The sequence below is a fragment of the Pseudophryne corroboree genome, chromosome 4 (assembly GCF_028390025.1).
Source record: "Pseudophryne corroboree isolate aPseCor3 chromosome 4, aPseCor3.hap2, whole genome shotgun sequence".
NCBI lineage: Eukaryota > Metazoa > Chordata > Amphibia > Anura > Myobatrachidae > Pseudophryne > Pseudophryne corroboree.
The window spans coordinates 844529085-844601173 of NC_086447.1; the positions used below are offsets into that span (position 1 = coordinate 844529085).

Consider the following 72089-nt stretch of genomic DNA (forward strand, 5'->3'; position numbering starts at 1 on the left):
CGCTCCCATTTTGCAAGCAAAATTAAACAGGCCCACAGGGGATTGAGCCTGCATGAAAGTAAGCTTGCCCGCAGCAAGCACATATCCACTGGGAGCCTACAGATGCCGGCGACCGAATCAATCTGAAGTCCGAGATAAACTACGGATGCAGAGGGCCACTAAAACCGCTCAGGCGCCACCTGAATCCCGAAGTGTGCAAAGAGGGCGAGTGCCCTCCGCAACAAGCTAGCGCAGAGATCTGAGTCCTGTGGCCTGATCAAAAGGAAATCATTCAAGCCGTGCGAAATTCGCCGATCGCCCGTCGCATGCTCCAGGCACCAATGGAGAAAAGAACTGAGTCCCTCGAAGTATGCGCAAGAGAGAGAACAACCCATAGGGAGGCACCGATCTATGTTGTAATAGCCATCGGCCAATATAAAAAACCCATAAACCGAAAGGCCGAAGGGTGCAGAGGGAGAAGACGAAATGCTGAGTGAATGCCCAAGTTACACATCACGGCCCCCGTTCCAAAGGACCTAATGGCGGCTATGGCCACAACAAAGGACAGGTAAATGACTCTACACTGACAATTGGGGATAGCATAAAGTACGGAGGAGCCTAAAGCCGCCCGCGGTCTTCTTGGGCACTATCCCGACGGGGGACAAGACCAAAACCGGTAAGGGGGGGAGGGGTTCCGAAAAGGGGGGGGGGGGCTGTACTCCAGCCCAACGAAACCTCAGCCCGAACATTCTGCCGAAGCACGACCAGAAACTCCAGAGCCAAACGCAGGTTCGTACCAGCCCCGGGACCCACTAGCCCAAATATCGACAAGGAGATGCCGAACGCGAAACCCGAGAGCGAAAAATTGGGCGTCCACCCGCCGCGGGTACCCTTGCAGCCAGGGCATGAGCGCCGGTAATCTAATTGGGGTGGGGGCCAAAGACAGCGCCAGGGGCCACGGGAACCCAACTGTGCGAGCCGGAATTACCCCGTGTCCCAGGACTGGTGCAGTCCTAGATCCCATGGGCTCCGCCACATCCGGTGCAGAAGCGACGAAAACGGAACCTACCACCCAACTAAACATTGGGCATTATGGAAAGCGAAGCATGTACCATGCCATGTACGGGATGGACCCGCTCGAAAAGCAGCAGAACGAGCCAGGCCGCTTTGGCCACCGTCTCGCCGTACTACCCTCTTCGGTGTCCACGGAGGCCTTCGGCAGCTCCGAGCACAATTCGACATCCATTATACCAAAAATTGAGATCTCCCGGCCGAGCAGAGTGCGCCGGAAGACAATAATAGTAACGTCGCCCAGCAGACCCTTTATACTCCTGGTACGGCAAGTGTATAAGGAATTGATAGAGCACTAGATTTGTGTGCTCGTCCGGGAGCGTCTCTAAATAACACGCCGCGTAGATCAACATGCACCTATCCAATTAGGGTAGGATCGCAAAGCGGCTTCGCTGCCCTGTCCATGTTTACGGAGCCGAAAGCAAAGCTTAACGATCAACACTAGTGAGGGAGAAGATATTGACGTATTGGCCCTTACGGATCCAGTCCCGGATCCGGGGCATCAGACCACGTTGCACCGCCGTGTCCAACTCGAACGACACTTGCGAGGCGGAAGAGGTTGAATACCGGCGCTCGCGCCGTTTAACCCTGTGCAAACCGCCGTAGGAGGACACCCCCTCCGAGAACGTTGAGCCAAGGGATGAGTCTGTGGCCCGACGCCTACGCCTGTCTACTGCGCTTGCTGGAAACCCTACGCGTACGTCTACCCTCGCTAGAGGACGGGACTGAGTACTAGATCCCAACGTTACGGGGGGTAACCGTACTACCCCGGGACAAGTCAGGGTCCGAAGAAAACTCACCTGCACGAGAAGCAACTCCGTCCGTCCAAGCACCCTTCGAATGACTCGCTGAGGCACCGGCCGACTCTATTCCAGTCCCGACATCCACGGCTGGGGAGACAAAAGAGACATAGTTCCCGTGGACCCAACCGGTCCCAAGGCCGCCGCGATAAGAGCTGGCGCAGGCCGGCCGTTCTGCCAGAGGACAGGAGCGGTGTAAGGGTCTGCGCGAAGCTATCAGCCAAAGAAGCGGTGTCTGACCCCTGTCCCCCGTGTACGGAGGATGACAAGGGGGGGGGGGCACCGCCGACATGACTGTGGCACGAATGGCGCACAATACGGTGGCGTCAACCACAGGAGCAGGCGCCGTAGATCTAAGCTCAGACACGGAACGCAAGTCCCGCGCCCCCACGGGAGGTTCGGAAACCACCCCTAGGGAGTAAGGGCCCGGAAGAGCCCTCACTGTCGGTAGAACGGCACATCTGTCCTGCAGCGATAGACCCTGGCTGAACCGCCTGCGCTGCGCCTCCTCCTATCCTGAGCATCAGGATAAGAAAAACGGAGTGTTGTAACCGCTAGATGGGGGCAGCGCAATGTCTGACTGAGGGCTGACCGCAGCCGTGTCGGAAGTAGGAATGTGGACACGGGGAGGGCCAGATCGCTCGCCACCCGCATGCGCATGCCACCCATCATGGGGTGAGTGACCGACCCCAGCCTATGACCGGCAGGGGCTGCGCGGCCCCGTCTGGCGGCAGAAGGAACCGGCACGCGAGCCAACCCGGAAGGGGCCAGCGCCACAGGGCCAATCTCGGCCGGAGAGGCCAGGCGGCCTGTCCCTCCGCGGGCGGACGCGTAAAGACTCCAACTGACGGGCCCCGCCAGGCACAATGGTGGCAACAGGACATCCGCGGACGCAGAGCGGGAACGCCGCCCCGCTGTGGGAGGGCGCCACCCGGCCCTGAGAGCACCAGCGAGAGCAAGCCTCACATGGGGCCCTCCTGGTGACCGCAGGAAATGCCGGCACTCGCGCACCGTCGGACCCCCCGGGTCCGCCAGCCACACGACCCCCCCACTGGAGCGCGTCACCCGGGGTCAAATTACAAAACGTGGGCGCGCCCCGGCTGGCCCCGAAACAGCCATTTATCCATATATATATTTATTCATTATTATTTTATTTGTTTCACACTGTTGGTCCACGCTACAGCCTGCCCACCACACAGGGACCAGGCAGAACATAACTATGGGGGCGGCGGGTGAGAGCCGCCGAGCAGCAGGGCGGGAGCTGGACGAGTCCCCCGTCCAGCAGCTGCAGCAGGTCTACCCCGGGCCGGCCGGACCTCAGTGGAGTCCATGAGCCGGGCGGGGAGGCCCGTGCTGCGCCCAGCTCAGACTGAGGCTGCAATAACCGAAAAGGGGGGCCTAATACACAAAAATACAGCTAGAGGGACAGAACAGAGAAAGGGAGCAGGGATAGGAGACAGCAGAGGCAACCACAAGGAAGAATAGGGAAAGAACAAGAGAGTGGGGAAAATAAGAGAGAAAAGAGGTAGGAAATGAAAAGAAGAATTGAAAATGAACTGATAAGATTACTTCAGCAGTACTTGCAGTTCCACGGAAAAACAGGAAAAGAGGCAGGCTGTCCTAGGTCTGAAGACTATATATATGTCAGACCAGCCCCTATACAGAATCCAGCCAATCACAATCCAGGCAGTTTCCCTTACGTTCCTCCCTCAAAAAACTGTAACCCCTTCCTTGCCAGAGTGATGCATTAAGAGGCGTGCCGCATTCCCAGCCGGTGAGTTTATGCTGTCTCGGCCACATTCATGACCTACGCAGTCTTGAAAACTGGGTATTAACAGACACTCATAGAGATAGGAAGTTCTGAACAGGCCTTGTCAACTTGTGGCTCTCCAGCTGCTGAGAAACTATAAGTTATAGCATGCAGGGCCGAAACTAGGATTTTTGTCACCTGGGGCAAAGTAGTCATCGGTGTCTCTGCAGCTGCCTGTGCCGTCTCCCTAGTGTAACTACATGAGTCTGTGTCCCCCTCACTTCCCATATCATTGCAGAAGCCTGTGTCCCTCCCTCTATGGCCCTCATTCCGAGTTGATCGCTCGCTAGCTGCTTTTAGCAGTAGTGCACACGCTAAGCCACCACCTTCTGGGAGTGTATCTTATCTTAGCAGATGTGTGAACGAAAGATTAGCAGAACTGCACAGGAAAAATTTCATGCCGTTTCTGAGTAGCTCCAGACTTACTCCTATCTTGCGATGACTGCAGTCTGTTTAGTTCCTTGTTGACGTCACAAACACGCCCTGCGTTCGGCCAGCCACTCCCCCGTTTCTCCAGCCACTCCTGCGTTTTTACCTGGCATGCCTGCGTTTTTTTAGCACACTCCCTGAAAACGCAGCATTGCCGCCCAGAAATGCCCACTTCCTGTCAATCACACTACGATCACTCGAGCGTTGAAAAAACGTCGCTCGAGCTTGTGTAAATCTCCTAAGTTTTGTGTTAAATTACTTAGCGCATGCGCGCTGCGTACCATGCGCATGCGCATTTTCCACCTAATCGCTGCGTTGCTAAAAACGGCATCGAGCGAACAATGCGGAATGACCACAAAAGTCAAGACAGAAGTGGACAGGGAATTGAAGGTAATGGAACAGGAGGGAGTGGGATGGGTCAGGAGGCTTTGGTTGAAATGACCCAGCAGATGCCGGGTCCATTTAATATTTAGATCATAAGAATTTATACAGAATAGTGATGAACGGGTTAGAACCCCCCCGAACTTCACCCATTTTACACGGTTCCAAGGCAGACTCGAATCTTCCTGCCTTGCTCGGTTAACCTGAGCGAGCCCGAACGTCATCATCCCGCTGTCGGATTCTCGCGAGATTCGTATTCTATATAAGGAGCTGCGCGTCGCCGCCATTTTCACTCGTGCATTGGAGATGATAGGGAGAGGACGTGTGCAGCGTTCTCTCAGTTGTGTATAGTGTGCTGCAAATATCTGTGCTCAGTGTGCTGCAAATATCTGTGCTCAGTGTGCTTGCAAATATCTGTGCTCAGTGTGCTGAAAATATCTACATTCTCTGCCTGAAAAACGTTCCATATCTGTGTTGCATTGTAGTATATAGTAGGAGGACAGTGCAGAAATTTGCTGACCAGTGACCACCAGTATTATATCAGTACGCTACATTAGTCCACTGCTCTACCTACCTCTGTGTCGTCAAGTATACTATCCATCCATACCTGTGGTGCATTTAAGTTTTGTGCAGTATATATAGTAGGAGGACAGTGCATAATTTTGCTGACCACCAGTATATAATATATAGCAGTACGGTAGAGTAGTCCACTGCTCTACCTACCTCTGTGTCGTCAAGTATACTATCCATCCATACCTGTGGTGCATTTAAGTTTTGCGCAGTATATATAGTAGGAGGACAGTGCATAATTTTGCTGACCACCAGTATATAATATATAGCAGTACGGTAGAGTAGTCCACTGCTCTACCTACCTCTGTGTCGTCAAGTATACTATCCATCCATACCTGTGGTGCATTTAAGTTTTGCGCAGTATATATAGTAGGAGGACAGTGCATAATTTTGCTGACCACTAGTATATAATATATAGCAATACGGTACAGTAGGCCACTGCTCTACCTACCTCTGTGTCGTCAAGTATACTATCCATCCATACCTGTGGTGCATTTTAGTTGTTGTGCGCAGTATATATAGTAGGAGGACAGTGCAGAATTTTGCTGACCACCAGTATAAAATATATAGCAGTACGGTACAGTAGTCCACAGCTCTACCTACCTCTGTGTCGTCAAGTATACTGTCCATCCATACCTGTGGTGCATTTAAGTTTTGCGCAGTATATATAGTAGGAGGACAGTGCATAATTTTGCTGACCACCAGTATATAATATATAGCAGTACGGTACAGTAGTCCACTGCTCTACCTACCTCTGTGTCGTCAAGTATACTATCCATCCATACCTGTGGTGCATTTTAGTTGTTGTGCGCAGTATATATAGTAGGAGGACAGTGCATAATTTGCTGATCACCAGTATATAATATATAGCAGTACGGTACAGTAGGCCACTGCTCTACCTACCTCTGTGTCGTCAAGTATACTATCCATCCATACCTGTGGTGCATTTTAGTTGTTGTGCGCAGTAGTAGGAGGACAGTGCATAATTTTGCTGATCACCAGTATATAATATATAGCAGTACGGTACAGTAGGCCATTGCTATATTACTGGCATATAATTCCACACATTAAAAAATGGAGAACAAAAATGTGGAGGGTAAAATAGGGAAAGATCAAGATCCACTTCCACCTCGTGCTGAAGCTGCTGCCACTAGTCATGGCCGAGACGATGAAATGCCATCAACGTCATCTGCAAAGGCCGATGCCCAATGTCATAGTAGAGAGCATGTAAAATCCAAAAAACAAAAGTTCAGTAAAATGACCCAAAAATCAAAATTAAAAGCGTCTGAGGAGAAGCGTAAACTTGCCACTATGCCATTTACGAGGATTAAGGAACGGCTAAGACCCTGGCCTATGTTCATGGCTAGTGGTTCAGATTCACATGAGGATGGAAGCACTCATCCTCTCGCTAGAAAAATGAAAAGACTTAAGCTGGCAAAAGCACAGCAAAGAACTGTGCGTTTTTCTAAATCACAAATCCCCAAGGAGAGTCCAATTGTGTCGGTCGCGATGCCTGACCTTCCCAACACTGGACGGGAAGAGGTGGCGCCTTCCACCATTTGCACGCCCCCTGCAAGTGCTGGAAGGAGCACCCGCAGTCCAGTTCCTGATAGCCAAATTGAAGAAGTCACTGTTGAAGTACACCAGGATGAGGATATGGGTGTTGCTGGCGCTGAGGAGGAAATTGACAAGGAGGATTCTGATGGTGAGGTGGTTTGTTTAAGTCAGGCACCCGGGGAGACACCTGTTGTCCGTGGGACGAATATGGCCATTGACATGCCTGGTCAAATTACAAAAAAACAACACCTCTTCGGTGTGGAATTATTTCAACAGAAATGCGGACAACTGGTGTCAAGCTGTGTGTTGCCTTTGTCAAGCTGTAATAAGTAGGGGTAAGGACATTAACCACCTAGGAACATCCTCCCTTATACGTCACCTGGAGCTCATTCATCAGAAGTCATTGACAAGTTCAAAAACTTTGGGTGACAGCGGAAGCAGTCCACTGCCAACTAAATCCCTTCCTCTTGTAACCAAGCTCCTGCAAACCACACCACCAACTCCCTCAGTGTCAATTTCCTCCTAAGACAGGAAAGCCAATAGTCCTGCAGGCCATGTCACTGGCAAGTCTGACGAGTCCTCTCCTGCCTGGGATTCCTCCGATGCATCCTTGAGTGTAACGCCTACTGCTGCTGGCACTGCTATTGTTGCTGCTGGGAGTCGATCGTCATCCCAGAGGGGAAGTCGGAAGACCACTTGTACTACTTCCAGTAAGCAATTGACTGTCCAACAGTCCTTTGCGAGGAAGGTGAAATATCACAGCAGTCATCCTGCTGCAAAGCGGATAACTCAGGCCTTGGCAGCCTGGGTGGTGTTAAACGTGTTTCCGGTATCCACCGTTAATTCACAGGAAACTAGAGAATTGCTTGAGGTACTGTGTCCCCGGTACCAAATACCATCTAGGTTCCATTTCTCTAGGCAGGCGATACGGAGAATGTACACAGACCTCAGAAAAAGAGTCACCAGTGTCCTAAAAAATGCAGTTGTACCCAATGTCCACTTAACCACGGACATGTGGACAAGTGGAGCAGGGCAGACTAAGGACTATATGACTGTGACAGCCCACTGGGTAGATGTATTGCCTCCCGCAGCAAGAACAGCAGCGGTGGCACCAGTAGCAGCATCTCGCAAACGCCAACTCGTTCCTAGACAGGCTACGCTTTGTATCACCGCTTTCCATAAGAGGCACACAGCTGACAACCTCTTACGGAAACTGAGGAACATCATCGCAGAATGGCTTACCCCAATTGGACTCTCCTGGGGATTTGTGACATCGGACAACGCCACCAATATTGTGCGTGCATTACATGTGGGCAAATTCCAGCACGTCTCATGTTTTGCACATACATTGAATTTGGTGGTGCAGAATTATTTAAAAAACGACAGGCGCATGCAAGAGATGCTGTCGGTGGCCCGAAGAATTGCGAGCCACTTTCGGCATTCAGCCACTGCGTGCCGAAGACTGGAGCACCAGCAAACACTCCTGAACCTGCCCCACCATCATCTGAAGCAAGAGGTGGTAACGAAGTGGAATTAAACCCTCTATATGCTTCAGAGGATGGAGGAGCAGCAAAAGGCCATTCAAGCCTATACAGCTACCTACGATATAGGCAAAGGAGGGGCAATGCACCTGACTCAAGCGCAGTGGAGAATTATTTCAAGGTTCTGCAACCCTTTGAACTTGCCACACGTGAAGTCGGTTCAGACACTGCCAGCCTGAGTCAGGTCATTCCCCTCATCAGGCTTTTGCAGAAGAAGCTGGAGAGATTGAAGGAGGAGCTAAAACAGAGCGATTGCGCTAGGCATGTGGGACTTGTGGATGGAGCCCTTAATTCGCTTAACCAGGATTCACGGGTGGACAATCTGTTCAAATCAGAGCACTACATTTTGGCCACCGTGCTCGATCCTAGATTAAAAACCTACGTTGGATCTCTCTTTCCAGCAGACACAAGTCTGCAGAGGTTCAAAGACCTGCTGGTGAGAAAATTGTCAAGTCAAGCGGAACATGATCCGTCAGCAGCTCCTCCTTCACATTCTTCCGCAACTGGGGCTGCGAGGAAAAGGCTGAGAATTCCGAGCCCACCCGCTGGCGGTGATGCAGGGCAGTCTGGAGCGAATGCTGACATCTGGTCCGGACTGAAGGACCTGCCAACGATTACTGACATGTCGTCTACTGTCACTGCATATGATTCTGTCACCATTGAAAGAATGGTGGAGGATTATATGAGTGACCGCATCCAAGTAGGCACGTCAGACAGTCCGAACGTATACTGGCAGGAAAAAGAGGCAATTTGGAGGCCCTTGCACAAACTGGCTTTATTTTACCTAAGTTGCCCCCCCTCCAGTGTGTACTCCGAAAGAGTGTTTAGTGCAGCCGCTCACCTTGTCAGCAATCGGCGTACGAGGTTACTTCCAGAAAATGTGGAGAAGATGATGTTCATCAAAATGAATTATAATCAATTCCTCCGTGGAGACATTCACCAGCAGCAATTGCCTCCAGAAAGTACACAGGGACCTGAGATGGTGGATGTCCTGTTTATACAACATAAGGGTGGGTGGGAGGGCCCAAGGACAATTCCATCTTGCCCCTCTTTTTTTCTTTAATTTATCTTTGCATCATGTGCTGTTTGGGGACTATTTTTTGAAGTGCCATCCTGTCTGACACTGCAGTGCCACTCCTAGATGGGCCAGGTGTTTGTGTCGGCCACTTGTGTCGTTTAGCTTAGTCACACAGCGACCTTGGTGCGCCTCTTTTTTTCTTTGCATCATGTGCTGTTTGGGGACTATTTTTTAAATCTGCCATCCTGTCTGACACTGCAGTTCCACTCCTAGATGGGCCAGGTGTTTGTGTCGGCCACTTGGGTCGCTTAGCTTAGTCACACAGCGACCTTGGTGCACCTCTTTTTTTCTTTGCATCATGTGCTGTTTGGGGACTATTTTTTGAAGTGCCATCTTGTCTAACACTGCAGTGCCACTCCTAGATGGGCCAGGTGTTTGTGTCGGCCACTTGTGTCGCTTAGCTTAGCCATCCAGCGACCTCGGTGCAAATTTTAGGACTAAATATAATATTGTGAGGTGTGAGGTGTTCAGAATAGACTAGAAATTAGTGGAAATTATGGTTATTGAGGTTAATAATACTATGGGATCAAAATGACCCCCAAATTGTATGATTTAAGCTGTTTTTGAGGGTTTTTTGTAAAAAAACACACGAATCCAAAACACACCCGAATCCGACAAAAAAATTTCAGGGAGGTTTTGCCAAAACGCGTCTGAATCCAAAACACGGCAGCGGAACCGAATCCAAAACCAAAACACAAAACCCGAAAAATGTCCGGTGCACATTACAGAAGAACACTAATCTCCTGGGAACAAGGAGTTGCCTCCGTTTTGTAGGAGTGCCGAGGTCATGGTCTGCTGACGTAGATTTCCTGGCCTCTTGGATCAGGGATGTGCCGTCAGGGGAGGCAGGGGAGGCAGTGCCTCCCCTGCCATTAGTGATTCCATTAATGATTAAAATAATATAAAGAGGATACTTATGACACATTCTGTGTGATAAGTATCTGCTTCATATTATTTAAAGCAACTTGGCTTTTAAATTGACTTTGGGAGGCACCGATAGTGGTGCCTCCAGCAGTCAATGGGACAGCGGACAAAGCGGGGGGCGGGGCCATGCTGCGGGCTGTAGAAGCTCGTTGGAAATCAATGAAGAAGCGGCACCATTAGAAGTGCCACTGTGACACAGGGGCGTGCTTTCACCCATGAAAGCACGCCCCTGTCAGTGAGGAGGGATGTGATTGGCAAGCGGCTCCGTCACTGGAGCCGCTGTCAATTATCACTGGGTGGTTGCGGGGTGGGCATATACGGAGGCAGTGCGGGCAATAGTGGCGGTCAGGTCCGGATTGGCGAGTGCCCCTACAGGGGACCAGTGTATGGGTCCGCCTGTCATATGTGCACCGCCCCCCCATCCGCATCACCTCTGTGAACTGTTTACTTAACTGAGTGCGCTGCGCTGTGGACATCGGCAGCTGTCGCTCAGCACATCAGCCGCCGCCCCCCCTCCACACCCCCGGCTGCGACCACCAGCCACCAACCCCCCGTCCGTCCGTGCGGCCGCGACCACCCACCCCCTTTTAACCCGCTCCCACGGCACTCTGCGCTGGTCATGTCGGCGCAGTAGAAGGCTGGCTCACTAGCCTTGGCCTCCCTGCACCGCATATGTAGTGTGATGTCAGGACTTGTGACATCACTGGAGCACCACCCCGGCACCCATGCGCGCCTGGAATGACAGTGTCAGCACCTGAGGTGAGGACTCTGAGGAGAGTCCGGCTGGCTGCTGATCCACTGCTGGTATTATGATTTAGGCACTGACTCCAACACATGGCTATTGACACATGGATAGATATATATATATATATATATATATATATATATATATGTACTAGCTCACAGCCGCCCACCGATCACCACCGCCAGCCACCCACCACCGCCTGCCACCCACCGCTCACCCCCGCCAGTCACCCACCACTCACCGCCGCCACCTGCAACAAATGGCGGTCACCGTCAGCGGGACCTCACCACCGCTGCCCATGGGTGCCTCCGCCGACCACAGTCAGGTAATGTTCCCCTGCTGTCACCCACTCTCCCTGTCATTACTGTCTCTGTCCCTACTGTCACTCTCTCTCTCCGTGCTGTCACTCTCGTAACTCTCTCCCTGCTGTCACTCTCATCACTTTCTCCCTGCTGTCACTCTCGTCACTCTCCCTGCTGTCACTCTCGTCACTCTCTCTCCCTGTCATTACTCTCTCTCTCTCTCTCTCTCTCTCCCTGCTGTCACTCTCGTAACTCTCTCCCTGCTGTCACTCTCGTCACTCTCTCCCTGCTGTCACTCTCGTCACTCTCCCTGCTGTCACTCTCGTCACTCTCTCTCCCTGTCGTTACTCTCTCTCTCTCTCTCCCTGCTGTCACTGTCGTTACTGTCGTCACTCTCTCTCCCTGTCGTCACTCTGGCTGTCCCTGCTGTCACATTTTCAGCTCATTCAGTGTGCTACAAGGTGAATTTCGTCTCATTCAGTGTGCTATAATGTGAATTTTGGCTCATTCAGTGTGCTACAATGTGAATTTCGGCTCATTCAGTGTGCTACAATGTGAATTTCGGCTCATTCAGTGTGCTACAATGTGACTGTCGGCTCATTCTGTGTGCTTCAATGTGAATTTTGTCTCATTCAGTGTGCTATAATGTGAATTTCGGCTCATTCAGTGTGCTACAAGGTGAGTTTTGGCTCATTCAGTGTGCTACAATGTGAATTTCGGCTCATTCAGTGTGCTACAATGTGAATGTCGGCTCATTCAGTGTGCTACAATGTGAATGTCGGCTCATTCAGTGTGCTACAATGTGAACTTCGGCTCATTCATTGTGCTACAATGTGAATTTCGTCTCATTCAGTGTGCTACAATGTGAATTTTGGCTCATTCAGTGTGCTACAATGTGAATTTCGGATCATTCAGTGTGCTATAATGTGAATTTCGGCTCATTCAGTGTGCTACAATGTGAATTTCGGCTCATTCAGTGTGCTACAATGTGAATTTCGGCTCATTCAGTGTGCTACAATGTGAATTTTGGCTCATTCAGTGTGCTACAATGTGAATTTTGGCTCATTCAGTGTGCTACAATGTGAATTTTGGCTCGTTCCGTGTGCTACAATGTGAATTTCGGCTCATACCGTGTGCTATAAGGTGAATTTCGGCTCGTACCGTGTGCTATAATGTGAATTTTGGCTCGTACCGTGTGCTATAATGTGAATTTTGGCTCGTACTGTGTGCTATAAGGTGAAAGGGGATCCAGTACTAGATAGTATAAGGTGTTCTACTACACTGGACATGCCCCCTTTTGGTTGACCATGCCCCTTTTTGGGGTGACCACGCCTAAAAAAGGGGCGCGCATATTTGCATCCTTGACTCTTGCATAGCCCCACTTCGAAATTTCCATTTCGACCACTGTGTATGTGTGTGTGTGTGTGTATGTATGTATATATATATATATATATATATATATGTGTGCCTCCCCAGCCAATGACCTCACCGCACGTCACTGTCTTGGATGGAGCCAGTACCATACCTAGACATTTTGGCGCTGTGTGCAAGAAACAGCACCGGCACCCTCCCTATAATTAGAATAGGTTCAGTGTGCGGCACTTGCTCACGTAAAAAATATAGGGGTGTGGCTTCATGGGGAAGGGGCATGGACACAAAATAATACCAATTCATATTACGCTGTAGTCTCCATTATTCAAATTTCACTGCACAGTAGTGCCACTTTTACACATTACACCAGCTAGAGCCCCCTTTTACACACCACTTCTGCGTTTTTGCCTGGCACGCCTGCGTTTTTTAGCACACTCCCTGAAAACGCTGAGTTACCGCCCAGAAACACCCACTTCCTTTCAATCATACTCGAACACTCGAGCGAAAAACGTCGCTCGAGCTTGGGTAAAACTACAAAGTTTTGTGTGAAATTACTTAGCGCACGCGCAGAATTGCCGCTTTTTCACTTGATCGCTGCGCTGCGAAAAACGGCAGTGAGCGATTAACTCGGAATGAGGGCCTATATCTCTGCCTGTGTATGTGTTACCCCTCTCCCAACACCACTTACCTGTATCTTTTCCTTGCTCCGCCCTACGGCAATGGTGGTGGAAGGCTCCTCACACACTGTTCTTCAGTTCGTGTGACGCCATGACGTCATACACGCAGCGCAGATAAGGAATAAAAACCTTTATTGTGCTGGGTGATCCCGCTCTCTCTAAAGATGTGCCCTGCTGATTAGTCCAGCGGCACAGGCATGGAGCCCGGTCATTATCACTGGACCGGAAATCAGCTACAGATGCGTCAGGGCAGCACTGGCCGGGGGCCCACTGAGAGGGGGTGGCTCATGGGTACTTGCCCTTACTTTACCTGGTCTTGTCCTACCCTCTGAAGCCTACCCTCACCATGGGATGCTTCCAACAAATTTTTCTCCGACTGTCTTGGTGCTCCCTCAAGTCCAGCACCCGGGAAACATAAACCACCCAATCCCCCCCCCCCCCCCTCCCCCCAGATGCATCCCTGAAGTTTTGCTTCACTTTGATATCTAAATTTGCTGAGAGGAACCGAGGCATGGCTTGGTTTGGCTCGTGACTCCCAAGTTCGGGTATATTTGGATTTAAACTGCACATCTCTACTATTTAGTGCCTGAATCAGAGTTGGCTGTGCTGTGCATGCACTTGTGTTTGTCTGTGGAGTCTTGCCAGTAATAATATGCAAATATCTGCACCGGAATGTGCAAGCCCAGAGATGCCCACTTTGTATGCAGTAGCACCATCAGTAGTTCCAGACAGTGCACCATGGGGGTAATTCCAAGTTGATCGCAGCAGGATTTTTGATAGCAATTTGGCAGGGCACTGTGCACTGCAGGGGAGGCAGATATAACATGTGTAGAGAGAGTAAGATTTGGGTGGGTTATTTTGTTTCTGTGCAGGGTAAACACTGGCTGCTTTATTTTTACACTGCAAATTAGATTGCAGATTGAACACACCCCACCCAAATCTAACTCTCTCTGCACATGTTATATCTGCCTCCCCTGCAGTGCACATGGTTTTGCCCAATTGCTATAAAAAATCCTGCTGCGATCAACTTGGAATTATCCCCTATGTCCAGCATCAACAGTTGCACTTTTTATGGCAGGCGCTGGGTCATTGCATTGCATTGCATTGACCCCCCCACTGCACTAATGGCGGATACCGGATGCACGTCTAACACTAGCATAGTTGTTATGGCCTCAGTAATCCGCTTTGCAACAGGGTATATATATATAGCATTATCACTGGATTTATACGGCAGTACCACTGGACATATACGGCAGTATCACTGGCCTTATACACCAGTACCACTGGAATTATATGGCAGTATCACTGGACATATACGGCAGTATCACTGGACTGTATTTATGCACCAGTACCACTGGATTTATACGGCAGTACCACTGGACATATACGGCAGTATCACTTGAATTATATGGCAGTACCACTGGACATATATGGCAGTATCTCTGGACTTATACACCAGTACCACTGGAATTATATGGCAGTATCACTGGACATATACGGCAGTATCACTGGACTGGATTTATGCGCCAGTACTACTGGATTTATACGGCAGTACCACTGGACGTACACTGCAGTATCACTGGAATTATATGGCAATACCACTGGACATATATGGCAGTTTCACTGGACTGGATTTATACACCAGTACCATTGGAATTATATGGCAGTACCACTGGACATTTACGGCAGTATCACTGGATTTATATAGCAGGATCACTGGAGTTATACGGCAGTACCACAGGATTTAAATGGTAGTACAACTGGAATTATACGGTAGTATTACTGGATTTATACAGCAGTACCACTGGACATATACAGCAGTATCACTGGAATTATATGGCAGGACCAATGGACATATACAGCAGTATCACTGGATCTGGATTTATACATTAGTATCACTGGAATTATACGGCAGTGCCACTGGACATATACAGCAGTATCACTGGAATTATATGGCAGTACCACTGGACATATTCGGCAGTATCACTGGATTTATATGCCAGTACCACTGGATTTATATGGCAGTACCACTGGAATTATATGGCAGTATCACTGGAATTATACGGCAGTATCACTGGAATTATATGGCAGTACCACTGGAGTTATATGGCAGTACCACTGGAATTATATGGCAGTATCACTGGAATTATACGGCAGTATCACTGGAATTATATGGCAGTACCACTGGCGTTATATGGCAGTACCACTGGAATTATACGGTAGTCTCACTGGAATTATACGGCAGTACCACTGGAGATATATAGCAGTACCACTGGACTGGATTTATGCGGCAGTATCACTGGATTTATACACCAGTACCACTGGAATTATCTGGCAGTATCACTGGACTTATACGGCAGTACCACTGGACATATACGGCAGTATCACTGGACAGATACGGCAGTATCACTGGACTGGATTTATACGCCAGTACCACTGGATTTATACAGCAGTACCACTGAACATATACGGCAGTTTCACTGGATTTATATGCCAGTACCACTGGACATATATGGCAGTATCACTGGAATTATATGGCAGTACCACTGGACATATATGGCAGTATCACTGGATTTATACAACAGTATCACTGGACATATACGGCAGTATCACTGGAATTATATGGCAGTACCACTGGACATATACGGCAGTATCACTGGAATTATACTTCAGTATCACTGGAATTATACGTCAGTATCACTGGAATTATATGGCAGTATCACTGGAATTATACGGCAGTACCACTGGATTTATATGGCATTACCACTGGAATTCTACGGTAGTATCACTGGAATTATACGGCAGTATCACTGGATTTATATGGCAGTACCACTGGAATTATACGGCAGTATCACTGGAATTATACGGCAGTATCACTGGAATTATATGGCAGTACCACTGGAGTTATATGGCAGTACCACTGGAGTTATATGGCAGTACCACTGGAATTATACGGTAGTATCACTGGAATTATACGGCAGTACCACTGGAGATATACAGCAGTACCACTGGACTGGATTTATACGGCAGTATCACTGGATTTATACACCAGTACCACTGAACTTATACGGCAGTATCACTGGACATATACGGCAGTATCACTAAACATATACGGCAGTATCACTGGACTGGATTTATACACCAGTACCACTGGATTTATACAGCAGTACCACTGGACATATATGACAGTATCACTGGACTTATACGCCAGTACCACTGGACATATATGGCAGTATCACTGGACTTATACGCCAGTACCACTGGACATATATGGCAGTATCAATGGAATTATATGGCAGTACCACTCGACTTATATGGAAGTATCACTGGACTGGATTTATACGCCAGTACCACTAGATTTATACAACAGTACCACTGACCATATACGGCAGTACCACTGGAATTATACGGCAGTACCACTGGACATATACGGCAGTATCACTGGAATTATATGGCAGTACCACTGGACATATACGGCAGTATCACTGGAAATACTGGAAATGGCAATACCACTGGGCATATACAGCAGTATCACTGGACTTATCACTGGACTGGATTTATACACCAGTACCATTGGAATTATATGGCAGTACCACTGGACATTTACGGCAGTATCACTGGATTATATAGCAGGATCACTGGAGTTATACGGCAGTACCACAGGATTTAAATGGCAGTACAACTGGAATTATACGGTAGTATTACTGGATTTATACGGCAGTACCACTAGACATATACGGCAGTATCACTGGAATTATATGGCAGGACCAATGGACATATACAGCAGTATCACTGGATCTGGATTTATACATTAGTATCACTGGAATTATACGGCAGTGCCACTGGACATATACAGCAGTATCACTGATATTATATGGCAGTACCACAGGACTATATATGGCAGTATCACTGGATTTATACGACAGTATCACTGGAATTATATGGCAGTACCACTGGACATATACGGCAGTATCACTGGATTTATACGCCAGTACCACTGGACTTATATGGCAGTACCACTGGAATTATATGGCAGTATCACTGGAATTATACGGCAGTATCACTGGAATTATATTGCAGTACCACTGGAGTTATATGGCAGTACCACTGGAATTATATGGCAGTATCACTGGAATTATATGGCAGTATCACTGGAATTATATGGCAGTACCACTGTATCACTGACCTGGTTTGGGAGTGTTGTGGACTCGGGGTTTCTTCCGGTGACCGGGAAGAGGAACCGCAACTGGGCCGCAGCAGAGATGGCCGAATGTAGGTTTTCCTCATGCAGGATTAGGTCGGCAGACAGGAGGCACGTGTGGACGCTGGAGGTCTCCTGAAAGACAGAACTTGAAAAGGCGCTGATGAATCAATGAAGAGTACCGGATGCTGGAGGCACAAACTGCGCTTGAGTGCACTGGGTGCTTGGAGGCACTGAGGTGCTTGTAGGCGCTGAAGTGCTTGAAGGCGCTGAAGTGCTTGGAGGCACTGAGGTGCTTGGAGGCACTGAGGTGCTTGGAGCACTGAGGTGCTTGTAGGCGCTGAAGTGCTTGAAGGCGCTGAAGTGCTTGGAGGCGCTGAGGTGCTTGGAGGCCTTGAGGTGCTTGGAGGCGCTGAAGTGCTTGGAGGCACTGAGGTGCTTGGAGGCACTGAAGTGCTTGGAGGCGCTGAAGTGCTTGGAGGCACTGAGGTGCTTGGAGGCACTGAAGTGCTTGTGGAGGCACTGAGGTGCTTGGAGGCACTGAGGTGCTTGGAGGCGCTGAAGTGCTTGAAGGCGCTGAGGTGCTTGGAGGCACTGAGGTGCTTGGAGGCGCTGAAGTGCTTGGAGGCGCTGAAGTGCTTGGAGGCACTGAGGTGCTTGGAGGCGCTGAAGTCCGTCTGGGAAGGCTGGAAACCACAGGAATACGGGAGCTCTGGAGATCACAACTTCTGTAGCAGAATAGATGATACTCAGGCGCCGGAGCTCTGCCTGGCGTCTGAATTTGAACTTCCCGCCAGTGTCTGATTGGGGAAGCGCTTGATGACGTCACCTGCACCCGCGACGTCCACACTATGAGCGCTGGACGGAGCGCCAGGAGCCGGAGACCGCCAGCGAGGACGGCCGCTCGGAGATCCAGCGCCCCCGGAGAGGTAAGTACGGCGGCCGCGGCGGCTGCATGACACACTGGAGTTATATGGCAGTACCACTGGAATTATATGGCAGTACCACTGGAGATATACAGCAGTACCACTGGACTGGATTTATGCGGCAGTATCACTGGACTTATACACCAGTACCACTGGAATTATCTGGCAGTATCACTGGACCTATACGGCAGTACCACTGGACATATACGGCAGTATCACTGGACAGATATGGCAGTATCACTGGACTGGATTTATACGCCAGTACCACTGGATTTATACAGCAGTACCACTGAACATATGCGGCAGTTTCACTGGATTTATATGCCAGTACCACTGGACATATATGGCAGTATCACTGGAATTATATGGCAGCACAACTGGACATATACGCCAGTACCACTGGATTTATACAGCAGTACCACTGAACATATACGGCAGTATCACTGGAATTATATGGCAGTACCACTGGACATATACGGCAGTATCACTGGATTTATACGTCAGTACCACTGGAATTATACGGAAGTATCACTGGGATTATATGGCAGTATCACTGGAATTATATGGCAGTACCACTGGACTTATATGGCAGTACCACTGGAATTCTACGGTAGTATCACTGGAATTATACGGCAGTATCACTGGATTTATATGGCAGTACCACTGGAATTATACGTCAGTATCACTGGAATTATATGGCAGAACCACTGGAGTTATATGGCAGTACCACTGGAATTATACGGCAGTATCACTTGAATTATACGGCAGTACCACTGGAGATATACAGCAGTACCACTGGACTGGATTTATACGGCAGTATCACTGGATTTATACACCAGTACCACTGGAATTATACGGCAGTATCACTGGACTTATATGGCAGTATCACTGGACATATACGGCAGTATCACTCGACATATACGGCAGTATCACTGGACTGGATTTATACACCAGTACCACTGGATTTATACAGCAATACCACTGGACGTTTACGACAGTATCACTGGACTTATACGCCAGTACCACTGGACATATATGGCAGTATCACTGGAATTATATGGCAGTACCACTGGACATATATGGCAGTATCACTGGAATTATATGGCAGTACCACTGGACATATATGGAAGTATCACTGGACTGGATTTATACGCCAGTACCACTAGATTTATACAACAGTACCACTGGACATATACGGCAGTACCACTGGAATTATACGGCAGTACCACTGGACATATACGGCAGTATCACTGGAATTATATGGCAGTACCACTGGACATATATGGCAGTATCACTGGAAATACTGGGAATGGCAATACCACTGAGCAGCAGTATCACTGGATTTATACGCTAGTACCACTGGTATTATATGGCAGTATCACTGGAATTATACATCAGTATCACTGGAATTATACGGCAGTACCACTGGACTTATATGGCAGTACCACTGGAATTATACGACAGTATCACTGGAATTATACGGCAGTACCACTGGACATGCACGGCAGGATCACTGGACATATACGACCGTATCACTGGACTGGATTTATACGCCAGTATTACTGGATTTATACAGCACTACCACTGGACATATAAAGCAGTATCACTGGATTTATACGGCAGTACCACTGGAATTATACGGCAGTACCACTGGACATATACGGCAGTATCACTGGAATTAAATGTCAGTACCATTGAACATATACCGCAGTATCACTGGAATTATATGGCAATACCACTGGGCATATACAGCAGTATCACTGGACTTACACACCAGTACCACTGGAATTATACGCCAGTACCACTGGAATTATACGTCAGTATCACTGGAATTATACGCCAGTACCACTGGACATATACTGCAGTATCACTGGACATATACGGCAGTATCACTGGACTGGATTTATACGTCAGTACCACTGGATTTATACGGCAGTATTACTGGACATATACGGCAGTATCACTAGATTTATATGCCAGTACCACTGTACATATATGGCAGTATCACTGGAATTATATGGCAGTACCGCTGGAGATATACGGCAGCATCACTGGACTGGATTCATACGCCAGTACCACTGGATTTATACGGCTGTACCACTGGATTTATACGGCTTTACCACTGGACATATACGGCAGTATCACTGGAATTATATGGCAGTACCACTAGACATATATGGTAGTATCACTGGACAGGATTTATACGGCAGTACCACTGGAATTATACGGCAGTACCACTGGATATATATGGCAGTATCACTGTATTTATAAGGCAGTACCGCTGGACATATACGGCAGTATTACTGGACATATACGGCACTATTACTGGACATATACGGTAGTACCACTGGACATATACAGCAGCACAGGGACACCACCACTGGACTGATGCAGGACAACACAGCACCACTGCAATGGACTGGACTTATACAGCAGCTCTGAACATATGGCAGCAGAGGACACCACCACTGTGACTGGACTGATGCAGCACAAGACACTACCACTGTTCTGATGCAGGACAACACAGCACCACTGGACTGGACTTGTACAGCAGCACTGAACATATGGCAGCAGAGGACACTACCACTGTGACTGGACTGATGCAGCACAAGACACTACCACTGTTCTGATGCAGGACAACACAGCACCACTGGACTGGACTTGTACAGCAGCACTGAACATATGGCAGCAGAGGACACCACCACTGTGACTAGACTGATGCAGCACAAGACGCTACCACTGTACTGATGCAGGACACTGAGGACGGAGACACGTACTCTCACTACACTCTCCAATGCCGGAGTGAAAATGGCGGCAACGCATGGCTCCTTACATGTTATCCAAACCCGACAGCGGGATGGTGCTGTCTTGCCTCGTTCTGGTTTCTGAGTCAGGCGGGAAACCCGAACATGACTCGGATCCGGGCTCGGGTAGTGAAGTCCGGTAGGGATCGGTTCTCAGAGAACCGATCCCGCTCATCTCTAGTTTAGGGGAAACACAGGCATATCATGGGCGTTTTTAGGGCGTGTATCTGATGACTATATAATCAAATTCGCAAGGATAAATCTCACCGAGTGTACACACCTTTAGCATAGTCGCATGTTCTGAGCATGCAAAGGACCAATATAGGCAAGAAAAGCTCTGCAGATGGGAATAGATCCAGCTCTGCATCAGTCCCATTATGGAATAAATGGATAATACTCTAAAACATTATCCTCCAGAAAGATTCAATTACTCACAGATCATGCAGATAATTAGTGCATCTGACTTGATTGAGGACCCAAACGACAATGTGCACAGCAGCCAAGTATAAGAATGGTTTTGGAGAGTGTCTATTTAATTAAAGCTTTTCTTAAACTGGTTGTTTTCTTATTTCCATTTTTTCCAAGTGTCCCAATTCAGGTGGAGAACAGGAACCGTGTGCACCATTGACAGTTAATGGGCTTTAGGAAGGGTGGGGAGCTGAGAAAAATACTGTGTGGCCACCCAACTGTGCTGTAGCCACTTTCCTCATCATGGCCAGATCCCAGCTTCCCAAGGATGGGAGCTATGGAAATGGTGTTATGGGGCGATCCATGCAGTAAGATATTTATTATCCGGCCTCCCTTCAGGCATACTTAAACGTCACATGGCAGGATGCTGCTAAAGAAGAGCCAAGAGGAGCGAAAACAAAAACTATAGGGGCTGGGGGTTGGAGGGCACTGAATGAAACCCATGAGTGGGGGAACAGCGGAGAGTAAGAGAGGCCATATTAAGGAAGGAAAGGAGGCGGAGCCTGTTGACTAATGATGTTGTGACATTACCTGAAGCACTTCTTGATCTGTTAAAAGCCAACGGAATGGTTTCTCTGCCCTCCTTGAAGCTCCCCCAGCTGGTGCTCACATACTGTCTTGATACATCTCAGTCTGCTTCATACTCCACAGCTCTAGCTGACAACTTGCATTAAAATCTCAGATCTGAGACATAACTGACAGCAAGTAATAAAATTTGGACAGTGAGTCTTCAACTTACTGATAACATATTAGAAATATAAATTATGTTATGATCGGCAGTTTTTAAAAGGAAATTTGGCCATTCCTATTGCAAGCTGCTCTGAACTCCCCTGTGGGAAATTGCTTCAATACTACTATGGTAAGTAACCAACATAACCATCCAGTTTCATGGTGATATAGTTATAGCTATCTCTCATCTCTGAAACTACTTTTCAAGCATTCTCTATACGTATTTTTCTTCTCCCGTAACCTACCAGCTGTCCAAGCCTAAATTTCAATTTGTGCCACCTTAAGCTATTTTTGCTGAAATCCACCTCACACACCAAACGTTACCACATCTCATACACCCGTTGTATAAAATTGAAATGGTCATTGTTTTTTATGGTTAAGAAAAGAAAGTATATGACACAAGTAATAACTGATTTATGACACCTAGGCCTGGCCCTCAGGAGGAGTTGTATCAAACCCTCAAAAGAGTAGAAAGGAAAAAGTTGCCCATATCAACCAATCAGCATCTGAATATCATTTACAGTATCAAGTACATTATATAAAAGGTTGTGATGGGCACCTTCCCCACCTGTCCTATGTAGAAGATTTGACACAGCTCCCCCTTAGTGGCCTCTCCATAAAGTGGGGATTGACCCTATTGTGCTTTACAGCATGGAAAGACTGCCCATCTGGCAATTCTACCAAATGCCAGAAAGACAGATGGCCAGATGAGCCGGTCCGCCTGTGTTTACTTTACACCTGAACGAGAATCTCCGATACCTGCTGGCCTGCTCAGCCGGTATGCCTAGATGACACGTCACGATAGCACGCCCCACCCATGATATGAGACACGCCCCCATGACATGTGGTAATACCACAGTGACACATGACCATGCCCTTTTCCAGTGCATGAAGAAGGTCAAACTTTTCCACCACTGCCTTACAGCAAATGAGCCCTCCCCAGCTAATTTATCTGGTAAAACTCTGGTTAGCTGCTGCGTAGTCATTACAGGCAAAGACAAGCAAAATCTAATTAGTGAGTCATCCTGTAATGGGAATATAAAGTAGGGATGAGCGGGTTCGGTTCCCTGAGAACCAAACCCTACCGGACTTCACGCTCCGAGCCCGGATCCGAGTCAGGCTCAGGTTTTCCCGCCTGACTCAGAAACCAGAGGCAAAACGTCATCATCCCGCTGTCAGATTTTCGCGGGGTTTGGATTCCATATAAGGAGTAGGACCCGAGCGTCGCCGCCATTTTCACTCCGGGCATTGGAGAGTGTAGAGAGAGGACGTGTCTCCGTTCTCTCAGTGTCCTCAGTGTCCGTGTCTTGTGCTGAATCTTTCCAGTCACAGTGATTGTGTCCTCTGCTGCCATATGTCCAGTGTTGTCCAGTGGTGCTGTGTTGTGCTGCATCAGTTCAGTGGTGGTGTGTTGTGCTGCATCAGTCACAGTGGTGGTGTCCTCTGCTGCCATTTGCCCAGTGCTGCTGTATAATATATTAATAAGTCCCTTAAAGTTTTGCAGTGTTGTCCTGCATCAGACCAGTGGTAGAGTCCTGTGCATCAGTCAGTCAGTCAGTCAGTCAGTCAGTCAGTCAAGTGACCATTCACAGTGGTGTCCTCTGCTGCCATATGACCAGTGCTGCTGTATAATAGATTAATAAGACCCTTAAAGTGTTGCTGTGTTGTCCTGCATCAGACCAGTGGTACTGTCCTGTGCATCAGCCAGTCCAGTGACCTGTCACAGTAGTGTCCTCTGCTGCCATATGTCCAGTGCTGCTGTATAAATCCAGTCCATTGCAGTGGTGCTGTGTTGTCCTGAATCAGTCCAGTGGTGCTGCCATATAAGTTCAGTGGTGCTGTCCTGTGCTGTATATTATTTACTCCAAATAAAGGAGTTAAGGGGTTAATAATATTGAAATAATTTTTACAGGGTTTGCCCTGTGAGGTGTAGGGGTACGCTCTCCTGTGCCGCATATGGGGGGTCATTCCGAGTTGATCGTAGCTGTGCAAAATTTTGCACAGCTACGATCAACTTTCCCAGCACGGGGCTAGTCCGCCCCGCATGTCAGTCCGGCCCCCCTCACAGAAGTGCAAAGGCATCGCACAGTGATGATGCCTTTGCACTTCAGGAGTAACTCCTGGCCAGCGCAACTTTAGCGAGCGGGCCGGGAGCTACTCCTCGCTTCCTGGCCCACAGCGGCTGCGTATGACGTCACACAGCTGCTGTGGCCCGCCCCCCGTTTGGTCTGGCCACGCCGGCGCATGCGCAGCAGGGACCTGTTCGCTCTGCTGCGTGAAAACGCAGCGAGCGAACGGGTCAGAATGACCCCCTTGTGTTATATAGCTCCAGAAAAATAATAGAGAACTAAAATTTGGAGGATAAAATAGGGAAAGATCAAGTACCACTTCCTCCTAGTGCTGAAGCTGCTGCCACTAGTCATGACATAGATGATGAAATGCCATCAACGTCGTCTGCCAAGGCCGATGCCCAATGTGATAGTAGAGAGCATGTAAAATCCAAAAAGCAAAAGTTCAGTAAAAAGACCCAAAAAAATAAATTTAAATGGTCCGAGGAGAAACGTAAACTTGCCAATATGCCATTTACAACACAGAGTGGCAAGGAACGGCTAAGGCCCTGACCTATGTTCATGACTAGTGGTTAAACTTCACATGACGATGGAAGCCCTCATCCTCCTGCTAGAAAAATGAGAAGAGTTAAGTTGTTAAGAGCACAGCAAAGAACTGTGCGTTCTAAGATGGTATCACAAATCCCCAAGGAGAGTCCAAGTGTGTCGGTGGTTGCGATGCCTGATCTTCCCAACACTGGACCGGAAGAGGTGGCTCTTTCCATCATTTGCACGCCCCCTGCAAGTGCTGGAAGGAGCATCCACAGTCCAGTTCCTGATATTCAAATTGAAGATGTCACTGTTGAAGTACACCAGGATGAGGATATGGGTGTTGCTGGCGCTGAGGAGGAAGTTGACGATGAGGATTCTGATGGTGATGTGGTTTGTTTAAGTCAGGCACCCGGGGAGACACCTGTTGTCCGTGGGATGAAGAAGCCCATTGTGATGCCTCTACAAAATACCAAAAAAGCCACCTCTTCGGTGTGGACTTATTTCACCACAAATCCGGACAACAGGTGTCAAGCCATGTGTTGCCTCTGTCAATCTGTAATAAGTAGCGGTAAGGACGTTAACAACCTAGGAACATCCTCCCTTATACGTCACCTGCTGCGCATTCATCAGAAGTCAGTGTCAAGTAGTGAAACTTTGGGTAAGAGCGTAAGCAGTCCACTGGCACCTAAATCTTTTCTTCCTCCTGTACCCAAGGTCCTGCAAGCCTCACCACCAACTCCCTCAACGTCAACTTCCTTTTCAGCCGTGACTGTCAGTAGTCCTGCAGGCCATGTCCCTGGCAAGACTGACGAGTCCTCTCCTAACCGGGATTCCTCGGGAGGATCCTTGAGTGGTACGCCTACTGCTGCTGCTGTTGTTGTTGCTGCTGGGAGTTGATCATCATCTCAGAGTGGAAGTCGGAAGATCACTTATACTACTTCAACTAAGCAATTGACTGTCCAACAGTCCTTTGTGAGGAAGATGAAATATGACAGCAGTCATCCTGTTGCAAAGCGGATAACTGAGGCCTTGACACTTTTGTTGGTGTTAGACATGCGTCCGGTATCCGCCATTAGTGCAGTGGGATTTAGACAATTGATGGAGGTATTGTGTCCCCGGTACCAAATCCCATCTAGATTCTGAGAATGTACAGAGATGTCAGAAAAAGTGTCGCCAGTGTCCTAAAAAATGCGGTTGTATCCAGTGTCCACTTAACCATGGACATGCGGACAAGTGTAACAGGGCAGACTAAGGACTATATGACTGTGACAGCCCACTTGGTAGATATATTGCCTCCCACAGCAACAACAGCAGCAGTGGCACCAATAGCAGCCTCTCGCAAATCCAAACTCATTTCTAGGCAGGCTACGCTGTGTATCACCATTTTCCGTAAGAGGCACACCGCTGACAACCTCTTACGGAAACTGAGGGCCATCATCGCACATTGGCTTACCCCACTTAGACTCTCCTGGGGATTTGTGATATCGGATAACGCCACCAATTTTGTGCGTGCATTACAACTGGGCAAATTCCAGCACGTCCCATGTTTTGCACATACGTGACACTACCAGATGGGCCAGGTGGTTGTATTGCTTAGCTTAGTCATACAGCAACCTCGGTGCACCTCTTTTTCTTCTTTGCTTCATGTGCTGTTTGGGGCCTTTTTTTTTATATCTGCCCTCCTGTCTGCCACTGCAGTGCCACTCCTAGATGGGCCTGTCACTTGGCTTAGTCATACAGCTACCTCATTGCACCTCTTCTGCATCTTTGCATGAGGTGCTGTTTGGGGCCTAGTTTTTGAAAAGTGCCATCCTATCTGACAATGCAGTGCCATTCCTAGATGGGCCAGGTGTTTGTGCCGCACACTTGTGTCGCTTGGCTTAGTGATACAGCAGCCTCGGTGCACCTTTTTTCTTCTTTGCATGATGTGCTGTTTGGGGCCTTTTTTTTAAATCTGTCCTCCTGTCTGACACTGCAGTGCCATTCCTAGATGGGCCAGGTGTTTGTGCCGCACACTTGTGTCGCTTGGCTTAGTGATACAGCAGCCTCGGTGCACCTTTTTTCTTCTTTGCATGATGTGCTGTTTGGGGCCTTTTTTTTATATCTGTCCTCCTGTCTGACACTGCAGTGCCACTCCTAGATGGGCCAGGTGTTTGTGCCACACACTTGTGTCATTTAGCTTAGTCATATAGCCACATCGGTGCAACCTTTTGGCCTAAAAACACTATTGTGAGGTGTGAGGTGTTCAGAATAGACTGGAAATGAGTGGAAATGAATGTTATTGATGTTAATAATACCGTAGGATCAAAATTACCCCCAAATTCTGTGATTTTAGCCGTTTTTATGTTTTTTAAAAAATCATCCAGATCCAAAACCAAAATACGAAAGGGTGGTTTTGGCAAAACCAAGCCAAAACCTAAACATGAAAGTGGAATTAGAACCAAAACCAAAACACAAAACACTAAAAGTGCCAGCCGCACATCTCTAATATAAAGCAGTTTAAACTATAATACAGCATATAACTGCATAAAGCCATATTTTTATTTTTTATATGCAAAGGGACAATGATGATTTTGCACTAGGCTAATAAATTTATGGAGGTCACAGTCATCTTCCGATGCACAAGCAGATTCAGATGTTCCGGGTTCGGCCAGTAATTGTTTAAAAGTTCTTTTGCATTTGAGAAATAATTCAGCAAATACCCAGTACTCTATTCCAGGGCTTTCAAAATTCTCTGTTACTGCTTTATTCATATATAAATAAGTCTAATGGACATAAACTTATAAACCTTTACAAATAATTGGTGGAAACACAATATGGATAGGGTTGAGCTCAGTTTTTGGCCCTTCTGTATACCTCTGAGTAAATTTACTAAGGATTGATATTGCCATCTATTGCAACCCTATGGACCCTGTTGTCAAATTGCTGTCTAAAAATGCTGTATTTGCTAACCATTAGAATTGAGCATCAAAAGAGGTCAGATGGCAATGATCATCATATTATAAGGCCAATTTATTGTATATTTGTGGCTTAATCTCAGAAAACAGCCACAACTTCTGCAGATCTCTGTGCTGCTGTAGATAGGAAACAAATGCTTGTAAAAGGTGTAATGTTTATAAAAGGGGTGCTACCTGGTGTAATGTGTATAAGGCTCTACGTGGCATATGGTTTATAAGGGGCTATACCTGGTGTAATGTGTATAAGGGGCTCTCCTTTACTGTGGCGTAATGTGTGTAAGGGGCTCTACTGGGCGTAATGTGTGTAAAAGGGGCTCTACCTGCTGTAATGTGTATAAGGGGCTCTACCTGGTGTAACATATATAAGAGGGTCTCTACCTGGAGTAATGTGCAAAAGAGGCTCTACCTGGCATAATGTATATAAGAGTCTCTACCTGGTGTAATGTGTGTAAAGGGCTCTGCTCTACTGTGGTGTAATGTGTGTAAGGGGCTCTAACATGACATAATGTTTATAAGGGGTACTACTTTGTGGTGTAATGTGACTGATGGACACTACTGCACAGTGCAATGTGAATTGGTACTATTCTGTGGCCACGCCCCTTCCCCATGAATTCACGCCCATATATGTTTGCGCCCTGTCCCTATTTTGAATTTGGGGTGGTGCCAAAGAAAATTTTGCCCTGGGCGCCACAAAGCCCTGACCACTCTATACAAGCACTCTCCATCAGGAGTTCGGAGCTTCTATGCTACTCTACAGTGAGCTGCTTCTCTCCAGTTATTAATACAGAAATTGGTTCTATGAGTTTGTGCCCATCTTTTTGTTCACCCTAATAAAGGGCCCCATACACTAGAACGATAACGCCCGATTTCATCCAATTTCGGGCATTCGGGCCGATATATCGGGTGAAATCGGGCATTTTGGAGGTGTTTCCGTTCCTATCCGATCCAATGCACGTTACCGTGTGGGTCGGATCAGCTTCCCTAGATCGTTAGTGCTGCACTCATGATATGTTGGTTCCTGCAGGCATGGCTGGGATCGCATACGATATATTGCATGCAAAATTTACCAAATCGTATGGAGTTCAAGGAAAATCGCCTCCGACTTCAGCCTCAGGACATATCGTTGTAGTGTATGGGGCCCACTAAGATCCAAACTGGCAATTACCTTACCAGTTATATATTCACAATACATTGATAACTACAGACTACTTTTTGCATTCCTCTTATTTCAACACTATTGATATTGTTGTTACCATTTTAAGCTCATGTTAATTATCACTGTAGCAATACCTAGCTGCTGAATATTACACTACAGGTTGAGTATCCCTTATCCAAAACGCTTGGGACCAGAGGTATTTTGGATATCGGATTTTTCCGTATTTTGGAATAATTGCATACCATAATGATATATCATGGCGATGGGACCCAAGTCTAAGCACAGAATGCATTTATGTTACATATACACCTTATACACACAGCCTGAAGGTTATTTTAGCCAATATTTTTAATAACTTTGTGCATTAAACAAAGTGTGTGTACATTCACACAATTCATTTATGTTTCATATACACCTTATACACACAGCCTGAAGGTCATTTAATACAATATTTTTAATAACTTTGTGTATTAAACAAAGTTTGAGTACATTGAGCCACAGAAAACAAAGATTTCAGTATCTCACTCTCACTCAAAAAAGTCCGTATTTCGGAATATTCCGTATTTCGGAATATTTGGATATGGGATACTCAACCTGTATTATTATTATTATTATTATTATTATTATTATTATTGTGCTTTTTAACCTTTGGAGCTTAGATTAACTATCGTTATTAATTTGTAGAATTATATATATTTTTTTACTTTATGATATTGTGTTACTATTACTTAACTCTAGGCCTGATTCAAATTTGGAAGTAAAGCAAAAAAGCAAATAACTTTGTATCTGGTGAACTGGAAAGTATGGTAAACATACTGACATTTTGCTGGACAATTAACCTCAGACTCACGCTGTGATTCAGAGAAAAACAAACTCTGTACTCTTTGTCGCTTACTTCAGTAAGACTAATTGTGCTTCCTTTACAAAACATACATCTCAGTGATCCTGCTCAGTTGTGCAGGGAGGGAGTCTTTTCTAGCCTACAGGAAGAGCCAGTTCCTCTTATTCTTACATTCTAGGTATTGTACTCATCCTGCAGCTGTTCTCAGTACTGTTACTAAGAGCTATATACAGTAATATATACTGTACTGTACTTGCAAAAAGAATGAACCCATGTTAAGTGTTAACAGTCCCAACAAATAATTAATAAAATTACCCTTTTTTAGCATTAATAGCATGCACAGGAATTATTTGTGGGTATAGTGGCATAGTTACTGACTTGCAGTGCTAGGACATGAGGTTTCCATCTGCCGCGTACTAATTGCCATTAGACCCATTAGTACAATAGCTTATATCACCGACTCTGTAACTGTCCGCCAGCCCTAGGCAGGCTCAAATGCCCCTAGGCATCCCAAATGCCCTAGGCAATTGCCTAGCTTGCCTATGCCTAGAACCAGCTCTGCTGTGTTTAAAAGGGGTGTGGTATGTTAGACAGAATAGACTTAGGTCGACAGTGTCTAGGTCGACAGTAAGTAGGTCGACGTGGTTTCTAGGTTGACAGGGACTCTAGGTCGACATGTACTAGGTCGACATGAAAAAAGGTCAACATGAGTTTTTTTTACATTTTTTTGGTGACGTTTTCTTTGTAGAGTGACGGGAAACCCAAATTAGTGCACTGTGTACCCTCACATAGCTCGCTTCGCTCACCATGCTTCGGGCAAGGTGCCTTGCTCTGCTACCGCTGCGATCGGCACAGGTTACCATTCCCAATTGTAGTCCACGTAGATCGTAAAGTATGAAAAGGTAAAAAAATATATATTAAAAAACAAACAAACTCATGTCGACCTTTTGTCATGTCGACTTAGTACATGTCGACCTAGAGTCCCTGTTGACCTAGAAATCATGTCGACCTACTTACTGTCGACCAATAGTGGTCGACCTAGACACTGTCGACCTAGAGATCGGATCCCGTTTAGAAGGGTTTTCTTTGGATGCTGCAGTTTCAACAGTTCAAACACATACCGGTAGACTAACCAGCTTCTGGTTAAATTGCCCAGTGACTTGTGTGGCTTCAGTAGGGAAATTCAATTTTAACCACTACAATTTCAAGGTACTAATTGTTCGAGTAAAGGCCTCTGATTGTATTCTGTATATGCTGGCGACCTCTGATTGTATTTTGTATATGCTGGCTTTAAAGCACATCTAGGATAATAACATTAATAAATTTGCCACTGCAGAAGGGCAGTCATTAAGGGAAATTCTGACTCCTACTATGTTCTCACATAGGCAGATTCTATTCCTGCTGGTTGTGTTGCATAGCTATTACGTCTCATGTCACCATCATGGGACAGTGATGGAGGGAGTTTAGGTTCTCATGACCTAATCACGCTAAAAGATTCTTGTCTATTTAGAGAATATGAGTGAAAGATAAAGTATATTATGTTCTGTTCTTCAATTTCTCTTGATGGTGTAATATGTGCAAGCAAACTATGTATGGTATTGCTGGAATAACTGCTCCATGGTGTTTTTTTTTTAAATCTTCCTTAGACATAAAAATAGATTTTGTTATTTTGCTATTTATACAGCTTGTATTTGCCAAATTCTCAGATATGCCAATGTACAGGTCATCTCTAAATATTCACATATCAAATGTCTTTTTCTCTAAGTTTCTAAAGTGTTGCTCTGCAAAAAAATAACTGAAAAAAGGAAGTCCAGGAACTACCCAGTCTTCAAACTTAAATATCCCAACAGTCTGAAGACAACATTGATTCACAACAGCTCTGATTAGCAGAGAAAACAATTGCAGTCCAGCAGTGTTCAGGAAGTTTTGCTCGTTGACGAAGAATAGAACCAGCGTCAGCACAGGATGCATGCTGAACGTCTCCTAGAGTAAGGAAGGATATTTTCCCAATGACATACCTTCTTTAAAGCCACTTCTTAAATGCATTCAGCATAGTATGAAGCTTTACAATTCTGTCTTGAACGGGAAGGTAGGCAGCAACAAAGGAGCAAGAGGAGAACGGAGAAGAATGGTGGTATCAGTATTAGGACTTGTCCTTTTGGCCTCCTCTCTACCTTTATCCAATGGAGTACTTGGAAAGGAGCAAAGTGCAGCACTGTGTTCAACAGACGCCTGTTATAGTGTCCACTTGCATAAGGAAACATTTAGTGAGGCACATGACAAGTGTGTTAACAGAGGAGGTAACCTGGTGACAATAAAAAGTGAAGAAGAAGCCGGATATGTCTACAATTTGCTTTGGAAGCTCACAAATACCACCATATATACTCATACTTTAAAGCTTTGGATTGGACTTCAGTTGAAGTCTTCATGTGTGATTACAGATAAAATTCTGAAGGGGTTTTCTTGGACCACTGGACCTCAGGGTGCAGAAGAAAGTCGATTCTCAAATTGGCTGGCTGAACCAAAAAAAACTTGCACCAAGAATAAGTGTGTGAGTATGATCCTGAAGATGAACTCTACTGATAATCATAAATGGACTGATATACAATGCTCAATGGCTGATGGTTATATCTGCAAGTTCAACTTCGAGGGCATGTGCTCAAGAGTGGTGCTTGCCGGCCCAGGATTTGTTGAATATGATACCCCTTTTAGTTTCAAAAGTTCCTCTTTGACTTTAGTACCTTATGGCTCAACTGCAATGGTGTCTTGTGGCCACAAAGCAGAACAAGATGGGCCAATGTTACTTTGTAAGAAAGAGGATGAGACTAATGTGTACCAATGGAGTAATCCTCGATTGGACAGGAGATCTTTTGGACCTTTTTGTGCATCTGAGGAACTGGGCTGTAAGTACAATAATGGAGGTTGTGAGCATGACTGTGTTGAGTATCCACAAAACAGATCCCTCTCCTGTAAATGCAAAGATGGCTATGTGCTAGCATCTGACTTGGTGTCTTGTATTTACCCTGACCATTGCCAGCAGAGACCGTGTGAGCAGAACTGCATAAACCACCAGCAAGGCTTTGAATGCACATGTTCTTCTGGCTTTGTGCTAGCTGAAAACAAGGTAAACTGCATAGATGTTGATGAATGTGAGAAATGGCCTTGCAACCAGACATGCATCAATACTGTGGGTAGTTTCTTCTGCAAGTGTAACTCAGGCTTTGAACAGAAAGACTCTCAATGCATTGACATAGATGAATGTGTCCACTCTTCCTGCTCCCAGGGTTGCCTCAATAACCATGGGTCTTACATATGCTCCTGTAGTAATGGTTATGTCATTGATAGTGATAAGACCTCTTGCCTGGACGTGGATGAGTGCATTGACTCCCCCTGCGCAGAGTCCTGCCACAACACCCCAGGGAGCTATGTATGTTCCTGCCCAAAGGGATTTGTGCTATCTTCTGACCACATCTCCTGTGTCCAGGAATTGCAAAACTCCATCACATTTACCATTGGCCATATGAATATTGGTATGGAAACAAAAGACAGTGAGACTACTGGTGGAATCCAAACAGACAGCACCTACCAACCAACTGCATATTCTTTTATGGATGTGCCTATGCAAGGAGGGGGTAAAATAAAGTCTGCACCCTCCACTCCAATGTCCCCTGAAGGAGATAACTTCCTTGGCAATAGCTCTGTGGGTCAGGTACTGCATGGCAATGCAGATGGTCTAAGCAATATACTCTTAGTGAGTATAATATGCGCCTGTGTTGGGGTATTGTTACTCCTGGCTGTTGCGGCAGGGATTCTGTGCTACAGAAAGAGGAATGCAAAGAAAGAAGAGGTCGAGAAGCCACCCAGTGCAACTGATAACTACTGCTGGGTCCCAGAGCAATCAAATAACAAAACTGCAAACAATGACTATAGGTAACCTAACTCTTAACGTGAAAGTGCACTGCACCGATTTAGAGATATTCTAAGAAGAGTACCACTATTGCTACTGCTGCAACAACAGATACTGTATGTATATGCATGGGGACAAATTAGATTTCAACATCATTGTTTTCTTTTAGAATCCTTCGAGAATCAGTGATTCATTTTAACTTTTTCTTATGAGTTGTTAGATTTATTGAGTGCTTTTTCTTTTTGTTAAAGTGTACCGTTCACCTCCGCACAGCCACTTGGTAGCCTTTTAATTGACTAGGACAGTGGTTCTCAAATTGTGTGCCGGGGCATCCCGGTGGGGAGGCAGTCAATTGACCGTCTGTCGGGATCCCGGCGGTCAGGTTACAGACGCCGGAATCCCGACACCAGCTGAAATACCAGCGATCGGAGTCCTGACCGCCGGCTGGTTACCCCTCTTGGGTGGTGGTTCACGCCACCACCCGGAGGGGATAGAAACCTGTGCCAGGCCAGAAGCGTGGCAAGTGCAGCGAGCCCATGAGGTGACATGCTGCGCTTTTGCCGCCAGGATCCCGGCTGTCAGACTCCCGGCATCTTTCTCCTGACCGCCGAGATCTCGTACTGATCCCCCCTGGGGTTCCTCGGGACACTTGCAGTGGTGCCTTCGGTTGGTGGTCCAGTACCAATTAAAATTATTTATGGTCAATGTAATAGGCAAAACCAGAGCTGGTGGCTGCCAATTATAAATATGTGGACAAACACATCACCATATAACTAAACCTAAGGATGGCATAGAAACACAATTTACTTAATTGAATATCTTTCTAAGTTTTTCAATAAGAAAATTATGAAACTTAAGAAAATTGTAATAATCTAGGGCGCCGTGATTCAAAAAAGTTTCAGAGCCACTGGACTAGTAACAGTGACATCACTATTGCGAGGCACGTTGTGCCTCAAACCTCAATGATTACTTCTTGCTACTCAATAGATGGACAGTTTTTTCATGAATATTGCTTCATGGGCACACAATGGCTTCCTACTTTGTGTGTTCAGTAAGGGTACATGTGAATTTGAAATTTGGCTGTGTTTTTTTCTTTTACATTACCTGCAATGGCTGTGGTATTATATAAATCCCTATGTAAGTATCGAGACTTGGCTTGTGTTGTTTCTCTTCATACAGTAGTGATACTTTTAAGAATTAAGAACGTGAAATAAAATAGGACTCCAGTATGTATAGTTGACAACTAATTTAGTGAGACAGTCACGGGTTTTAAAGACTAGTCCTTGGTATTTTTGTCCCTGAAAATATTCCTGTTTTTCAGCATGCAGCTGCTGCAGACTAAAATGCCTTTTTCTGTGGCTTGCAAATTTTACAATCTATTCTCATTCAATGGGGCTGTAAAAGAATGTCTAATTAGTGTGATTATTTAAAGAACCATTAAATAAATAAAAAAGCTAAATTATAATAAAATTCAAAAATGTTTACATACTGTGAATTATAGGGTGGGTAAGGGGCTCATGGTCGACAGTGTCTAGGTTGACACCTATTGGTCGACATTGGCTAGGTCGACACTAGAAATAGGTCAACACAGCCATTAGGTCGACATGAAAAAAGGTCAACATGAGTTTTTCATGGTTTTTTGGTGTCGTTTTCTTCGTAAAGTGACCGGGAACCCCAATTAGTGCACCGGGTTCCCTCACATGCTTCGGGCAAGGTTAACGTTCAAATCGTAGTCCACATGGATCATAAAGTATGAAAAAGTAAAAAAAATATGTGAAAAACTCTACCTTTTTGCATGTTGACCTTGTTCATGTCGACCTAATGGTCATGTTAACCTATTTCTAGTGTCGACCTGTTCACTGTCGACCAATGGGTGCCAACTTAATGGGTGTCAACCTAAGTGGTGTCGACCCAGAGTCCAGATACCGTTTAAATCCACCATTCCACATTATGGGCCACATTAAAGAGCACATCCAATTACAGAGACTGTTGCAGAATGTATATTACGCCAGTTTGTGAATGATTTTCTGATTTCAGACATATGTATCTCGATGTGTGTACTGTTCTGCATTTGTTTGGAAACAGGATATTTTTGCATGCCCTTTTATGTAATTTGTGCACCATTTTCCGCCAATTCTGTATCAGTCCCATTGGGCGCATTTCCCAATGATTTTTTTTTCTATGCAAGGAAAATACTGCCTGATTTTCATTTAGTGCTCAAATATTAAAAAACCTTTGTTTTACCGCTGAGTTTTAATGGTTTATTCACGGCACTAATGAATCTTTGTATCATTACTGAGCCACTGGCAGGCTCGGACTGGCCCACAGGGTTACAGGGGAAACCACCGGTAGGCCCCACAGCCTGGGGGGCCCTCCTCCTCTAGGGATCAGGTTCTAGACTGTGCACTAACAAATCTTTGTATCATTACTGAGCCACTGGGGTAGAAGTTCTGATCAGCGAGAATTAAAGAAATCATTCTACACACCTGCATTGGCATAACAGCTACTGTGCGTGGGCCGACGGACATTGATGCGTCCTAGCGGACATCAACAGGGAGGGTAATTTTGTTATTAAAGCAGCCCCCATAGAAAACCTCCATGGGCTGCTATTGCAAACAAAAATGGGGGTGGGGGGGCTACTTCATGTTTGTGGGTACCCCCCCAAAAACATCAGATATTCTGCAAATATGAATTGATAAATAGGCACAGGCATGCGCAGCACATTTTATTAGGGGGCGCACCATCGGAGTGGTGTGTCTAGCACCGCCTTTTGGGTATGTCTAGCACCATCTATTGACGGTCAACACAATATAAACCACCATTGTAGCAATACTAATAATGCAGATACATTGTCAGATGTTGTGGTGTGCACCAAACAAACACCCCTGATGGCACTCACTGCAATTACACTACTGCTCCTCAGCCTGGGGGTAAATTTACTAAGGTGGGAGAGTTTTAGAACTGGTGATGTTGCCCATAGCAACCAACCAGATTATATCTATTATCTGCTGGAAGCAGCTAGATAAATGGTAAGTAGAATCTGATTGGTTGCCATGGGCGACATCACCAGTTCTAAAAATCTCCCACCTTAGTAAATTCACCCCCTGGTCTGGCTCCCCCTCTCTTTCCCCTGCAAGCTGCAGCAGCTTACTTACAAGTCAGTCACTCACTGACACTGACAGTCGCAGACTAGTACTGCTGCTGCTGGAAAAACGAGTGACGTGTCAATGCTGCTGCCGACCGCCTGCCAGTATTGAATTTGTCTTCCTAAGAGGAACGCTGGCTGCATGCTGCTCCTCATCAGTGGCTGGCGTTGGCATAGCATAGAAGGAGAGAGGTGGGCGTGTGACGCGCGGTCGTGCGAGCAGCATGACGTCATCACGTTACATCACGCTGTTTTTGTACATGGAAGTGGAGTCGGGAGTTTGAAATCCGGTGGCAGTGGCACCCTTGATTAACCCATGCGTCCGGTCAGCAATACAGTCCTGACAGGGTGCAGCGCAGAGGGGACAGTAATCAGCCTGCTCGGCAATCGCTGCATCAGGCATGTGAGATCAGGGTGCCAGACATTAGGGGGTGCCTGTGCGCACCAGGAACCCCCCCTGCGCACGCCTATGTAAATAGGCCCTTCAATGATGCCTGATGTACATGACCTCAGCAGCAGTGAGTGTTCAAATAATATCTAAGGTGATCATTCCGTGTTGTTCGCTCGTTGATGGTTTTCGCTATGCTGCGATTTGCTGCTTAATGCGCATGCGCATGGTACGCAGCACGCATGCGCTTAGTTATTTAACTAAAAACTTAGCAGTTTTGCTGTTGTTCGTGCGGCGCTTTTCAGTCGCACTGCTGATCGGTGAGTGATTGACAGGAAAGGGGCGTTTCTGGGTGGTAACTGAGCATTTTCCGGGAGTGTGCTAAAAAACGGAGGCATGTCAGGCAAAAACGCAGGAGTGGCTGGAGAAACGGGGGAGTGGCTGGCCGAATGCAGGGCGTGTTTGTGATGTCAAAGCAGGAACTAAACGGACCGAGGTGATCGCAATATAGGAGTAGGTCTGGAGCTACTCAGAAACTGCAAATAATTATTTAGTAGCAGTTCTGCTAATCTTTCGTTCGCTATTCTGCTAAGCTAAGATACACTCCCAGAGGGCGGCGGCCTAGCGTGTGCAATGCTGCTAAAAGCAGCTAGCGAGCGAACAACTCGGAATGACCACCTAAATGTTGGCAATTAAGAGCTTGTGTTTAAAACTGCTGGATCACACTCTGCCATAAAAAATTCTGTTTGACTCAAGTTCATACACTAAGGAGCTCATTTATCAACGAGTGATAAAACTCATTAGGAGTGATAAAACTCATTAGGCAAAATTCAAATCTTCTTCACGCTGGCAGGCACTAGATGGCACCAAACCAAGATATTCAAATGTACCTCCGTTCGGGCGCAATTGGCTACCAGTGTCTACATTTCAGGTTGCACCTGCATGTGGAGGTGACAAACTGAAATGTGTGAAAAGTGATCTTTCCAAACGGCACTTTTCCAGATCGCAACTATTACTTTAGCTTTATGCGGCTATACCCGACACTAATGGGCGCGATCAGCGTGATGGGGCATCAAATAAATATTGCCCCCTGCGATCTCCCATCACTTTAGACTGGAGATTGGGGCGATAACATTTGAATTCCCCCCATTGTGTATTAGAAATGGTGCTCCAGACGATCAGCTCTCAACTGTCATGTGTCCATGACAGTTGGGAGCTGATTGACTGGCTCACCATTTATCATACGCAATGAGTTTTATCACTTATTGATAAATGAGTCCCTAAATGTGAGCCAATCATGCCTCCTTAGCCCCTGTGGGTGTGGATTATTAGATCTACACTAAAATGGTCTACAGTTAATAGGTCTACCACTAATGGTAGGCATGCATTAGGCAGACAGGGTCAAAAGGTCAACAGGGTCAAAAGGTCGACATATAATAGGTAGACAGTAAGAAAGGTCGATAGATTGACATGGTCAAAAGGTCGGTCGATAGATTGACATGGTCAAAAGGTCAACATGAAAATGGTTAACACAAAAAATGTAGACATAATTTTTTTTGGGGGTGTTTTGTCACTTTTCTGCCACAAACAAGCCCCATAAGTGTACTATGTCCCCTCACATGGCTCGCTTCACTCGCCATGCTTCGGGCAAGGTTACTATTCCCAATCGTAGTCCACTTGGATGGTAAAGTATGAAAATTTTTTCAAAAATGAAAAAAACTTGTGTTTACCACATGTGTGTCGACCATTGTCATGTCGCCATTTTGACCATGTTGACATTTTGGCCATGTTGACCTTTCAATCTGTCTACTTTTACATGTCGACCTTTTGAGACCACATCAACCTTCTGACCCTGTTGACCTAATGCATGTCTACCATTAGTGGTAGACCTATTGACTGTAGACCTTTTTAGTGTAGATCTATAGACCGGATACCGTCCCTCTAAGGAGAAGGCATAGCGCACTTTCTAGTGGTCTTATTACATATTACACTTATACATTTTTTCTTGTGATTAGGAAATGAAGCACTGGACACACGAATATTGTAATATTGGCCCTCATTCCGAGTTGTTCGCTCGCAAGCTGCTTTTAGCAGCATTGCACACGCTAAGCCGCCGCCTACTGGGAGTGAATCTTAGCTTATCAAAATTGCGAACTAAAGATTCGCAATATTGCGAAAAGACTTCTCTGTGCAGTTTCTGAGAAGCTCGAGACTTACTCTGCCAGTGCGATCAGTTCAGTGCTTGTCGTTCCTGGTTTGACGTCACAAACACACCCAGCGTTCGCCCAGACACTCCTCCGTTTCTCCAGCCACTCCCGCGTTTTTCCCAGAAATGGTAGCGTTTTTTCACACACTCCCATAAAACGGCCAGTTTCCGCCCAGAAACACCCACTTCCTGTCAATCACATTACGATCACCAGAACGGAGAAAAAACCTCGGAATGCCGTCAGTAAAATACCAAACTTCTTAGCAAATTTACTTGGCGCAGTCGCAGTGCAAACATTGCGCATGCGCAATTAGCGGAAAATCCCTGCGATGCGAAGAAAATTACAGAGCGAACAACTCGGAATGACCACCATTGTTTCTAAGTTTCTTTTTGAAGTCTTAAAAATATTTTCACATGTGGGGCCTAATTCAGATGTGGATGGAGGTGCTTACATGGAAGCAGCAGCGATAGCACTAACATGGTAATGCAGCAGGAGGTACTATCTATCTATCTATCTATCTATCTATCTATCTATCTATCTATCTATCTATCTATCTATCTATCTATCTATCTAAATGATCAACAATGACAATGCTGACATTCATACTGTAGAAACATAGATTTTGATGGCAGGTAAGAACCTCTTGGCCCATCTACTATAGTGTGCCCCTTTTTCACAAAAGTGACCCTGGTGACCTTTTGATCCTGTCAACCTTTTGACTGTCGACCTTTTGACCCTGTTGACATTTTGACCGTCGACCTTTTGACCCTGTCGACCTTTGGACTGTCAACCTAATGACTGTCTATCTTTTTAATTACTATTTTCTATATCAGAACACTTTTCCCATCCTGGTGTTCATTCTGGGTAACAACTGAACCTCTTAACCATGTCCACGTACATTTATGCATGGATTTACTGCAATATGATTGGTTGATTAAATATTTCCATTGACAAGCACGTGTGCAGGTGTACAGGTGTACCACATAAAGAGGCCACTGAGTGTACAGTGTATAGTTTGTTTTTATCAGTCCTAGTGGGAGTGGTACTTAGCATTGGAGAGTGATAAACTGGAGAGAAATAAAATACTAGTCAGTCAACACCTAACAAACGGTGCTTTAAAAAATGACAGTTAGGAGCTGATTGGTTCATATTTTATCTCTCTCCACTTTATCACTCATTCCGAGTTGATCGCTAGCTGAAAATGTTCGCTGCGCAGGGATGATGCAAAAAAACGGCACTTCTGCGCATGCGTATGCGGTGCAATGCGCACGCGCGACGTACTTCCACAACGGCCGAAGTAGTTTAACACAAGGTCTAGCGAAGCTTTCAGTAGCAGTGCTGGCTGCAGAGTGATTGACAGGAAGTGGGCGTTTCTGGGTGTCAACTGACCGTTTTCAGGGATTGATTGAAAAAACGCAGGCATGCCAGCAAAAACACAGGCGTGGCTCGGCGAACGCAGGGCGTGTTTCTGACGTCAAATCCAGAACTAAATAGTCTGAAGTGATCGCAATCTAGGAGTAGGTCTGAAGCTACTCTGAAACTGCACAATTTTTTTTTGTAGCCGCTCTGCGATCCTTTTGTTCACACTTCTGCTAAGCTAAGATACACTCCCAGAGGGCGGCGGCTTAGCGTTTGCACGGCTGCTAAAAACAGCTAGCGAGAGATCAACTCAGAATGACCCCCAAAGTGCGTCTGCCCCCGAGTATGACCAAGGGTACCAAAAATTGATCTGGGCAGAGTAATTTAGAAACAGAACAATGGGAGCACTCCTTATTGCAGTTAAAACATTTTATTACAAATCATCATCACAGGGGTGATTCAGTTGTTGTTTGAGTGCCCGCCACTAGAGGGTGCCCACCAGCAGCAATTCAGTTGCTCTGCCATTCAGGCAGAAATGCAGCAGTCCATAAGGTGGCTGAAGAAATGTGTGAAAAGGAAATGTTTTGTGTTGCAGGCAATATTTAAGTCAGGTTTAACAACTTTGCACAGCTAAACCCAGTGCTTTTGGGCACATCAGAAGTAATGGGCACATAATCGGAAAAAACTAATTGCTCTGCTGGGCGCCGATTACTTTGGACGCACAAAAAAAACCAACCATGAATCGCCCCCAAAGATTGCAAATTTGTATCCGTAAAGGGGGGTCATTCAGATCTGAACGCTGCTGTGCGTATTCGCACAACGGGCTATCAGCACCGAACTGCACATGCATATGCACCGCAATGCGCAGGCGCAACATTTGGCAGGATTGTGCAAAGGGTCCATTGGCATGGGTATTCGCAAGGTGATTGACAGGAAGAGGCCGTTTGTGGGTGGCAACTGACCATTTTCAGGGAGTGTCTGGAAAAACGCAGGCGGGATCAAGCGTTTAAGGAAGGGTGTCTGACGTCAAATCCGGTACCGAACAGCCTGATGTGATTGCAGTGGCTGATTATGTCCTGGGATGCGCAGAGACTGCACAAAATCAGTTTCTACAGCTCTACTATACATGCGTTTGCACACTTGCAAAACGTAAATACTCTCCCCCTGTAGGCGGCGACTATCTGGACGCAGGACAGTAAAATTTGCTGCCTAGTGATCAGATCTGAATGACCCCCAAAGTCAATAACAAAGCATAAAGTAACATTCATTATCACATTAGGTTACCACCAACAGCACAGAGGTGCAGGGATATTTGTAATTCATCTGTATTCGTATTGTTCTCTGGTCCAGTGCCGTGATGGAGGGCTGCTCAGATCCACACACACAGCAAACTTGGTAGAAGCAGCTGCTACCACTGGGCATGTGCAGCAGTTCTGCTTTGTCCCTTAAACTGCATGTTGTTTTGGCTGCTCAAGAAATCATATTATATACTGTTGCTATTGTGGTCATAATTTGAGCTGCTGGCCAAGAGGAGGGGGTTTCCGGGCAACTGGAACCCCCACTCCCCTCCCCTTAATGTTGCGACCACTCCCAAACATATATGATATAGGAGTGGCATCCTGCTTAAGATACAACTTCCTGACATTGCTCGGTCTCAAGTTATCTTTAGAAAATGTAAAACTGCTTGCCGGCGACCTCTGACAGCCACAAGGAAAATGATCTGCTGAGGAGGAGTAATCTCGGCATGAAGACAAAACCACACACGCAACTTGTTTTCCTGGAAAGTGAAAGTTATTCAGTATATTTAAGTTTGTGCTGCATATAAAATTCTACTTCCCCATTAATGCTTTCAAGAATCATCATAATACGCCATACACATTTTGCAACTGTGATATAATAATAATAATAATAATAATAATAATAATAATTGCATTATATTCTTGTAATTGAGTAGAAGTGATACAATTTGTTAATATGTTACAATGAAAGTTCATAAAGCAACATCATCAGTGTTGTCCATGTAGCTGTAACAGCTTTAATGCATAAAGAGTATATATATATATATATATATATATATATATATATATACATATATACTCGTAGGCAAATGAAGCAGCACTCCCAATAATGAATACCAAATCCGGTGCCAATCTTAGGAATCCATGGTAGTACCCCAATCCATATATATACTCATATATAGGGGTTAAAGTGAACCGGAACGGGGCGGAACTGCGTTCCATCAGTTCCACTTGGAGACGGAATGCAGTTCCGCCTCCTTCGGCTCACCTCACCCGATGTGTGCCCGGCGCAGCAGGGAGATGCCGGGCGCCCGCTGAGATTGTGTTACCAGCGGCGCCCGGCTCTCCCTGCACAGTGGAAGCCGATGGCAGGAGCTCACTACTGAGCTCCGGCTTCCGGCTCTGTCAGTGCGCGCTATGAGGCATCATGACGTCTCTCTCATAGTGCCGGAGATCGGATGCCAGGAGGATCTCAGCGGTCACGCGGGAGCGTGGCTTGGTAAGTATGGTGTTTTTTTTATGTTTAAACATATGTGTGACTGTAAAGCGCATCTACTGGGGGCAAGATACAGGGGGGCAAACTACTAGGGCAAGCTACAGGGGGCCAAACTACTGGGGGCAAGCTACAGGGGGCTAACCACTGGGAGAAACACAAGAAAAAATAGCAGCGCTAATTGAAATGTTATAAACAATTAAAAATAAGAAGGATTGAGTGATGAATTGATTTTGCAATTTAATAAAAATAACAATATCGGCCTTGTTTATAAAAATGGATACAGATCCACACACATGTTCAAACAATTAAAAACAATACATATGGGTCTAATGGAAATGATGACTGCCTAGCCCATTAACATCCGTTCTGATTTAGAAACCTGGAAATTATGGCAGATAGAGACAGACTGACAGCGCAGTCACACCAATGCACTTTACCCGAAAACCGCTAGAGGTGTAGTCCCTTAGAGAATGTCACTGATGTTTTTGCTCAAAATCAGCCAGATTCGGGATCCTCATTTAACACGGTGTCCTCTTTGTGAAGATAGGGTAGATAGTGCTCCTTGATCAGGAAATAGTTGTCTCAAATGAACTGCAGATGGCAAAGTCCAGTGTTTGGTCCGGATGTGATACAGCAGTCAAAATGGCGTGATAGTTGGCCCAAGTAGCCTCCTCCTAACGCGTTTCGCTGCAAGGCACTGCAGCTTTATCAAATGATTGATTGATAAAGCTGCAGTGCCTTGCAGCGAAACGAAGAGGACACCGTGTTAAATGAGGATCCCGAATCTGGCTGATTTTGAGCAAAAACATCAGTGACATTCTCAAAGGGACTACACCTCTAGCGGTTTTCGGGTAAAGTGCATTGGTGTGACTGCGCTGTCAGTCTGTCTCTATCTGCCATAATTTCCAGGTTTCTAAATCAGGAACGGATGTTAATGGGCTAGGCAGTCATCATTTCCATTAGACCCATATGTATTGTTTTTAATTGTTTGAACATGTGTGTGGATCTGTATCCATTTTTATAAACAAGGCCGATATTGTTATTTTTATTAAATTGCAAAATCAATTCATCACTCAATCCTTCTTATTTTTAATTGTTTATAACATTTCAATTAGCGCTGCTATTTTTTCTTGTGTTTCTTTGAGTATATGGTTGGGGTGTAACTACCCCCAAATGTTATAGCAGCAGCATTAGAAACACAGCACCTGAAAGCGCCCGATCCTCCATTTATTTGGTTAAATTTCTTCTGGCTAACCACTGGGGGCAAACTACTGGGGGCAAGCTACAGGGGGGCAAACTACTGGGGGCAAGCTACAGGGGGCCAAACTACTGGGGGCAAGCTACAGGGGGCTAACCACTGGGGGCAATCTACTGGGGGCAAGCTATCGGGGGCTAACCACTGGGGGCAAACTACTGGGGGCAAGCTAGAGGGGGCCAAACTACTGGGGCAAGCTACAGGGGGCAAAACTACTGGGGGAAAGCTACAGGGGGCTAACCACTGGGGGCAATCTACTGGGTACAATCTACTGGGGACAAGCTACAGGGGGCTATCTACTGGGGGCAGACTACAAGGGGGCAAGATACTGGGGGCAAACTACAAGGGGGCAGGCTACTGGGGGCAAACTACAAGGGGGCAAACTACTGGGGACAAACTACAGGGGCACATTACTACTGGGGGCATAACTACAGGGGCATTACTACTGGGGGCAAACTACTGGGGACATTACTACAGGGGGCTAAACTACAAGGGGGCATGACTACTGGGGGCAAACTACTGGGGGCAAACTACGCAGGGGTAAACTACATGGGGATAACTACTGGGGGCTAACTACAAGGGCAGGCCCGACGCTACCCGCTCAGCAAGGTCTGCAAAGCAGGGAGGCGCTGGGCAAGAGAGGCGCTCCCCGCTCTGCAGACTTGCTGATGCGCAGTGCTGTCACACACTGACAGGCAGCAGCAGCGCCGGCAAAAGCTCTTCACTGTGAGGATTTTCTGTGTGAGCCGAGGGCCCTTCCCTCTCCTCCTTGCTCCTCCTGCTGCAAGTCAAGCTAGAGACATACAGCAGCGTCCCTGTCCAGTGTCCATCCCTGTTCCCTCCCCCTGACTCTGAAGACCCACTCCCTCTCTCCCCTCCCCTCCCCTCCCCTCCGTGGATTCACTAAAACCCAGGAAGTCACGTGGTGCACTTGCCTGTGTGCACTGTGCAGTGATGGAGGAGCCTGCAGACGTGAGTAGAGGAGCAGCCACACCACAGGCACAGAGTGTAAGTGTAATATTAACGTGTGTGCTGGGAAGGGGTGGGGGGAGTGTAAGTGTAATATTAATGTGTGTGCTGGGGGGGGGGGAGTGTAGGTGTAATAATGTGTGTGCTGGGGAGGGGGGGAGTGTAGGTGTAATAATGTGTATGCTGGGGAGGGTGGGGACTGCATACCCTCCAACATTTTACACTGAAAAATCGGTACAAACCCGAAAAAGGGGCGTGGCCGCGGGTAAATGGGGCGTGGCCACGTCCCTTTTCCTATACTTTCAATGGAAGTTTGAAGAGCCAAAAATCGGTACAGACCATGAAAAAAAGGTACTGTACCTATTAAAAAGGTACAGTTGGAGGGTATGGGACTGTAAGTGCATACCCTCCAACATTTTACACAGAAAAATCGGTACAAATCCGAAAAAGGGGCGTGACCGCGTGTAAAGGGGGCGTGGCCACGCCCCTTTTCCTATACTTTCAATGGAAGTTTGGAGAGGCAAAAATCGGTACAGACCATGAAAAAAAGGTATTGTACCTATTAAAAAGGTACAGTTGGAGGGTATGTAAGTGTAATATTAATGTGTGTGCTGTTGAGGGGGGGTGTAAGTGTAACATTAATGTGTGCGCTGGGGAGGGGAGGAGTGTAGGTGTAATAATGTGTGTGCTGGGGAGGGGGGGGAGTGTAAGTGTAATATTAATGTGTGTCCTGGGGAGGGGGGGAGTGTAGGTGTAATAATGTGTATGCCTGGGAGGGGGGGGGGGGAGTGTAGGTGTAATAATGTGTGTGCTGGGGAGGGGGGGAGTGTAAGTGTAATATTAATGTGTGTGCTGGGGAGGGGAGGAGTTTAGGTGTAATAATGTGTCTGCTGGGGAGGGGGGGGAGTGTAAGTGTAATATTAATGTGTGTCCTGGGGAGGGGGGGAGTGTAGGTGTAATAATTAGAGATGAGCGCCTGAAATTTTTCGGGTTTTGTGTTTTGGTTTTGGGTTCGGTTCCGCGGCCGTGTTTTGGGTTCGAACGCGTTTTGGCAAAACCTCACCGAATTTTTTTTGTCGGATTCGGGTGTGTTTTGGATTCGGGTGTTTTTTTCAAAAAACACTAAAAAACAGCTTAAATCATAGAATTTGGGGGTCATTTTGATCCCAAAGTATTATTAACCTCAAAAACCATAATTTACACTCATTTTCAGTCTATTCTGAATACCTCACACCTCACAATATTATTTTTAGTCCTAAAATTTGCACCGAGGTCGCTGTGTGAGTAAGATAAGCGACCCTAGTGGCCGACACAAACACCGGGCCCATCTAGGAGTGGCACTGCAGTGTCACGCAGGATGTCCCTTCCAAAAAACCCTCCCCAAACAGCACATGACGCAAAGAAAAAAAGAGGCGCAATGAGGTAGCTGTGTGAGTAAGATTAGCGACCCTAGTGGCCGACACAAACACCGGGCCCATCTAGGAGTGGCACTGCAGTGTCACGCAGGATGTCCCTTCCAAAAAACCCTCCCCAATCAGCACATGATGCAAAGAAAAAGAAAAGAAAAAAGAGGTGCAAGATGGAATTGTCCTTGGGCCCTCCCACCCACCCTTATGTTGTATAAACAAAACAGGACATGCACACTTTAACCAACCGATCATTTCAGTGACAGGGTCTGCCACACGACTGTGACTGATATGACGGGTTGGTTTGGACCCCCCCCAAAAAAGAAGCAATTAATCTCTCCTTGCACAAACTGGCTCTACAGAGGCAAGATGTCCACCTCATCTTCACCCTCCGATATATCACCGTGTACATCCCCCTCCTCACAGATTATCAATTCGTCCCCACTGGAATCCACCATCTCAGCTCCCTGTGTACTTTGTGGAGGCAATTGCTGCTGGTCAATGTCTCCGCGGAGGAATTGATTATAATTCATTTTAATGAACATCATCTTCTCCACATTTTCTGGATGTAACCTCGTACGCCGATTGCTGACAAGGTGAGCGGCGGCACTAAACACTCTTTAGGAGTACACACTTGTGGGAGGGCAACTTAGGTAGAATAAAGCCAGTTTGTGCAAGGGCCTCCAAATTGCCTCTTTTTCCTGCCAGTATAAGTACGGACTGTGTGACGTGCCTACTTGGATGCGGTCACTCATATAATCCTCCACCATTCTATCAATGTTGAGAGAATCATATGCAGTGACAGTAGACGACATGTCCGTAATCGTTGTCAGGTCCTTCAGTCCGGACCAGATGTCAGCATCAGCAGTCGCTCCAGACTGCCCTGCATCACCGCCAGCGGGTGGGCTCGGAATTCTGAGCCTTTTCCTCGCACCCCCAGTTGCGGGAGAATGTGAAGGAGGAGATGTTGACAGGTCGCGTTCCGCTAGACTTGACAATTTTGTCACCAGCAGGTCTTTCAACCCCAGCAGACCTGTGTCTGCCGGAAAGAGAGATCCAAGGTAGGCTTTAAATCTAGGATCGAGCACGGTGGCCAAAATGTAGTGCTCTGATTTCAACAGATTGACCACCCGTGAATCCTTGTTAAGCGAATTAAGGGCTGCATCCACAAGTCCCACATGCCTAGCGGAATCGCTCCCTTTTAGCTCCTTCTTCAATGCCTCCAGCTTCTTCTGCAAAAGCCTGATGAGGGGAATGACCTGACTCAGGCTGGCAGTGTCTGAACTGACTTCACGTGTGGCAAGTTCAAAGGGCATCAGAACCTTGCACAACGTTGAAATCATTCTCCACTGCACTTGAGACAGGTGCATTCCACCTACTATATCGTGCTCAATTGTATAGGCTTGAATGGCCTTTTGCTGCTCCTCCAACCTCTGAAGCATATAGAGGGTTGAATTCCACCTCGTTACCACTTCTTGCTTCAGATGATGGCAGGGCAGGTTCAGTAGTTTTTGGTGGTGCTCCAGTCTTCTGTACGTGGTGCCTGTACGCCGAAAGTGTCCCGCAATTTTTCTGGCCACCGACAGCATCTCTTGCACGCCCCTGTCGTTTTTTAAAAAATTCTGCACCACCAAATTCAAGGTATGTGCAAAACATGGGACGTGCTGGAATTTGCCCATATTTAATGCACACACAATATTGCTGGCGTTGTCCGATGCCACAAATCCACAGGAGAGTCCAATTGGGGTAAGCCATTCCGCGATGATCTTCCTCAGTTGCCGTAAGAGGTTTTCAGCTGTGTGCGTATTCTGGAAAGCGGTGATACAAAGCGTAGCCTGCCTAGGAAAGAGTTGGCGTTTGCGAGATGCTGCTACTGGTGCCGCCGCTGCTGTTCTTGCGGCGGGAGTCCATACATCTACCCAGTGGGCTGTCACAGTCATATAGTCCTGACCCTGCCCTGCTCCACTTGTCCACATGTCCGTGGTTAAGTGGACATTGGGTACAACTGCATTTTTTAGGACACTGGTGAGTCTTTTTCTGACGTCCGTGTACATTCTCGGTATCGCCTGCCTAGAGAAGTGGAACCTAGATGGTATTTGGTAACGGGGGCACACTGCCTCAATAAATTGTCTAGTTCCCTGTGAACTAACGGCGGATACCGGACGCACGTCTAACACCAACATAGTTGTCAAGGACTCAGTTATCCGCTTTGCAGTAGGATGACTGCTGTGATATTTCATCTTCCTCGCAAAGGACTGTTGAACAGTCAATTGCTTACTGGAAGTAGTACAAGTGGGCTTACGACTTCCCCTCTGGGATGACCATCAACTCCCAGCGGCAACAACAGCAGCGCCAGCAGCAGTAGGCGTTACATGCAAGGATGCATCGGAGGAATCCCAGGCAGGAGAGGACTCGTCAGAATTGCCAGTGACATGGCCTGCAGGACTATTGGCATTCCTGGGGAAGGAGGAAATTGACACTGAGGGAGTTGGTGGGGTGGTTTGCGTGAGCTTGGTTACAAGAGGAAGGGATTTACTGGTCAGTGGACTGCTTCCGCTGTCACCCAAAGTTTTTGAACTTGTCACTGACTTATTATGAATGCGCTGCAGGTGACGTATAAGGGAGGATGTTCCGAGGTGGTTAACGTCCTTACCCCTACTTATTACAGCTTGACAAAGGGAACACACGGCTTGACACCTGTTGTCCGCATTTCTGGTGAAATACCTCCACACCGAAGAGCTGATTTTTTTGGTATTTTCACCTGGCATGTCAACGGCCATATTCCTCCCACGGACAACAGGTGTCTCCCCGGGTGCCTGACTTAAACAAACCACCTCACCATCAGAATCCTCCTGGTCAATTTCCTCCCCAGCGCCAGCAACACCCATATCCTCCTCATCCTGGTGTACTTCAACACTGACATCTTCAATCTGACTATCAGGAACTGGACTGCGGGTGCTCCTTCCAGCACTTGCAGGGGGCGTGCAAATGGTGGAAGGCGCATGCTCTTCACGTCCAGTGTTGGGAAGGTCAGGCATCGCAACCGACACAATTGGACTCTCCTTGTGGATTTGGGATTTCGAAGAATGCACAGTTCTTTGCTGTGCTGCTTTTGCCAGCTTGAGTCTTTTCATTTTTCTAGCGAGAGGCTGAGTGCTTCCATCCTCATGTGAAGCTGAACCACTAGCCATGAACATAGGCCAGGGCCTCAGCCGTTCCTTGCCACTCCGTGTGGTAAATGGCATATTGGCAAGTTTACGCTTCTCCTCCGACAATTTTATTTTAGGTTTTGGAGTCCTTTTTTTTCTGATATTTGGTGTTTTGGATTTGACATGCTCTGTACTATGACATTGGGCATCGGCCTTGGCAGACGACGTTGCTGGCATTTCATCGTCTCGGCCATGACTAGTGGCAGCAGCTTCAGCACGAGGTGGAAGTGGATCTTGATCTTTCCCTAATTTTGGAACCTCAACATTTTTGTTCTCCATATTTTAATAGGCACAACTAAAAGGCACCTCAGGTAAACAATGGAGATGGATGGATTGGATACTAGTATACAATTATGGACGGGCTGCCGAGTGCCGACACAGAGGTAGCCACAGCCGTGAACTACCGCACTGTACTGTGTCTGCTGCTAATATATAGACTGGTTGATAAAGAGATAGTATACTCGTAACTAGTATGTATGTATAAAGAAAGAAAAAAAAACCACGGTTAGGTGGTATATACAATTATGGACGGGCTGCCGAGTGCCGACACAGAGGTAGCCACAGCCGTGAACTACCGCACTGTACTGTGTCTGCTGCTAATATAGACTGGTTGATAAAGAGATAGTATACTCGTAACTAGTATGTATGTATAAAGAAAGAAAAAAAAACCACGGTTAGGTGGTATATACAATTATGGACGGGCTGCCGAGTGCCGACACAGAGGTAGCCACAGCCGTGAACTACCGCACTGTACTGTGTCTGCTGCTAATATATAGACTGGTTGATAAAGAGATAGTATACTCGTAACTAGTATGTATGTATAAAGAAAGAAAAAAAAACCACGGTTAGGTGGTATATACAATTATGGACGGGCTGCCGAGTGCCGACACAGAGGTAGCCACAGCCGTGAACTACCGCACTGTACTGTGTCTGCTGCTAATATATAGACTGGTTGATAAAGAGATAGTATACTCGTAACTAGTATGTATGTATAAAGAAAGAAAAAAAAACCACGGTTAGGTGGTATATACAATTATGGACGGGCTGCCGAGTGCCGACACAGAGGTAGCCACAGCCGTGAACTACCGCACTGTACTGTGTCTGCTGCTAATATATAGACTGGTTGATAAAGAGATAGTATACTCGTAACTAGTATGTATGTATAAAGAAAGAAAAAAAAACCACGGTTAGGTGGTATATACAATTATGGACGGGCTGCCGAGTGCCGACACAGAGGTAGCCACAGCCGTGAACTACCGCACTGTACTGTGTCTGCTGCTAATATAGACTGGTTGATAAAGAGATAGTATACTCGTAACTAGTATGTATGTATAAAGAAAGAAAAAAAAACCACGGTTAGGTGGTATATACAATTATGGACGGGCTGCCGAGTGCCGACACAGAGGTAGCCACAGCCGTGAACTACCGCACTGTACTGTGTCTGCTGCTAATATATAGACTGGTTGATAAAGAGATAGTATACTCGTAACTAGTATGTATGTATAAAGAAAGAAAAAAAAACCACGGTTAGGTGGTATATACAATTATGGACGGGCTGCCGAGTGCCGACACAGAGGTAGCCACAGCCGTGAACTACCGCACTGTACTGTGTCTGCTGCTAATATATAGACTGGTTGATAAAGAGATAGTATACTCGTAACTAGTATGTATGTATAAAGAAAGAAAAAAAAACCACGGTTAGGTGGTATATACAATTATGGACGGGCTGCCGAGTGCCGACACAGAGGTAGCCACAGCCGTGAACTACCGCACTGTACTGTGTCTGCTGCTAATATATAGACTGGTTGATAAAGAGATAGTATACTCGTAACTAGTATGTATGTATAAAGAAAGAAAAAAAAACCACGGTTAGGTGGTATATACAATTATGGACGGGCTGCCGAGTGCCGACACAGAGGTAGCCACAGCCGTGAACTACCGCACTGTACTGTGTCTGCTGCTAATATATAGACTGGTTGATAAAGAGATAGTATACTCGTAACTAGTATGTATGTATAAAGAAAGAAAAAAAAACCACGGTTAGGTGGTATATACAATTATGGACGGGCTGCCGAGTGCCGACACAGAGGTAGCCACAGCCGTGAACTACCGCACTGTACTGTGTCTGCTGCTAATATATAGACTGGTTGATAAAGAGATAGTATACTCGTAACTAGTATGTATGTATAAAGAAAGAAAAAAAAACCACGGTTAGGTGGTATATACAATTATGGACGGGCTGCCGAGTGCCGACACAGAGGTAGCCACAGCCGTGAACTACCGCACTGTACTGTGTCTGCTGCTAATATAGACTGGTTGATAAAGAGATAGTATACTCGTAACTAGTATGTATGTATAAAGAAAGAAAAAAAAACCACGGTTAGGTGGTATATACAATTATGGATGGGCTGCCGAGTGCCGACACAGAGGTAGCCACAGCCGTGAACTACCGCACTGTACTGTGTCTGCTGCTAATATAGACTGGTTGATAAAGAGATAGTATACTACTAATATTATATATACTGGTGGTCAGGTCACTGGTCACTAGTCACACTGGCAGTGGCACTCCTGCAGCAAAAGTGTGCACTGTTTAATTTTAATATAATATTATGTACTCCTGGCTCCTGCTATAACCTATAACTGGCACTGCAGTAGTGCTCCCCAGTCTCCCCCACAATTATAAGCTGTGTGAGCTGAGCAGTCAGACAGATATATAATATATATAGATGATGCAGCACACTGGCCTGAGCCTGAGCAGTGCACACAGATATGGTATGTGACTGACTGAGTCACTGTGTGTATCGCTTTTTTCAGGCAGAGAACGGATATATTAAATAAACTGCACTGTGTGTCTGGTGGTCACTCACTATATAATATATTATGTACTCCTGGCTCCTGCTATAACCTATAACTGGCACTGCAGTAGTGCTCCCCAGTCTCCCCCACAATTATAAGCTGTGTGAGCTGAGCAGTCAGACAGATATATATAATATTATATATAGATAATAGATGATGCAGCACACTGGCCTGAGCCTGAGCAGTGCACACAGATATGGTATGTGACTGAGTCACTGTGTGCTGTGTATCGCTTTTTTCAGGCAGAGAACGGATTATAAATAAAACTGGTGGTCACTATCAGCAAAACTCTGCACTGTACTGAGTACTCCTAATGCTCCCCAAAATTAGTAAATCAAGTGTCTCTCTAATCTATTCTAAACGGAGAGGACGCCAGCCACGTCCTCTCCCTATCAATCTCAATGCACGTGTGAAAATGGCGGCGACGCGCGGCTCCTTATATAGAATCCGAGTCTCGCGATAGAATCCGAGCCTCGCGAGAATCCGACAGCGTCATGATGACGTTCGGGCGCGCTCGGGTTAACCGAGCAAGGCGGGAAGATCCGAGTCGCTCGGACCCGTGAAAAAAAACATGAAGTTCTGGCGGGTTCGGATTCAGAGAAACCGAACCCGCTCATCTCTAGTAATAATGTGTATGCTGGGGAGGGGGGTGGGGGAGTGTAGGTGTAATAATGTGTGTGCTGGGGAGGGGGGGGGGAGTGTAAGTGTAATATTAATGTGTGCGCTGGGGAGGGGAGGAGTGTAGGTGTAATAATGTGTGTGCTGGGGAGGGGGGGGGAGTGTAGGTGTAATAATGTGTATGCTGGGGAGGGGGGTGAGGGGGGAGTGTAGGTGTAATAATGTGTGTGCTGGGGAGGGGGGGGAGTGTAAGTGTAATATTAATGTGTGCGCTGGGGAGGGGCGGAGTGTAGGTGTAATAATGTGTGTGCTGGTGAGGGGGGGGAGTGTAAGTGTAATATTAATGTGTGTCCTGGGGAGGGGGGGAGTGTAGGTGTAATAATGTGTATGCTGGGGAGGGGGGGGGGAGTGTATGTGTAATAATGTGTGTGCTGGGGAGGGGGGGGGAGTGTAAGTGTAATATTAATGTGTGCGCTGGGGAGGGGAGGAGTGTAGGTGTAATAATGTGTGTGCTGGGGAGGGGGGGGGGTGTAGGTGTAATAATGTGTATGCTGGGGAGGGGGGGGGGAGTGTAGGTGTAATAATGTGTATGCTGGGGAGGGGGGGGGAGTGTAGGTGTAATAATGTGTGTGCTGGGGAGGGGGGGGGGGAGTGTAAGTGTAATATTAATGTGTGTGCTGGGGAGGGGGGGGGTGTAGGTGTAATATTAATGTGTGCTGGGGTTGGGGGGCATGTCATTGTGTTATGTGGAGGAAACCCAGTGGTGCAAAAAAAAAAAAAAAGGAATACTTGCCTGCTCCGGCGGTCCGCTGTTTTCTGTTTCAGGCTGCTCATCCTCTGACCGTTGAACCAACTCCTGCATGAAGAAAGAAGCCAGCCAGAGACGGTAAGTGTAGTGTAGTTTATGCAGGGAGAAAGGCGCAGGGTAGCGGCGATGTAGTGTGTGGGGTGCAGTGTAGTGTAGTGTGTGGGAGGGAGCTTCAGGGCAGTGGCTGCAGTGTAGTGTGCATGAAGGCGTTACGGGGTAGTATGTAGCTTTCCTGTGCCCAGCCGGTCCCTGAAAGATCTTTTGCTGGAGTAGAAAAATAGAATCGGAGGAGAGGCAGCTCTGCATAAGGTAATTAAAGACTATGATAAATGGAAAATTGCTTAATTAGTCATTGGGGGGTGCCTATCACCCGCTGCAACACCTCTCTCTCTCGCTCTCTCTGGTCACCCACTCACTCTCACCCTCTCTCTTGTCACTCTCTCCCTCCCGGCGCATATGCGGGTTACGTAGCCGCATAGAGCGCCAGACAGTAGAGGGCGCTGCTGCAGACAGTGAGTCATCGTAACTCTCTACAGCGCTGCGGCCGCCCGCCCTTCCGGGACACAGTTCCCTCTGCATCGCAGCCCTCCCCTGATGCCCAGAAACATGGAGAGGGAACAGTGCAGCGTGTGGTGACGGCAAGAAGCTGTAGCAGCCCCATAACAGAGGTGAAATGGTTTGTCCCTCTGCATAGCTGCCAGCTCTCCCTGCACAATGTCTATGTATGTGTGTGTCAGTGTGCACCTGCTCCCTGTGTAATGTCCCTTGTCACTATCTCCCTCTCCCCCTGGTCTCAGTCACCCATTATCACCCTGTCTCCCCTGCTTCAGCCACACACTATCTCCCTGTCGCCACTGCTTCAGTCATCCCCCATCTCCCAGGCCCTGTACCCTTGGGGGTACAATTGTATAGCCACACCCCTTTCTTGTAAGACCACACCCCTTTTGTGGCACGCGCCGCCTTCAAGGGGTGCCAAAATTGATTTTTGCTTACTAAAATAAAATAAACTCAGGTGGCCCGGCCTGTTACCCACCCCTCACCCCATCACCTCTCTCTCCTGCCACCCTCTCCCTGTCACCCACTCCTCTACCCATCACCTCTTTCTCCTGTTAATCGCTCCCTGTCACCCTATGATTCTCACCCTTTCCCCATCACCTCCTTCTGATTCTCACCCTCTCCCTGTCATCCTCTCTTTTCACCCTCTGCTTACTCAGCAAACAGGATTTGTTTGCCATGATAAGCTTGACCGTGGGTATGCGTGAGTGTGCATTCACCTGTGATCCATACAATTGCATGGTGTGTACACTCCTGCGAATTGGCCACAGCTAGTCTTATGCGCAATGTAGTTGTTTGCGGGTTGGATGAGTTTGGCCACATCTGTTCTTGTAGAAAGGCGCAAAATGTATAGTTTGCAGGAGGGCGCCGAACACCCTAGCACCGGCCCTGTACAAGGGAGCAAGCTACTGGGGGCAAACTACAGGGGCACATTACTACTGGGGGCATAACTACTGGGGTGCATTACTACTGGGGGCATTACTACTGGGGGCATAACTACAGGGGCTAAACTTCTGGGGGCATTGCTACAAGGGGTAATACTACTGGGGGCATTTCTACTGGGGGCATTACTACTGGGAGCATAACTACTTGGGGCAAACTACAGGGGCTAAACTACTGGGGCATTATTACTGGGTGGCTAAACTTTATCACCTTGAACTTATCACTGGTTTATCACTGTTTTATGCCTACTCCAGGTTAATACATCTGCCCCATGGTTCGGTTGGATAGGGGTAGAGTGAGGGTGAATCAAACTCTGTCCAAACTTCATGTGGCAAGTCACCTTTACCCCCCAATTTATGTCATCGTAAGTTATTTGGCTTTATCATGATCCCAAGGGCAATACTGCATAATATGTTAGTGCTTTATAAATAAAGATCAATACCATTATTAATATTAACAACTCATAGTACACTAACCTGCTTCATACAGTAAGCAGTGTGATCACTTTGTCACATGCACTAAAAGAAGAAAAGAAGACTACCTGAAGAGCGTGGCTGCCCATGACCCCCGAGTACTCTTGGGCCTCCAGATGCTCAATGGTTATTTAAAGAGGAGATTGAATATTTAATCAGCAATAAGGGCATAAATTCATGCCAGGCGCCCGGAAGCGAAATAGAAAGTGGTGCCCTGTGTCCGGTGACTAGTGGAGCGGCTGCCCTTTACAGTGTCTATGCCAGTGTGCGCGGCCCGCCTCCCACGGCTGCGCCAGATCGCGGTTAAAAGCAGGCCAAAGAGACCCCTTACCTACCCTGTACCTGCGGCCACACGATCCCGGAGGTCAGCGGCGAGTGTGTGTGACTAACAGAAGGACACCGGAGCCTCTGCTGTAGTTACCCGGCAACCAGGGCGCGGGAGTATACAGCGCCGCTGGGGGAGTGATGGAGCTGCAGCAAAGGATGTCGTAGCTGACATACATAAAAGCTGCAGCCCTTGAAGTCTTCAAAAGTTCTTCTTTTCTTCTGAATAAGCTATAATATGGCCTGTTGATTGCCTACTTACTGCATGGTACCAACTTACAAACTGAGCTCCTGTGCACAGACGCGGGGTTATAGAGCAGGCGGCGCTGTGCATCTTGGGAACAGTCAAAGCTTTGAGCCTGTTGGTGCCTCGGATCAAAATCCTACTCTACACCTTGATGTTAATCCTTGTGGAGCCCAGTGTACCCCGCAGCAGAAATAATAATATTATTTTTAGATAATATTTCTTACCTGGTGTTCTGAGGCCATCCTGGTTCAGTGACCAGTAAGATGTAGTCTGAGCAGAAGTTTTTTTCTGAAAAGAGCAACCGAAACTGTGAACTAAAGTGGAAACATATCGATGCTTAATAAGTTGGTTTTCTAGACCAAGTGTATCTGAAGAATGAACTTAAAGGTTTATTCCAGAAAAAAATAAAGCCTTTGATAATCATGGATGATACTTGTAGAAAACGCAGTAGCGCCTACTTTTAAATATTCAAATGAAATCAAAACACTTTATCACAGCAAAGACTATGCCAACACATGCACTTACTGTAGTCCGCCTAGGTTTACCCATTCCTGCCCACCACATACTGCCTCTCATGGTACCATTGACATGCTGCTAGAGCCTGCAAATTCCCAGGTCACATTTCTGAGAGAAGCATCAATAATAACACTTTCTGTATGTGATAAGATTTGATCGGGATCTTGGCACTTGGGATACCGGGAGTCAAAATACTGACAGCAGCATCCTGGTGCTCAGGATCCCGATACCTATTTGGTAAGTAAACCACCCCTAACCTCCCTAACCCTCAGCCTGACTCTAACCCTTCCCGGTGGTGCCTAACCCTAACTACCCGCTCCCTGCTGCCTAATACTAACCCTACCCAGTGGTGCTAAACCCTAACCCCCTTCCCCCAGCCTAAACCTAACCCTCCCTCACCTGCATCCTAAACCCAACCCTCCCCTGGGGGTGCCTAAACCTCCCTCCCCGCAACCTAACTGCAACCTTATCCCACAGCCTAACCGTTGCCCCGCAGCCTAAACCCTCATCCCTCATGGCTTACCAGTGAGGAGTCCTGGAAGACCTCGACCGGGATTCTGGTGTTCGGGTTCCCGGTGCCAGCATTTCACCATGTTGTGATACCAGCATCGGCATTCTGAGCAGTGTCGGGATTCTGATTACTGGGATTCCGATTACCGTGATCCTTCCCGACTCCCCCCTTGATTACTTGACTATTGTACGGTGTACAATGAAACAGAGATAAATACTTGAAATGGACTAACCAGAATTGGGGTTAGTTACGATTAGTAAACAAGGGACAATTAAGGGCAGAACAATAATGCTTATTAGGAGGAGGTAGCAGATTTGAGTTTACTACGGTATGCCGGCTCTGGGGATCCCAGCGCCCAGCATACCGGTGCTGGGATCCCGACTGCCGGTATACCGGCAGTGGGGCAAGCGCAAAAGAGCCCCTTGCGGGCTCGCTGCACTCACCATGCTGCAGGCATGGTGGTGTGCTATGCGTGACGCGCTAATTATTCTCCCTCCAGAGGTGTCATGGACACCCCAAGAGGGAAAATAGTTGTCGGTGTGCTGGCTGTCGGGGTTCCGGCACCGGTATTCTGAGCGCCGGGATCCCAGCAGCTGGCATATCAAGTGCCACCCAGCAGTTTTAATATATGAGAATATTGGTGCACTGATACCGGAGGTGCTAGGACCGGAAGTGCCGAGAAACTGTGTGATAGGTGCCGATTCCTGAGGCGGGAGCTAGGAGCCGTGATCGGGCACCGTGATCAGGGAGCCAAGAGCCGGGAACAGAGTAGCAGGGTGCCGGGCCATGGAGGGAGCCAGGAGGGACAGAGGTGCTGTGGCTGGGAGCTTGAGCTGCAGCAGCAGTGGTGGGAGCCTGTGCTTAGGCTGACCCACAGAAGTGAGGGAAGGAAGAAGGTGAAGCCGAGCTGCAGATAAGTATCAGCCATACCTACTATATTGTCTAAGTGGTTTTTTTTTCTTCCCCCATACTCTCCCTCTTGTCCCTGTCTGAATCACCAATCACTGTTCTGTATGAATATTGGGGGTCATTCCGAGTTGTTCGCTCGTTATTTTTTTGTCGCAACGGAGCGATTAGTCGCGAATGCGCATGCGCAATGTCCGCAGTGCGACTGCGCCAAGTAAATTTGCTATGCAGTTAGGAATTTTACTCACGGTTTTTTCTTCGTTCTGGTGATCGTAATGTGATTGACAGGAAGTGGGTGTTTCTGGGCGGAAACAGGCCGTTTTATGGGAGTGTGTGAAGAAACGCTACCGTTTCTGGGAAAAACGCGGGAGTGGCTGGAGAAACGGAGGAGTGTCTGGGCGAACGCTGGGTGTGTTTGTGACGTCAAACCAGGAACGACAAGCACTGAACTGATCGCAGATGCCGAGTAAGTTTGAAGCTACTCAGAAACTGCTAGGAGGTGTGTGGTCGCAATTTTGAGAATCTTTCGTTCGCAATTTTAAGAAGCTAAGATTCACTCCCAGTAGGCGGCGGCTTAGCGTGTGTAAAGCTGCTAAAAGCAGCTTGCGAGCGAACAACTCGGAATGAGGGCCATTGTTTCTCTCCACAGCTAGGCTATAGTACCATATTGTATTGCATAGTCTGTATCGTTTACTGCATAGTCTGTATTGTTTATTGCATAGTCTGCATTGTTTATTTTTATTTTATTTTTATTTTTTTTCCTGAGGGTAACAGGGAGTTAGAATTTCTTTTTTTAAACATAATGGGAGGGGCGAAAAGCTCTGAGTGAAGTAGGAACCTCTTGGGATCATGAGTGGCCAACTTTGAATCCCTTATGATGGAAAACATGTAATAAAATATAGAACATTGGGGTCCTACCTTCCTTCAGAGTGCCGCAACCAAATCCACCAGTATAGTGTCCCCTCCTGGCCAACACGTTTCGGGTCTATGGGGACCCTTTTTCAAGGCATCAGAGCTTTTCGCACCCCCATGCAATATAGTTCTCTATATTTTATGTTGACATCTTTGTTTTATTTTTTGTACCGAATAAACACATATTTTTATGAATATGGTCGAAATGATGTTTAAAGAAATGGAGGATCCCACCCTGTGTCACAGCTCTCTCCACCCTCCTATCGCTCCTCTGGTTGGGGACCCTGGTTAATAGTTCATGAAATCTGATACTCCTGTGTCTCTGCCTGCATTACATAATGTCCTGCTCGCATTCTGACTGTCTGGTTCTGCTGTTGCATAAGAGGGAAAGCTAGTGATATCAGTGTGCTGTGTGCTCTGGCCGGGGGGCCCCGTGACAGAGGGGGCCCCAGGTACAGTATGCCCTGCATCCCCCCTTTAATCTGGCTATGTGAACAGGAAGACAGCTGGCTCTCGATTAGAAAGAAGAAGAAGAGGGGGAGACAGGACATCTCCGATCTGCCAAACCCCAACAAATTCACCCGACTGGACAAAGATTCCGTGGATGGCAGTGAGGAATTGATGGAGTCAGAGGAGACTGTTCCCTCTAGCAACCAGAGGAGCGGTCCCTCCGATACAGATGGGAAAAAAGATAGATAGGCACCTAGTCAGATTGTGGTGGTAGGGGATTCTATTATCAGGAAGACAGACAGGGCAATCTTCTACCGGTACCATGATCGCCATACAGTCTGTTGTCTTCCGGGTGCTCGAGTATGGCACAGCTTCTCATTGTTTAATATATATCCCGGGTTGACCACTCACAACACGAGTGAAAAGGTCATTAACAGCACCTCAATATCCGTGGGCATTTGTATACTTACCATTTGTTTAAAAGACCATACTACACATTGTTTTCCTCAAAAAAAAATTCTCTCCACGCATGCTGGAGTATCCTGTCTGGTCACCAGAAGCAGAACACCTCAGACCTCAATCATAAGCTAAGTTTAAGCGCCCTTTTTTTCTGCTTCCTCCACCTTCACCACTTGAACGGTAGCGCCATCTAGTCCACACAACCACAGATCTTTCTATAACAAATTACACAGGACTCAGACACCCAGGTGTGGAGTGCTCAGGTACGGCACATCGCGGACCGGGTAGATAGATTGTTGGGAGGGGCTGGAAACGACCCGGCGGTCTTGGTGCATATCGGCACCAATGACAAAGTTAGTGGTAGATGGGATGTCCTTAAGAAAGACTACAAGGAATTAGGCCAGAAACTTAAGGCAAGGACATCTAAGGTAATATTCTCTGAAATATTACCAGTGCCACGCGTTAGCCAAGGGAGGCAGAGGGAGATTAGGGAGGTAAATGTGTGGCTTAGAGACTGGTGTAGGAAAGAGGGGTTTGTGTTCTTGGAACAATGGGCAGACTTCTCAGTCAGGTACCATCTTTTTTGTCGCAATGGATTGCACCTAAATGAGGAGGGGGCTGTGGTGCTGGGGGGCAGGATGAATATAAGGATGGAGGAGATTTTAAACTAGGAGCCTGTGGGGAAGGTTGAGTTAGAAACTACAGGTCAAACAGTGAGAACAGTAAGGATGGGGGTAGTGTACCAAATGGGTGTGGAGAAGGGGGGGGAGGGAAAGATCAGCCAGCAAGGGTATTTACATGGGTATTGACACAGAAATTACTGACATAGTTATTGCCCAAGGTATTCCCAAATTATTACCAAGTGACGATTATGGTTCATCAGGACGGCATATAGAAAATGATGTCCATAGCACAAGGGAAAATACTTACATGGGGGGAGAGTTTAGAAAGAATTAACAGGTCAAACAGAGATAGTAAATACTATTTGTACATGGATAGGTAATTGGCTGGATAACAGGGTACAACGAGTAGTAGTCAATGGGATGTTCTCGAGCTGGGCACCAGTAGTCAGTGGAATACCACAAGGGTCCGTACTCATCCCGCTACTGTTCAATATATTTATTAATGATCTAGGAATAGGCCTGGAAAGCACAGTGTCAATCTGTGCAGATGATACTAAACTGTTTAAGGTAATTAATTCGGAAATCGATGTGGAGTCTCTATAGAATGACTTATTTAAACTTGAAACCTAGGCGTCTAAATGGAGAAGAGGTTCAATATAGAAAAATGCAAAGTTATGCATTTTGGGATAAAAAACAAACTTGCATCCTACACATTAAATGGGGAAAATATAGGGGTAACATTAGTGGAAAAAGATTTGGGGGTGCTCATAGATAATAGGCTTAATAACAGTACACAATGTCAAAATGCAGCAAAGAAGGCAAGTAAGGTGCTTGTGTGCATAAAACGGGGAATTGAGATAAGGGACGAGGATGTAATCCTGCTGCTGTACAAATCACTGGTATGTCCGCACCTGGAATATTGTGTTAAATTTTGGGCACGACATTATAAAAAAGATATTGGGGAATTCGAAAGAGTTCAAAGGCGAGCTACTAAATTGATCAAAGGGTTAGAGGCACTGGAGTATGAGGAAAGACTTACTAGGTTAAATATGTATACACTAGAAAAGAGGCGTCTAAGAGGAGACATTATTAATATCTTCAAATATGTAAAGGGTCATTACAAGGAGTTAGCAGGGGATTTGTTTATTAAAAGAACTCTGTATAGGATATGTGGGCACACGCTAGAGGAGAGAAAATTCCGTACACAACGTAGGAAAGGGTTCTCCACAGTAAGGGCAATAAAGATTTGGAATTCCCTGCCGGAGAAAGTGATAATGGTGGAGTCTGTAAATACATTTTAAAAACGGATTGGACACATTTCTAACTGAAAAAGGTATCCAAGGCTATAGCATTTAATATATTGACATTAAATATCTGGGTGTGATACAAATTATACAGTTGCAAGAAAAAGTATGTGAGCCCTTTGGAATTTCCTGGATTGTGCATAAATTGGTCATAAAATGTGTTCTGATCTTCATCTAAGTCACAACAATAGACAAACACACTCTGCTGAAACTAATACCACACAAACAATTATATGTTCTCATGTTTTTATTGAACACACCATGTAAACATTCACAGTTCACGGTGGACAAAGTATGTGAACCCCTAGGCTAATGACTTCTCCAAGAGCTAATTTGAGTCAGGAGTCAGCCAACCTGGAATCCAATCAATGAGATGAGATTGGAGGTTTGGTTAAAGCTGCCCTGCCCTATAAAAAACACACACCAGTTTTGAGTTTGCAATTCTCAAGAAGCATTACCTGATGTGAACCATGCCTCGCAGAAAAGAGCTATCAGAAGACCTACGATTAAGAATTGTTGACTTGCATAAAGCTGGAAAGGGTTACAAAAGTATCTTTAAATGCCTTGATGTTCATCAGTCCATGGTAAGACAAACTGTCTATAACTGGAGAAAGTTCAGCACTGTTGCTACTCTTCCTAGGAGTGGGCGTCCTGTAAAGATGACTGCAAGAGCACAGCGCAGAATGCTCAATGAGAAGAAGAAGAATCCTAGAGTGTCAGCTAAAGACTTACAGAAATCTCTGGCACATGCTAACATCTCTGTTGACAAATCTACCATAGGTAAAACACTGAATAAGAATGGAGTTGATGGGAGGGTACCACGGAGGAATCCACTGCTGTCCAAAAAAAAACATTGCTGCTCATTTGAAGTTTGCAAAAGAGCACCTGAATGTTCCACAGCACTACTGGCAAAATATTCTGTAGACAGATGAAACCAAAGTTGAGTTGTTTGAAAGATACACACAACACTATGGCCCTCATTCTGAGTTGATCGCACCAAGCAACTTTTTGCTGCTGGTGAGATCAACTAATCTCCGCCTATGGGGGAGTGTATTTTAGCATAGCAGTGCTGTGATTGCTTGTGCAGCCCTACTATGCTAACGTTTCCTGCAAAACAAGACCAGCCCTGGACATACTTACCCTGTGCGACGGATCCAGTGATGATGGGCTCGGCTTTGACGTCAGACATCCGCCCTCCATTCGCATGGACACACCTGCATTTTTCTTACCACTCCCCGAAAACGGTCTCCAACAGTCAGTTGATGCCCCAGAACGCCTTCCTGCAGTCAATCTTCTTGCGATCACTACTGCAACCTCTTTTTCCGCTGTCAGCGTTGTTGCCTGGCAATGGCTGTCACCGTGCAATGATGCGTGTGCACATTACGGCACCCGCACGTGCGCAGTAGTGACCCGGTCACAGCTGTGTGAACAAAAGCACGCTGCGATCGGGTCGGAATGACCCCCTATGTGTGGAGAAAAAAAGGCACAGCACACCAACATCAAAACCTCATCCCAACTATGAAGTATGGTGGAAAAGGGCATCATGGTTTGGGGCTGCTTTGCTGCCTCAGGGCCTGGACAGATTGCTATCATCAACGGAAAAATGAATTCCCAAGTTTATCAAGACATTTTGCAGGAGAACTTAAGGCAATCTGTCAACCAATTGAAGCTCAACAGAAGATGGGTGATGCAACAGGACAATGACCCAAAGCACAGAAGTAGATCAACAACAGATTGGCTTCAACAGAAGAAAATACACCTTCTGGAGTGGCCCAGTCAGAGTCCTAACCTCAACCCGATTGAGATGCTGTGGCATGACCTCAAGAGAGCGATTCACATCAGACAACCCAACAATATTGCTGAACTGAAACAGTTTTGTAAAGAGGAATGGTCCAAAATTCCCCCTGACCGTTGTGCAGGTATGATATGCAACTATAGGAAACGTTTGGTTGAGGTTATTGCTGCCAAAGGAGGGTCAACCAGCTATTAAATCCAAGGGTTCACATACTTTGTCCACCCTGCACTGTGAATGTTTACATGGTGTGTTCAATAAAAACATGAGAACATATAATTGTTTGTGTGGAATTAGTTTCAGCAGACTGTGTTTGTCTATTGTTGTGACTTAGATGAAGATCAGAACACATTTTATGACCAATTTATGTACAAATCCAGGAAATTCCAAAGGGTTCACATACTTTTTTCTTGCAACTGTAGTTGTTAATTGGTATTAAACCATTACTTCAGCAGGTACATTATAATAATGTGCACATCTTAATACAGATTACAGGTTGAACCCGATGGGCATTTTGCCTCTTTTCAACCTCATTAACTATGTTACTAGAATAATAATGAAGTTCTATAACAGTTACAACATAAGAGCCTCGTGACAGAAATCTTTTTTCTCATTTGGCTGTGTTTGAGCTAGATTTTATGTTTGGGTGCAGTTCTTCTGGGTAAAGGATGTTGCAAAGAATGGACGAGTGAATTAAAACTGCATGTTTGAAAAAAAAAATGAAAAGTTTTATATATTTTTGTAACAATGAAAACATCAAAAGCATTTTATTATTGTACGCAGAAACGCCTAATGAATATGACACAATGATAAATCCTTTTATACAGTACGTGTCACAGAAAAATTGCATTGTATTTAAAAGTTTGCATGACTACACATGGCAAAATGAGTAACCGGCTGATTGTTTATTATGCTTTGCTGTGTTGTACCAGCTAGAGCTGCCTTACAATAGGTTTTATAGGCAAAGAATTCAATTCCTTCCTTTCACAGGAAAAGGTTTGGACAGACAAGAAAATAATGTTAAGGTGGAGCGGGCGTGAGTTCCTTTACCCAGAATATTTAAGATGGGGCCTTTGTACTTAGAAAAAAAAACAAAACAAAAAAACAATACCCTTAAGTTGTTGATAAAGAGATACTATCACCACAATAAAGAAAAATATAACATTACACATATAGCAATGCAACAAAAATACTCTTCTACATATGCAGGCTTATTTAAGTAACAGTTTGTATTTATTGATATATTAATTTTATAGATCTTTACATGTGATACTTTTATATGGCTGCTTATCTCTCCTGCCATATTTTTAGTCACTGCTTCCCTCCCTGTTGTTTGCTTTAGATAATAGTTAGGGATAGCCATCGACCATCGATGAGTCATAATAATCAATGGTTTATGGTTTTGTCATCAATGGAAGAGAACCAGATGGTTTCCCTCCATCGATGGCACAGCATAAACAAATTTTTATTTTATTTTATTTTGCATGGTGTGGGAACACGGAGCATAGCTTTACCCCCGTTACTCTCTTATCCCCGCCCACATTTTTTAAAATGGTTCGCAGCCCAGCCAGCACCTTTCAGCGGTAGCCATCGAGTGGTGCAAACCATCGATGGTTCGCCATAGATGGTTTATGTGCCTTCGATGGTTATCACAGATGGTGGCATCGATAGCAACCATCGATGGACAGCCCACCGATGGCCATTCCTAATTATAGCTAGCATATGCCGCAGCTGTCAGTGATAAAAGATAGGCTAAGGAAGACTAACAACTTGTAGATTCAAAGGGGTAAATTTACTAAGGTGGGAGTTTTTTTTAGAACTGGTGAAGTTGCCCATACAACCAATCAGATTCTATCTATTATCTTTGAGAAGCAGCTAGATAAATGTTAAGTAGAATCTGATTGGTTGCAATGAGCAACATCACGAAATCTAAAAAAAACCTCTCACCTTAGTAAGTTTACCCGAAAAATCTTTCCTTTACCTAAACATAAGAATTGTGCAGCTTATCGCAGTGCAGCTTCTGTGGCACGTCAAGTCCCAGCATATTGGGCATTCAGGAAATTGTAGTTCCACAACAGCTTGAGAGTACCACCCAGCCGTCACTGCGGCAGGATGAGACAGGGGGTGAAGAAAAGAAATATGAAAAACTATATAAAACAACTGCATTCTTGTGTTAACATTTTGTTTAGAGGTTGTTCAAAGGTTAGACTGATTGATTGCCCACTTTTTATAACACCGGCCACTAAGTGGTACTCTTGCTTATGCAAATTATATAATATCTTATTTTAGCTGTTTATAGGATATTTTATTCAGTCGTGGTCGAAAAGGAAAGATGACAGTATACTTAATAATCATTATTACATAGAATTATGTATAGTAATATTTCTGAGCAGAATAACTTAATGTAACTATAGCTGAAAAGTATGTTCATATGTTGAAGAGCTCAAGTTAGTAAGAAAATAAAACAGTAGTTGGTCACTGGATACTGCCGAGTGCTGGCTAAATTCTGTGAATGCTTATCCCACACACTTATACCTCTTTTCCACCAGCCAGCATACAACACGGGTTATTGCACATGAATGCGCATAACTCGTGTTTCTGGCAGGTGTAAAAGGGCTGAGTTGCAATATTCCGGGTTGGAGATGGAAAGGAGGCTGACGCGGATCGCAGCCGGATAGCCTCCGTGTCAGGCTCCCGGCAGTGACCCACGTAATTAGGTGGAAAAGGGGTATAAATCATTGGAGATTTTCTAACGGGGCAAAAATACATCTGCAGATATCTTTACCTTGCTGAAACGTGCCTACAGTATGTACTTGTTTATATTTTTAGATTGGACTGTCTTTATTACATATGGGGCCAGGGCCGGATTAAGCCTTGAGCCCTGGGGGAAGGAAGGGGGTGCATATCAGATTGTGCATACCTACCAACATGACCCATTCCAGGAGGGACAAAATACTCTCTACCTGGACTTCCCACTTAATATATGATCAGTGTCACCTGTGTTGAACTATTTTATTGATAAGAAAGGTAGTTCAACACAGGTGATTATAAATTATGAGGGAGGTCCAGGTAGAGAGCATTTGGTCCCTCCTGGAATGGGTCATGTTGGGAGGTATGGATTGTGTATATAATATTAAAACCAATGATGTAAATTAGATTTAATGTAATAGTTTAACAATACCTGGGTACTGTTTATAGCTCCACCTAATTGAGAGACATCTATTTTTCTTGTAGCGGAACAAAAACAACTTAAGCAGCCTTAAAATAAAAATCTATAATTTATCATGTCATATGCAAGAATAGCAGCAGCCTCTGTACTACTTACACACTGGGACAGGACTCAGGAGGACTCTGTGTGTGTCTCTCTCTCTAGACTTGAATGCTCTCATTAGATAACAGGCTGCACAGGACCCAGCACCCAGGCAGAGGAGAAGCTCTCTCCCCTCCTATCCTCTGGTTGGGAAGCTGGAGGGGGAATCCTGTTAGGGGGGTAAGTTGTGTCTATTTATTGTTTGCACTTTGTCACTTACAGTTACCCTGATCAAGAGGATGGTGGTCCCCGAAACGTTGATGTAACACTTGAATACACAGTTTCACTTTTTGCAAGTCTCTGAGTGCCGCCTCTGATTTTGTAAAGACTATATATATATTAGTGATGTGCACCGGGAATTTTTCGCGTTTTGGTTTTGGGTTCGGTTCCGCGGCCGTGTTTTGGATTCGGACGCGTTTTGCAAAACCTCACCGAAATTTTTTTGTCGGATTCGGGTGTGTTTTGGATTCGGGTGTTTTTTTCAAAAAACCCTAAAAAACTGCTTAAATCATAGAATTTGGGGGTCATTTTGATCCCATAGTATTATTAACCTCAATAACCATAATTTCCAATCATTTCCAGTCTATTCTGAACACCTCACACCTCACAATATTATTTTTAGTCCTAAAATTTGCACCAAGGTCGCTGGATGGCTAAGCTAAGCGACACAAGTGGCCGACACAAACACCTGGCCCATCTAGGAGTGGCACTGCAGTGTCAGGCAGGATGGCCCTTCAAAAAAATAGTCCCCAAACAGCACATGATGCAAAGAAAAAAAAGAGGCGCACCAAGGTGGCTGTGTGACTAAGCTAAGCGACACAAGTGGCCGACACAAACACCTGGCCCATCTAGGAGTGGCACTGCAGTGTCAGACAGGATGGCCCTTCAAAAAAATGCTCCCCAAACAGCACATGATGCAAAGAAAAAAAGAGGCGCACCAAGGTGGCTGTGTGACTAAGCTAAGCGACACAAGTGGCCGACACAAACACCTGGCCCATCTAGGAGTGGCACTGCAGAGTCAATCAAGACAGGATGGCCCTTCCAAAAAATTGTCCCCAAACAGCACATGATGCAAAGAAAAATAGAGGCGCACCAAGGTGGCTGTGTGACTAAGCTAAGCGACACAAGTGGCCGACACAAACACCGGGCCCATCTAGGAGTGGCACTGCAGTGTCAATCAAGACAGGATGGCCCTTCCAAAAAATTGTCCCCAAACAGCACATGATGCAAAGAAAAAAAGAGGCGCACCAAGGTCGCTGTGTGACTAAGCTAAGTGACACAAGTGGCCGACACAAACACCTGGCCCATCTAGGAGTGGCATTGCAGTGTCAGGCAGGATGGCCCTTCAAAAAAATTGTCCCCAAACAGCACATGATGCAAAGAAAAATGAAAGAAAAAAGAGGTGCAAGATGGAATTGTCCTTGGGCCCTCCCACCCACCCTTATGTTGTATAAACAGGACATGCACACTTTAACGAACCCATCATTTCAGTGACAGAGTCTGCCACACGACTGTGACTGAAATGACTGGTTGGTATGGGCCCCCACCAAAAAAGAAGCAATCAATCTCTCCTTGCACAAACTGGCTCTACAGTGGCAAGATGTCCACCTCATCATCATCTTCCGATTCCTCACCCCTCTCATTGTGTACATCCCCCTCCTCACAGATTATTAATTCGTCCCCACTGGAATCCACCATCTCAGGTCCCCGTGTACTTTCTGGAGGCAATTGCTGCTGGTGAATGTCTCCACGGAGGAATTGATTATAATTCATTTTAATGAACATCATCTTCTCCACATTTTCTGGAAGTAACCTCGTACGCCGATTGCTGACAAGGTGAGCGGCTGCACTAAACACTCTTTCGGAGTACACACTGGAGGGAGGGCAACTTAGGTAGAATAAATCCAGTTTCTGCAAGGGCCTCCAAATTGCCTCTTTTTCCTGCCAGTATACGTACGGACTGTCTGACGTGCCTACTTGGATGCGGTCACTCATATAATGCTCCACCATTCTTTCAATGGTGAGAGAATCATATGCAGTGACAGTAGACGACATGTCAGTAATCGTTGCCAGGTCCTTCAGTCCGGACCAGATGTCAGCACTCGCTCCAGACTGCCCTGCATCACCGCCAGCGGGTGGGCTCGGAATTCTTAGCCTTTTCCTCGCACCCCCAGTTGCGGGAGAATGTGAAGGAGGAGATAGTGACGGGTCACGTTCCGCTTGACTTGACAATATTCTCACCAGCAGGTCTTTGAACCTCTGCAGACTTGTGTCTGCCGGAAAGAGAGATACAACGTAGGTTTTAAATCTAGGATCGAGCACGGTGGCCAAAATGTAGTGCTCTGATTTCAACAGATTGACCACCCGTGAATCCTGGTTAAGCGAATTAAGGGCTCCATCCACAAGTCCCACATGCCTAGCGGAATCGCTCTGTTTTAGCTCCTCCTTCAAGGTCTCCAGCTTCTTCTGCAAAAGCCTGATGAGGGGAATGACCTGACTCAGGCTGGCAGTGTCTGAACTGACATCACGTGTGGCAAGTTCAAAGGGTTGCAAAACCTTGCACAACGTTGAAATCATTCTCCACTGCGCTTGAGTCAGGTGCATTCCACCTCCTTTGCCTATATCATGGCCAGATGTATAGGCTTGAATGGCCTTTTGCTGCTCCTCCATCCTCTGAAGCATATAGAGGGTTGAATTCCACCTCGTTACCACCTCTTGCTTCAGATGATGGCAGGGCAGGTTCAGGAATGTTTGGTGGTGCTCCAGTCTTCTGTACGCGGTGCCTGAATGCCGAAAGTGGCCCGCAATTCTTCGGGCCACCGACAGCATCTCTTGCACGCCCCTGTCGTTTTTTAAATAATTCTGCACCACCAAATTCAAGGTATGTGCAAAACATGGGACGTGATGGAATTTGCCCAGATGTAATGCACGCACAATATTGCTGGCGTTGTCTGATGTCACAAATCCCCAGGAGAGTCCAATTGGGGTAAGCCATTCTGCGATGATCTTCCTCAGTTGCCGTAAGAGGTTTTCAGCTGTGTGCCTATTCTGGAAAGCGGTGATACAAAGCGTAGCCTGCCTAGGAACGAGTTGGCGTTTGCGAGATGCTGCCACTGGTGCCGCCGCTGCTGTTCTTGCTGCGGGAGGCAATACATCTACCCAGTGGGCTGTCACAGTCATATAGTCCTGAGTCTGCCCTGCTCCACTTGTCCACATGTCCGTGGTTAAGTGGACATTGGGTACAACTGCATTTTTTAGGACACTGGTGAGTCTTTTTCTGAGGTCTGTGTACATTTTCGGTATCGCCTGCCTAGAGAAATGGAACCTAGATGGTATTTGGTACCGGGAACACAGTACCTCAATCAAGTCTCTAGTTGGCTCTGAATTAACGATGGATACCGGAACCACGTTTCTCACCGCCCAGGCTACCAAGGCCTCAGTAATCCGCTTTGCAGCAGGATGACTGCTGTGATATTTCATCTTCCTCGCAAAGGACTGTTGGACAGTCAATTGCTTACTGGAAGTAGTACAAGTGGTCTTCCGACTTCCCCTCTGGGATGACGATCGACTCCCAGCAGCAACAACAGCAGTGCCAGCAGCAGTAGGCATTACACTCAAGGATGCATCGGAGGAATCCCAGGCAGGAGAGAACTCGTCAGACTTGACAGTGACATGGCCTGCAGGACTATTGGCTTTCCTGGGTAAGGAGGAAATTGACACTGAGGGAGTTGGTGGTGTGGTTTGCAGGAGCTTGGTTACAAGAGGAAGGGATTTAGTGGTCAGTGGACTGCTTCCGCTGTCACCCAAAGTTTTTGAACTTGTCACTGACTTATGATGAATGCGCTGCAGGTGATGTATAAGGGAGGATGTTCCGAGGTGGTTAACGTCCTTACCCCTACTTATTACAGCTTGACAAAGGCAACACACGGCTTGACACCTGTTGTCCGCATTTGTGTTGAAATAATTCCACACCGAAGATCTGATTTTTTTTGTATTTTGACCAGGCATGTCAATGGCCATATTCCTCCCACGGACAACAGGTGTCTCCCCGGGTGCCTGACTTAAACAAACCACCTCACCATCAGAATCCTCCTTGTCAATTTCCTCCCCAGCGCCAGCAACACCCATATCCTCATCCTGGTGTACTTCAACAGTGACATCTTCAATTTGACTATCAGGAACTGGACTGCGGGTGCTCCTTCCAGCA

At 46.4% G+C, this 72089-nt stretch overlaps 1 protein-coding gene across 1 annotated transcript; it reads left to right on the plus strand.

Moving 5' to 3' along the window:
- The first annotated feature begins 31794 nt into the window (after positions 1-31794).
- On the plus strand, positions 31795-36067 carry LOC134910507 (complement component C1q receptor-like). The gene has a single exon (XM_063918612.1). The coding sequence runs from the start codon at positions 31974-31976 to the stop codon at positions 33849-33851; it is 1878 nt and encodes a 625-aa protein (XP_063774682.1). The 5' UTR covers positions 31795-31973; the 3' UTR covers positions 33852-36067.
- Positions 36068-72089: the final 36022 nt, after the last annotated feature.

What these genes read in the sequence shown, in the direction of transcription:
- LOC134910507 (XM_063918612.1), top strand. Translation starts at nt 31,974, where the DNA reads ATGAAGCTTTACAATTCTGTCTTGAACGGGAAGGTAGGCAGCAACAAA.